The following is a 71200-nucleotide window of genomic DNA, read 5'->3' as shown; positions in this document are numbered from 1 at the left end:
ACCCAAAGTGCTGTCAACATAGTCACAGAATGCCTATTGTTAAGAAGTGACAGCTTCCATCAGAATGGCAGCTATTGGTCCACAAAATGGATTAATGGATGGGAATTATCTACGTGGGTTAAAAACAAAAATAAAGAGTTGGTCTTTATTTATCAATTTCATGGCAATATTGATAAGGGAAGAAAAAGATCTAAGTCCTTGACTTTCTGGACTCGAGGAAAGATTTTAAAAATTCCTTGTAAAAATGTATGATCACAATCAGACTATTGAAACCATTTTAGTTGGGAACAAAGTTCCAAAATTGTCTAGATAGTGGCAAAGAAGCCAAGAAAATAGGAAAGAAACAAAAAGAGAGCAAAAGAGTCAGCTTCAGTGTACAAGCTCGTTCTAGAAGTAGTCTGCTGGGAAAAGGAACCCCCAGCTAAATTTCCAATGTATTCCTGCGCTTGATTCAGTAACTGGTCAATGTAAAAACCAATCCTTTTGTACAACTTCTTCCAGCAACAAAAACTCCAACAGGTTGACACTACCATCATGCCTGTTCCAGACATATTTAAAAGAGAAATGATGATTTTCTTGAAAACCTACTTACATAAAAGTTGCAAGATGGTGGAGGGATTCCCACATCCTCCTTCCTCCATCTGGCTTGAAAGTATATTTGATAAAATATGCAACAAAGCACATGATTTATAAGGGAGAGTCAAATGGATGATTTGGGAATCGATCTCTTGTTGATAGTAAACTTCATATCCACTCGGTGTGACCTTTTTAAAACAAAATGTGGAGCTGAGGCATGAATCTGCCACAACAATTGTAAAGCAAACATACACACTCCCCTTCATATGCCCCCCCCTCCACACACACCTAGGCACACACAGAGATCAGCATAGCAGATCATGAACACCTTGGAAAAGACTGAAATGCTAAATGCCTCTCTTGATGGGCAAAAGAGCTGGTGCAGTAATTCAAATGCCTGGTACAAAAATTCTGTTTAATATTTAGCTCCTATTTAAAACACAGCTTTTCATTTCATTCTATTTACAGAATATTTTCATTTCATTTGTTTCTTTAAAATTACTTAGTTCTCACCTGTTGTATGTCTAGGAATATTTTCTTCCAAAAATAGAAAAAAATAGATGATATCTTTTCAGCAGAAAACATTGGTTGATACAATTTTAAACCATCATGATATGGAAGAATTCTTCTGTCCCTCTCGAAGGTGGAAGAAGCATTTGGATCACAGATCATCTACAATGAAATACTTGACATGTTTAAGATGCTTTCAATCAATTTTGATCGTCAATTGCTTATTTGTTGTAAACAGTAATTTTTCAGTGAAGGGAAAGTGTGTGTGGTATATCTACATGATATGTTCAAAGGCAGTTCCTACTAATGGCCAGGCTGAATCCCAGTAAATAATGTCCCGAATGATATTTTGCCGCCTTCTTTGGCACTTCATGAAATCTTACCCCGATGAAGTGCTGAAACACAGAGATTTTCTCTTAGAGAGTGTCTCATGTTGTAACCTATCCCATGGATTTTATGCTGTAATTCTTATCTCTTTTAAAATTTACTATCTTCTGTACAGTTTTCATGAAACTTTCTGTTACAGTAGTGAATAGCACAGATAAATGTCATTTTGTACAACTTTGAATTTACCCCAAGAGCTGAGAGAAAACTTGATCCTATACTTCAATCCGAGTTTCTTCTATAGTCCAACTTTGTTTCTCTACCATCAAGCTTCTCCTTTGTTGCTGCTCCAAGCCCCGTCCAGGGTGACCTTGAATACTTTCAGGGATGGGACACCCACAACTTCTCTGGGCAACCTGTTCCAGTGTTCCAGCACTCCCACAGTAAAAAAGGCCTTCCTTTCATCTAATATGTGTAGGAAATCATAAATCTAGGCATAGAAGCTTGGAGTGCAAATTTGAAATTCTTTGGATTTGAAGCACATTTTATATGAATACTGACTTACAGATGACTAAAAGATGTTGATGGGCATTTGAGCTGACAAGTTTTGAAAAAGTGCACGGAAATTAAAATTGAAACCACTAAAATTAAAAACTCCTTGCCATTTTCTTTTTCCTCTCCTATTCAAAATTGCATATGTCAGATATCAGTGCTTCATGCAAACCTCTCAGATGCTCTCAGAGAAAAAGCTTTTCTTTCAGACTAAGTTGCGGTTGACGTAGAACACTAGCAGGAGTGAAAGATTTTCTGGGCATCGGGGCAGCCCGTTCTCCTTGGATTTGTGTGCAGAATGCATTTTATCCAAACTGGAAAATAGATCCCAGCTCTGTTCTATTCATCATCCTTACTTCATCAGGCCAGAAGATTCTGTGAAAAGTAGCCTGTGGACCTTGAAGAAAGCGCATGTGAACCAGATGAGAGGTGATAGAGAAGTTGAGGGAGAGAAGAAAGAGCATGAGGCTGAAACCAGAAAGTATTTCTCCACGTGATCATGGAAGATTGCAGGAGCCACTTGGTACTATCAAACCAGCCCAACTTGGCACTTGTGCCACCTTGGGTCTGGGAGCCATGTTGCATATCGTGCATTTTAAGGAGCCAGCTGGCCACACCCAGCCATATGCCCCCAAACACAAACCAAGGCCCTTTTCTCTGGCAAACAAAACTCAACTGCCCCTCTTCTGGATGGCAGATTGCAGGAACCACTTGGTACTATCAAACCAGCCCAACTTGGCACTGGTGCCACCATGGGTCTGGTCACCATCCTGCCTATTGTAGCTCTTCAGGAGCCAGCCGGTCACTCTCAGCCATAGGCCCCCAAACACAAACCTCGGCCCGTTTCCCTGGCAAACAAAAGTAAGCTGCCCCGCTTCTGCATGGCAGATTGCAGGAGCTACTTAGTACTATCAAATCAGCCCGACTTGGCACAGGTGCCACCTTGGATCTGGGAACCATCCTGTGTATCGTGGATTTTCAGGGGCCAGCCGGCCACTCTCAGCCATATGCCCCCAAAAACAAACCACGGACCTTTTCTCTGGCAAACAAAAATCAGCTGCCCCACTTCTGGATGGCAGATTGCAGGAGCCACTTGGGACTATCACACCAGCACAACATGGCACTGCTGCCACCTTGGATCTGGGAACAATCCTGCGTATCGTACATATTCAGGAACCAGCCGAACACTCCCAGCCACAGGCCCCCAAACACAAACAACGGCCCTTTTCTCTGGCAAACAAAACTCAACTGCCCCTCTTCTGGATGGCAAATTGCAGGACGCACTTGGTACTACAAAAAGAGCCCGACTTGGCAGTGGTGCCACCTTGGCTCTGGGAACCATCCTGCGTATCGAGCATTTTAAGGAGCCAGCCGGCAATTCCCAGCCGTATGCCCCAAAAAGAAACCATGGACCTTTTCTCTGGCAAAAAAAACTCAGCTGTCCCGCTTCTGGATGGCAGATTGCAGGAGTTACTTTGAACCATACAACCAGCCTTACTTGGCACTGGTGCCACCTTGGATCTGGGAACCATCCTGCCTATCGTTGATTTTCAGGGGCCAGCCGGCCACTCTCAGCCATAGGCCCCCAAACACAAACCACAGCCCTTTTCTCTAGCAAAAAAAATTCAACTGCCCCACTTCTGGATGGCAAATTGCAGGAGCCACTGGGTACTACAAAAACAGCCTGACTTGGCACTGGTGCCACCTTGCGTCTGGTTACCATGCGGCGTATCGTGCATTTTAAGGAGCCAGGTGGCCACTCCCAGCCATATGCCCCCAAACACAACCCACGGCCCTTTTCTCTGGCAAACAAAACTCAGCTGCCCCGCTTCTGGATGGCAGATTGCAGGAGACACTTGGTACTATCAAACCAGCCCGACTTGGCACTGGTGCCACCTTGGGTCTGGGAACCATCCTGCGTATTGTGGATTGTCAGGAGACAGCCAACCACTCTCGGCCACAGAGCCCAATCAAAAACAAAGGTCCGTTTCCCTGGCAAAAAAAACTCAGCTGCCCCGCTTCTGGATGGGAGATTGCAGGAGGCACTTGACACTGTCAAACGAGCCCCACTTGGCACTGGTGCCACCTTGGGTCTGGGAACCATGCTGCGTATCGTGGATTTTCAGGAGCCAGCCGGCCACTGCCAGCCACAGGCCCCCAAACACAAACCACAGCCTTTTTCTCTGGCAAACAAAACTCAGCTGCCCCGCTTCTGGATGGCAGATTGCAGGAGCCACTTGGTACTATCAAACCAGCCCGACTTGGCACTGGTGCCACCTTGGGTCTGGGAACCATCCTGCCTATCGTGGATTTTAAGGAGCCAGCCGGCTACTCCCAGCCACAGGCCCCCAACAAAAACCACGGCCCTTTTTTCTCGCAAACAAAACTTAGCTGCCTCACTTCTGGATGGCAGATTGCAGGAGCCACTTGGTGTAATCAAACCAGCCCGACTTGGCACTGGTGCCACCTTGGGTCTGGGAACCATCCTGCGTATCGTGGATTCTAAGGAGCCACCCGGCCACTCCCAGCCACAGGCCCCCAAACAAAATCAACGGCGCTGTTCCCTGGAAAACAAAACACGCCTGCCAACTTTTTGATGGAGTTTGCAGGAGCCACTTGGTACTATCAAACCAGCCCGACTTGGCACTGGTGCCACCTTGGGTCTGGGAACCATCCTGCGTATCGTGGATTCTAAGGAGCCAGCCGGCCACTCCTAGCCACAGGCCCCCAAACAAAAACCTAGGCCTATTTCTCTGGCAAACAAAAGTAAGCTGCCCTGCTTCTGGATGGCAGATTGCAGGAGACACTTGGTACTATCAAACCAGCCCAACTTGGCACTGGTGCCACCTTGGATCTGGGAACCATGCTCTGTATCGTGGATATTCAGGGGCCAGCCGGCCACTCTCAGCCATATGCCCCCAAAAACAAACCACGGACCTTTTCTCTGGCAAACAAAAATCAGCTGCCCCACTTCTGGATGGCAGATTGCAGGAGCCACTTGGTACTATCACACCAGCACAACATGGCACTGCTGCCACCTTGGATCTGGGAACAATCCTGCGTATCGTACATATTCAGGAACCAGCCGAACACTCCCAGCCACAGGCCCCCAAACACAAACAACGGCCCTTTTCTCTGGCAAACAAAACTCAACTGCCCCTCTTCTGGATGGCAAATTGCAGGACGCACTTGGTACTACAAAAAGAGCCCGACTTGGCAGTGGTGCCACCTTGGCTCTGGGAACCATCCTGCGTATCGAGCATTTTAAGGAGCCAGCCGGCAATTCCCAGCCGTATGCCCCAAAAAGAAACCATGGACCTTTTCTCTGGCAAAAAAAACTCAGCTGTCCCGCTTCTGGATGGCAGATTGCAGGAGTTACTTTGAACCATACAACCAGCCTTACTTGGCACTGGTGCCACCTTGGATCTGGGCACCATCCTGCCTATCGTTGATTTTCAGGGGCCAGCCGGCCACTCTCAGCCATAGGCCCCCAAACACAAACCACAGCCCTTTTCTCTAGCAAACAAAATTCAACTTCCCCGCTTCTGGATGGCAAATTGCAGGAGCCACTGGGCACTACAAAAACAGCCTGACTTGGCACTGGTGCCACCTTGCGTCTGGTTACCATGCGGCGTATCGTGCATTTTAAGGAGCCAGGTGGCCACTCCCAGCCATATGCCCCCAAACACAACCCACGGCCCTTTTCTCTGGCAAACAAAACTCAGCTGCCCCGCTTCTGGATGGCAGATTGCAGGAGACACTTGGTACTATCAAACCAGCCCGACTTGGCACTGGTGCCACCTTGGGTCTGGGAACCATCCTGCGTATTGTGGATTGTCAGGAGACAGCCAACCACTCTCGGCCACAGAGCCCAATCAAAAACAAAGGTCCGTTTCCCTGGCAAAAAAAACTCAGCTGCCCCGCTTCTGGATGGGAGATTGCAGGAGGCACTTGACACTGTCAAACGAGCCCCACTTGGCACTGGTGCCACCTTGGGTCTGGGAACCATGCTGCGTATCGTGGATTTTCAGGAGCCAGCCGGCCACTGCCAGCCACAGGCCCCCAAACACAAACCACAGCCTTTTTCTCTGGCAAACAAAACTCAGCTGCCCCGCTTCTGGATGGCAGATTGCAGGAGCCACTTGGTACTATCAAACCAGCCCGACTTGGCACTGGTGCCACCTTGGGTCTGGGAACCATCCTGCCTATCGTGGATTTTAAGGAGCCAGCCGGCTACTCCCAGCCACAGGCCCCCAACAAAAACCACGGCCCTTTTTTCTCGCAAACAAAACTTAGCTGCCTCACTTCTGGATGGCAGATTGCAGGAGCCACTTGGTGTAATCAAACCAGCCCGACTTGGCACTGGTGCCACCTTGGGTCTGGGAATCATCCTGCGTATCGTGGATTCTATGGAGCCAGCCGGCCACTCCCAGCCACAGGCCCCCAAACAAAATCAACGGCGCTGTTCCCTGGAAAACAAAACACGCCTGCCAACTTTTTGATGGAGTTTGCAGGAGCCACTTGGTACTATCAAACCAGCCCAACTTGGCACTGGTGCCACCTTGGGTCTGGGAACCATCCTGCGTATCGTGGATTCTAAGGAGCCAGCCGGCCACTCCTAGCCACAGGCCCCCAAACAAAAACCTAGGCCTATTTCTCTGGCAAACAAAAGTAAGCTGCCCTGCTTCTGGATGGCAGATTGCAGGAGACACTTGGTACTATCAAACCAGCCCAACTTGGCACTGGTGCCACCTTGGATCTGGGAACCATGCTCTGTATCGTGGATATTCAGGGGCCAGCCGGCCACTCTCAGCCATATGTCCCCAAACAGAAACCTCGGCCCGTTTCTCTGGCAAACAAAACTCAACTGCCCCTCTTCTGGATGGCAAATTGCAGGATGAACTTGATACTAAAACCGCAGGCCGACTTGGTAGTGGTGACACCTTGGGCCTGGGAACCATCATGCGTATCGAGCATTTTAAGGAGCCAGCCGGCCACTCCCAGCAATATGCCCCCAAAAACAATCCACGGAATTTTCCTCTGGCAAACAAAAATCAGCTGCCTCGCTTCTGGATGGCAGATTGCAGGAGCCACTTTGCACCATCAAACCAGCCCGACTTGGCACTGGTGCCACATTGCATCTGGGAACCATGCTGCCTAGCGTGGATTTTCAGGAGCCAGCCGGCCACTCTCAGCTATATGCCCCCAAACAAAACCCACGGCCCGTTTCCCTGGCAAACAAAATTAAGCTGCCCCGCTTCTGGATGGCAGATTGCAGGACGCACTTGGTACTATCAAACCAGCAAAACTTGGCACTGGTGCCACCTTGGGTCTGGGAACCATCCTGCGTATCGTGGGTTCAAAGGAGCCAGCCGGTCACTCCCAGCCACAGGCCCCCAAATACAAACAATGTCGCTTTTCCCTGGAAAACAAAACTCGCCTGCCAACTTTTTGATGGCAGATTGCAGGAGCCACTTGGTACTATCAAACCAGCCCAACTTGGCACTGCTGACACCATGGGTCTGGTAACCATCCTGCCTATTGTAGCTTTCCAGGAGCCAGCCGGTCACTCCCAGCCATAGGTCCCCAGTCACAAACCTCGGCCCGTTTCCCTGGCAAACAAAAGTAAGCTACCCCGCTTCTGGATGGCAGATTGCAGGAGCCACTTGGTACTATCAAACCAGCCCAACTTGGCACTGGTGCCACCTTGGGTCTGGGAACCATGCTGCGTAACACAGATTCTAAGGCGCCAGTCGGCCACTACGAGCCACAAGCCCCCAAACACAAACAACGGCGCTATTCTCTGGCAAACAAAACTCAACTGCCCCTCTTCTGGATGGCAAATTGCAGGACGCACTTGGTACTATAAAAACAGCCCGACTTGGCACTGGTGCCCTCTTGGGTCTGGGAACCATCCTGCGTATCGAACTTTTTAATGAGACAGCCGGCCACTCCCAGCCATATGCCCCCAAACACAACCCACGGCCCTTTTCTCTGGCAAACAAAACTCAACTGCACCGCTTCTGGATGGCAGATTGCAGGAGCCACTTGGTACTATCAAACCAGCCCAACTTGGCACTGATGCCACCTTGGGTCTGGGAACCATGCTGCGTATCATGGATTTTCAGGAGCCAGCCGGCCACTGCCAGCCACAGGCCCCGAAACACAAAAAACAGCCTTTTTCTCTGGCAAACAAAATTCAGCTGCCCCGCTTCTGGATGGCAGATTGCAGGAACCACTTGGTACTAACAAACCAGCCCGACTTGGCACTGATGCCACCTTGGGTCTGGGAACCATCCTGCGTATCGTGGATTCTAAGGAGCCAGCTGGCCACTCCCAGCCACAGGCCCCAAAACACACACAACGGTGCTTTTCCCTGGAAAACAAAACTCGCCTGCCAAACTTTTGATGGCAGATTGCAGGAGACACTTGGTATTATCAAACCAGCCCAACTTGGCACTGGTGCCACCATGGGTCTGGTCACCATCCTGCCTATCGTAGCTTTTCAGGAGCCAGCCAGCCACCCCCAGCCAGAGGCCCCCAGACAAATATTTCGGCCCTTTTCCCTGGCAAACAAAAGTAAGCTGCCCCGCTTCTGGATGGCAGATTGCAGGAGCCACTTGGTACCATCAAACCAGCCCAACTTGGCACTGGTGCCAACTCAGGTCTGGGAACCATCCTGCGTATCGTGGGTTCTAAGGAGCCAGCTGGCCACTCCCAGCCACAGGCACCCAAACACAAACAACGGCGCTTTTCCCTGGAAAACAAAACTCGCCTGCCAACTTTTTGATGGCAGATTGCAGGAGCCACTCGGTACTATCAAACCAGCCCAACTTGGAGCTGGTGCCACCATGGGTCTGGTCACCATCCTGCCTATCGTAGCTTTTCAGGAGCCAGCCGGTCACTCCCAGCCATAGGCCCCCAGACACAAACCTCGGCCCGTTTCCCTGGCAAACAAAAGTAAGCTGCCCCGCTTCTGCATGGCAGATTGCAGGAGCTACTTAGTACTATCAAACCAGCCCGACTTGGCACTGGTGACACCTCTGGTCTGGGAACCATCCTGCCTATCGTGGATTTTCAGGGGCCAGCCGGCCACTCTCAGCCATATGCCCCAAAAACAAACCACGGCCCTTTTCTCTGGCAAACAAAACTCAACTGCCCCTCTTCTGGATGGCAAATTTTAGGACGCACTTTGTACTACGAAAACCGCCCGACGTGGCACTGGCGCCACCTTGTGTCAGGGAACCATCCTGCATATCGAGCTTTTTAAGGAGCCAGCCGGCCACGCCCAGCCATATACCCCCAAAAACAAACCACGGACCATTTCTCTTGGAAACAAAAATCCGCTGCCCCGCGTCTGGATGGCAGATTGCAGGAGCCACTTTGCACCATCAAACCAGCCCGACTTGGCACTGGTGCCACCTTGGGTCTGGGAACAATCCTGCATATCGTGGATTCTAAGGAGCCAGCCGGCCACTCCCAGCCACAGGCCCCCAAACACAAACAACGGCGCTTTTCCCTGGAAAACAAAACTCGCCTGCCAACTTTTTGATGGCAGATTGCAGGAGCCACTTGGTACTATCAAACCAGCCCAACTTGGCACTGGTGCCACCTCTGGTCTGGGAACCATCCTGCCTATCGTAGCTTTTCAGGAGCCAGCCGGTCACTCCCAGCCATAGACACCCAGACACAAACCTCGGCCCGTTTCCCTGGAAAACAAAAGTAAGTTACCCCGATTCTGGATGGCAGATTGCAGGAGCCACTTGGTACTATCAAATCAGCCCAACTTGGCACTGGTGCCACCATGGGTCTGGTAAACATCCTGCCTATCGTAGCTTTTCAGGAGCCAGCCGGTCACTCCCTGCCATAGGCCCCCGGACACAAACCTCGGCCCGTTTCCCTGGCAAACAAAAGTAAGCTGCCCCGCTTTTGGATGGCAGATTGCAGGATGCACTTGGTACTTACAAACCAGCCCGACTTGGCCCTGGTGCCACCTTGGCTCTGGGAACCATGCTGCGTAACGTAGATTCTACGAGGACAGGCGGCCACTCCCAGCCACAGGCCTCTAAACAAAAACAACGGCGCTTTTCCCTGGAAAACAAAACTCGCCTGCCAACTTCTTGATGGCAGATTGCAGGAGCCACTTGGTACTATCAAACCAGCCCAACTTGGCACTGGTGCCACCATGGGTCTGGTCACCATCCTGCCTATCGTAGCTTTTCAGGAGCCAGCCGCTCACTCCCAGCCATAGGCCCCCAGACAAATACCTCGGCACGTTTCCCTGGCAAACAAAAGTAGGCTGCCCCGCTTCTGGATGGCAAATTGCAGGACGCACTTGGTACTACGAAAACAGCCCGACTTGGCACTGATGCCACCTTGGGTCAGGGAACAATCCTGTGTATAGAGCTTTTTAAGGAGCCAGCCGGCCACGTCCAGTCATATACCCCCAAAAAAAAAACCACGGAACTTTTCTCCAGCAAACAAAAATCCGCTGCCCCGCGTCTGGATGGCAGATTGCAGGAGCTATTTAGTATTATCAAACCAGCCCGACTTGGCACTGGTGGCACCATGAGTCTGGTAACCATCCTGCCTAACGTAGCTTTTCAGTAGTCAGCCGGTCACTCCCAGCCATAGGCCCCCAGACAAATACCTCGGCCCGTTTCCCTGGGAAACAAAAGTAAGCTGTCCCGCTTCTGGATGGCAGATTGCAGGAGCCACTTGGTACTATCAAACCAGCCCAACTTGTTCCCAGACCCAAGGTGGCACCAGTGCCAAGTGGGGCTGGTTTGAAGGTGCAACGTGGCTCCTGCAATCTGCCATCCAAAAGCGGGGCAGCTTACTTTTGTTTGCCAGGGAAACGGGCCGAGGTTTGTGTCTGGGGGTCTATGGCTGGGAGTGACCGGCTGGCTCCTGAAAAGCTACGATAGGCAGCATGGTTCCCAGACAAGAGGTGGCACCAGTGCCAAGTTGGGCTGGTTTGATAGTACCAAGTGGCTCCTGCAATCTGCCATCAAAAAGTTGGCAGGCGAGTTTTGTTTTCCAGGGAAAAGCGCCGTAGTTTTTGTTTGGGGGCCTGTGGCTCAGAGTGGCCGGGTGGCTGCTTAGAATCCACGATACGCAGGATGGTTCCCAGACCCAAGGTGGCACCAGTGCCAAGTCGGGCTGGTTTGACACAACCAAGTGGCTCCTGCAATCTGCCATCCAGAATCGGGGCAGCTTAATTTTGTTTGCCAGGGAAACGGTCCGAGGTTTGTGTCTGGGGGCCTATGGCTGGGAGTGACCGGCTGGCTCCTGAAATGCTACAATAGGCAGGATGGTTCCCAGACCCAGAGTGGCACCAGTGCCAAGTTGGGATGATTTGATAGTACCAAGTGGCTCCTGCAATCTGCCATCAAAATTTGGCAGGCGAATTTTGTTTTCCAGGGAAAAGCGCCGTTGTTTGTGTTTGGGGGCCTGTGGCTGGGAGTGGCCGGCTGGCTCCTTAGAATCCACGATATGCAGGATTGTTCCCAGACCCAAGGTGGCACCAGTGCCAAGTCGGGCTGGTTTGATGGTGCAAAGTGGCTCGTGCAATATGCCATACAGACGCGGGGCAGCGGATTTTTGTTTCCAAGAGAAATGGTCCGTGGTTTGTTTTTGGGGGTTTATGGCTGGGCGTGGCCGGCTGGCTCCTTAAAAAGCTCGATATGCAGGATGGTTCCCTGACACAAGGTGGCACCAGTGCCACGTCGGGCGGTTTTCGTAGTACAAAGTGCGTCCTAAAATTTGCCATCCAGAAGAGGGGCAGTTGAGTTTTGTTTGCCAGAGAAAAGGGCCGTGGTTTGTTTTTGGGGGCATATGGCTGAGAGTGGCCGGCTGGCTCCTGAAAAGCTACGATAGGCAGGATGTTTACCAGACCCATGGTGGCACCAGTGCCAAGTTGGGCTGATTTGATAGTACCAAGTGGCTCCTGCAATCTGCCATCCAGAATCGGGGTAGCTTACTTTTGTTTTCCAGGGAAACGGGCCGAGGTTTGTGTCTGGGGGTCTATGGTTGGGAGTGGCCGGCTGGCTCCTTAGAAACCACGATACGCAGCATGGTTCCCAGACAAGAGGTGCCACCAGTGCCAAGTTGGGCTGGTTTGATACTACCAAGTGGTTCCTGCAATCTGCCATCCAGAAGCGGGGCAGCTTACTTTTGTTTGCCAGGGAAACGGATCGTTGTTTGTGTTTGGGGGCCTATGGCTGGGACTGACCGGCTGGCTCCATAAAATCCACGATACGCAGGATGGTTCCCAGACCAGAGGTGGCACCAGTGCCAAGTCAGGCTGGTTTGATAGTACCAAGTGGCTCCTGCAATCTGCCATCCAGAAGCGGGGCAGCTTACTTTTGTTTGCCAGGGAAACGGGCCGAGGTTTGTGTCTCGGGGCCTATGGCAGGCAGTGACCGGCTGGCTCCTGAAAAGCTACGATAGGCAGGATGGTGACCAGACCCATGGTGGCACCAGTGCCAAGTTGGGCTGGTTTGATAGTACCAAGTGGCTCCTGCAATCTGCCATCAAGAAGTTGGCAGGCGAGTTTTGTTTTCCAGGGAAAAGCGCCGTTGTTTGTGTTTGGGGGCCTGTGGTTGGGAGTGGCCGGCTGGCTCCTTAGAAACCACGATACGCAGGATGGTTCCCAGACCAGAGGTGGCACCAGTGCCAAGTCGGGCTGGTTTGATAGTACCAAGTGGCTCCTGCAATCTGCCATCCAGAAGCGGGGCAGCTTACTTTTGTTTGCCACGGAAACGGGCCGTTGTTTGTGTTTGGGGGCCTGTGGCTGGGAGTGGCCGACTGGCTCCTTAGAATCCACGATACGCAGGATGGTTCCCAGACCAGAGGTGGCACCAGTGCCAAGTCGGGCTGGTTTGATAGTACCAAGTGGCTCCTGCAATCTGCCATCCAGAAGCGGGGCAGCTTAATTTTTTTTGCCAGGGAAACGGGCCGAGCTTTGTGTCTGGGGGCCTATGGCTGGGAGTGACCGGCTGGCTCCTGAAAAGTTACGATAGGCAGGAGGGTGACCAGACCCATGGTGGCACCAGTTACAAGAGTGGCTGATTTGATAGTACCAAGTGGCTCCTGCAATCTGCCATCAAAGCGTTGGTAGGCGAGTTTTGTTTTCCAGGGAAAAGCGCCGTTGTTTGTGTTTGGGGGCCTGTGGCTGTGAGTGGCCGGCTGGCTCCTTAGAATCCACGATACGCAGGATGGTTCCCAGACTTGTCGTGGCACCAGTGCCAAGTCCGGCTGGTTTGATAGTACCAAGTGGATCCTGCAATCTGCCATCCAGAAGCGGGGCAGCTTACTTTTGTTTGCCAGGGAAACGGGCCGAGGTTTTTGTCTGGGGGCCTACGGCTGGGAGTGACCGGCTGGCTCCTGAAAAGCTACGATAGGCAGGATGGTGACCAGACCCATGGTGGCAGCAGTTCCAAGTTGGGCTGGTTTGATAGTACCAAGTGGCTCCTGCAATCTGCCATCAAAAAGTTGGCAGGCGAGTTTTGTTTTCCAGGGAAAAGCGCCGTTGTTTGTGTTTGGGTGCCTGTGGTGGGAGTGGCCGGCTGGCTCTTTAGAATCCACGATACGCAGGATGGTTCCCAGACCAGTGGTGGCACCAGTGCCAAGTCGGGCGGGTTTGATAGTAACAAGTGCGTCCTACAATCTGCCATCCAGAAGCGGGGCAGCTTACTTTTGTTTTCCAGGGAAACGGGCCGAGGTTTTTGTCTGGGGGCCTATGGCTGGGAGTGACCGGCTGGCTCGTGAAAAGCTACGATAGGCAGGATGGTGACCAGACCCATGGCGGCACCAGTGCCAAGTTGGGCTGGTTTGATAGTACCAAGTGGCTCCTGCAATCTGCCATCAAAAAGTTGGCAGGCGAGTTTTGTTTTCCAGGGAAAAGCGCCGTTGTTTGTGTTTGGGGGCCTGTGGCAGGGAGTGGCCGGCTGGCTCCTTAGAATCCACGATACGCAGGATGGTTCCCAGACCAGAGGTGGCACCAGTGCCAAGTCGGGCTGGTTTGATAGTACCAAGTGGCTCCTGCAATCTGCCATCCAGAAGCGGGGCAGCTTACTTTTGTTTGCCAGGGAAACGGGCCGAGCTTTGTGTCTGGGGGCCTATGGCTGGGAGTGACCGGCTGGCTCCTGAAAAGCTACGATAGGCAGGATGGTGACCAGACCCATGGTGGCACCAGTGCCAAGTTGGGCTGGTTTGATAGTACCAAGTGGCTCCTGCAATCTGCCATCAAGAAGTTGGCAGGCGAGTTTTGTTTTCCAGGGAAAAGCGCCGTTGTTTGTGTTTGGGGGCCTGTGGTTGGGAGTGGCCGGCTGGCTCCTTAGAAACCACGATACGCAGGATGGTTCCCAGACCAGAGGTGGCACCAGTGCCAAGTCGGGCTGGTTTGATAGTACCAAGTGGCTCCTGCAATCTGCCATCCAGAAGCGGGGCAGCTTACTTTTGTTTGCCACGGAAACGGGCCGTTGTTTGTGTTTGGGGGCCTGTGGCTGGGAGTGGCCGACTGGCTCCTTAGAATCCACGATACGCAGGATGGTTCCCAGACCAGAGGTGGCACCAGTGCCAAGTTGGGCTGGTTTGATAGTACCAAGTGGCTCCTGCAATCTGCCATCCAGAAGCGGGGCAGCTTAATTTTCTTTGCCAGGGAAACGGGCCGAGATTTGTGTCTGGGGGCCTATGGCTGGGAGTGACCGGCTGGCTCCTGAAAAGTTACGATAGGCAGGATGGTGACCAGACCCATGGTGGCACGAGTGCCAAGTTGGGCTGATTTGATAGTACCAAGTGGCTCCTGCAATCTGCCATCAAAACGTTGGTAGGCGAGTTTTGTTTTCCAGGGAAAAGCGCCGTTGTTTGTGTTTGGGGGCCTGTGGCTGTGAGTGGCCGGCTGGCTCCTTAGAATCCACGATACGCAGGATGGTTCCCAGACTTGTCGTGGCACCAGTGCCAAGTCCGGCTGTTTTGATTGTACCAAGTGGATCCTGCAATCTGCCATCCAGAAGCGGGGCAGCTTACTTTTGTTTGCCAGGGAAACGGGCCGAGGATTGTGTCTGGGGGCCTATGGCTGGGAGTGACCGGCTGGCTCCTGAAAAGCTACGATAGGCAGGATGGTGACCAGACCCATGGTGGCAGCAGTGCCAAGTTGGGCTGGTTTGATAGTACCAAGTGGCTCCTGCAATCTGCCATCAAAAAGTTGGCAGGCGAGTTTTGTTTTCCAGGGAAAAGCGCCGTTGTTTGTGTTTGGGTGCCTGTGGCTGGGAGTGGCCGGCTGGCTCTTTAGAATCCACGATACGCAGGATGGTTCCCAGACCAGTGGTGGCACCAGTGCCAAGTCGGGCGGGTTTGATAGTAACAAGTGCGTCCTACAATCTGCCATCCAGAAGCGGGGCAGCTTACTTTTGTTTTCCAGGGAAACGGGCCGAGGTTTTTGTCTGGGGGCCTATGGCTGGGAGTGACCGGCTGGCTCGTGAAAAGCTACGATAGGCAGGATGGTGACCAGACCCATGGCGGCACCAGTGCCAAGTTGGGCTGGTTTGATAGTACCAAGTGGCTCCTGCAATCTGCCATCAAAAAGTTGGCAGGCGAGTTTTGTTTTCCAGGGAAAAGCGCCGTTGTTTGTGTTTGGGGGCCTGTGGCAGGGAGTGGCCGGCTGGCTCCTTAGAATCCACGATACGCAGGATGGTTCCCAGACCAGAGGTGGCACCAGTGCCAAGTCGGGCTGGTTTGATAGTACCAAGTGGCTCCTGCAATCTGCCATCCAGAAGCGGGGCAGCTTACTTTTGTTTGCCAGGGAAACGGGCCGAGGTTTGTGTCTGGGGGCCTATGGCTGGGAGTGACCGGCTGGCTCCTGAAAAGCTACGATAGGCAGGATGGTGACCAGACCCATGGTGGCACCAGTGCCAAGTTGGGCTGGTTTGATAGTACCAAGTGGCTCCTGCAATCTGCCATCAAGAAGTTGGCAGGCGAGTTTTGTTTTCCAGGGAAAAGCGCCGTTGTTTGTGTTTGGGGGCCTGTGGTTGGGAGTGGCCGGCTGGCTCCTTAGAAACCACGATACGCAGGATGGTTCCCAGACCAGAGGTGGCACCAGTGCCAAGTCGGGCTGGTTTGATAGTACCAAGTGGCTCCTGCAATCTGCCATCCAGAAGCGGGGCAGCTTACTTTTGTTTGCCACGGAAACGGGCCGTTGTTTGTGTTTGGGGGCCTGTGGCTGGGAGTGGCCGGCTGGCTCCTTAGAATCCACGATACGCAGGATGGTTCCCAGACCAGAGGTGGCACCAGTGCCAAGTTGGGCTGGTTTGATAGTACCAAGTGGCTCCTGCAATCTGCCATCCAGAAGCGGGGCAGCTTAATTTTCTTTGCCAGGGAAACGGGCCGAGATTTGTGTCTGGGGGCCTATGGCTGGGAGTGACCGGCTGGCTCCTGAAAAGTTACGATAGGCAGGATGGTGACCAGACCCATGGTGGCACGAGTGCCAAGTTGGGCTGATTTGATAGTACCAAGTGGCTCCTGCAATCTGCCATCAAAACGTTGGTAGGCGAGTTTTGTTTTCCAGGGAAAAGCGCCGTTGTTTGTGTTTGGGGGCCTGTGGCTGTGAGTGGCCGGCTGGCTCCTTAGAATCCACGATACGCAGGATGGTTCCCAGACTTGTCGTGGCACCAGTGCCAAGTCCGGCTGGTTTGATAGTACCAAGTGGCTCCTGCAATCTGCCATCCAGAAGCGGGGCAGCTTACTTTTGTTTGCCAGGGAAACGGGCCGAGCTTTGTGTCTGGGGGCCTATGGCTGGGAGTGACCGGCTGGCTCCTGAAAAGCTACGATAGGCAGGATGGTTCCCAGACCCATGGTGGCACCAGTGCCAAGTTGGGCTGGTTTGATAGTACCAAGTGGCTCCTGCAATCTGCCATCAAAAAGTTGGCAGGGAAGTTTTCTTTACCAGGGAAAAGCGCCGTTGTTTTTGTTTGGGGGCCTATGGCTGGGAGTGGCCGGCTGGCTCCTTAGAATCCACGATACGCAGGATGGTTCCTAGACTTGACGTGGCACCAGTGCCAAGTTGGGCTGGTTTGATAGTACCAAGTGCGTCCTGCAATCTGCCATCCAGAAGTGGGGTAGCTTACTTTTGTTTGCCAGGGAAACGGGCCGAGGTTTGTGTCTCGGGGCATATGGCTGGGAGTGACCGGCTGGCTCCTGAAAAGCTACGATAGGCAGGATGGTGACCAGACCCATGGTGGCACCAGTGCCAAGTTGGGCTGGTTTGATAGTACCAAGTGGCTCCTGCAATCTGCCATCAAAAAGTTGGCAGGCGAGTTTGTTATCCAGGGAAAAGCGCCGTTGTTTGTGCCTGGGGCCCTATCACCTGGAGTGGACGGATGGCTAATTAGAATCCACGATACACAGGATGGTTCCCAGACCCATGGTGGCACCAGTGCCAAGTTGGGCTGGTTTGATAGTACCAAGTGCGTCCTGCAATCTGCCATCCAGAAGCGGGGCAGCTTACTTTTGTTTGCCAGGGAAACGGTCCGAGGATTGTGTCTGGGGGCCTATGGCTGGGAGTGAACGGCTGGCTCGTGAAAAGCTACGATAGGCAGGATGGTGACCAGACCCATGACGGCACCAGTGCCAAGTTGGGCTGGTTTGATAGTACCAAGTGGCTCCTGCAATCTGCCATCAAGAAGTTGGCAGGCGAGTTTTGTTTTCCAGGGAAAAGCGCCGTTGTTTGTGTTTGGGGGCCTGTGGCTGGGAGTGGCCGGCTGGCTCCTTAGAATCCACGATACTCAGCATGGTTCCCAGACCAAAGGTGGCACCAGTGCCAAGTTGGGCTGGTTGGATAGTACCAAGTGGTTCCTGCAATCTGCCATCCAGAAGCGGGGCAGCTTACTTTTGTTGGCCAGGGAAACGGGCCGAGGTTTGTGTCTGGGGGCCTATGGCTGGGAGTGACCGGCTGGCTCCTGAAAAGCTACGATAGGCAGGATGGTGACCAGACCCATGGTGGCACCAGTGGCAAGTTGGGCTGATTTGATTGTACCAAGTGGCTCCTGCAATCTGCCATCAAAAAGTTGGCAGGCGAATTTTGATTTCCAGGGAAAAGCGCCGTTGTTTGTGTTTGGGGGCCTGTGGCAGGGAGTGGCCGGCTGGCTCCTGAAAAGCTACGATAGGCAGGATGGTGACGAGACCCATGGTGGCACCAGTGCCAAGTTGGGTTGGTTTGATAGTACCAAGTGGCTCCGGCAATCTGCCATCAAAAAGTTGGCAGACGAGTTTTGTTTTCAAGGGAAAAGCGCCGTTGTTTGTGTTTGGGGGCCTGTGGCTGGGAGTGGCCGGCTGGCTGCTTAGAATCTACCATACGCAGGATGGTTCCCAGACCAGAGGTGGCACCAGTGCCAAGTCGGGCTGGTTTGATAGTACCAAGTGCGTCCTGCAATCTGCCCTCCAGAAGCGGGGTAGCTTACTATTGTTTGTCAGGGAAACGGGCCGAGCTTTGTGTCTGTGGGCCTACGGCTGGGAGTGACCGGCTGGCTCCTGAAAAGCTACGATAGGCAGGATGGTGACCAGACCCATGGTGGCACCAGTGCCAAGTTGGGCTGGTTTGATAGTACCAAGTGGCTCCTGCAATCTGCCATCAAAAATTTGGCAGGCAAGTTTTGTTTTCCAGGGAAAAGTGCCGTTGTTTTGTTTGGGGGCCTATGGCTGGGAGTGGCCGGCTGGCTCCTTAGAATCCACGATACGCAGGATGGTTCCCAGACCTGAGGTGGCACCAGTGCCAAGTTGGGCTGGTTTGATAGTACCAAGTGCGTCCTGCAATCTGCCATCCAGAAGCGGGGTAGCTTACTTTTGTTTGCCAGGGAAACGGGCCGAGGTTTGTGTCTCGGGGCCTATGGCTGGGAGTGACCGGCTGGCTCCTGAAAAGCTACGATAGGCAGGATGGTGACCAGACCCATGGTGGCACCAGTGCCAAGTTGGGCTGGTTTGATAGTACCAAGTGGCTCCTGCAATCTGCCATCAAAAACTTGGCAGGCGAGTTTGTTATCCAGGGAAAAGCGCCGTTGTTTTTGTTTGGGGGCCTGTGGCTGGGAGTGGCCGGCTGGCTCCTTAGAATCCATGATACGCAGGATGGTTCCCAGACCAGAGGTGGCACCAGTGCCAAGTCGGGCTAGTTTGATGGTGCAAAGTGGCTCCTGCAATCTGCCATCCAGAAGCGGGGCAGCTTGCTTTTGTTTGCCAGGGAAACGGGCCGAGGTTTGTGTCTGGGGGCCTATGGCTGGGAGTGACCGGCTGGCTCCTGAAAAGCTATGATAGGCAGGATGGTGACCAGACCCAAGGTGGCACCAGTGCCAAGTTGGGCTGGTTTGATAGTACCAAGTGGCTCCTGCAATCTGCCATCAAAAACTTGGCAGGCGAGTTTTGTTTTCCAGGGAAAAGCGCCGTTGTTTGTGTTTGGGGGCCTGTGGCTGGGAGTGGCCGGCTGGTTGCTTAGAATCCACGATAGGCAGGATGGTTCCCAGATGTGAGGCGGCGCCAGTGCCAAGTCGGGCTGGTTTTATAGTACCAAGTGGTTCATGCAATCTGCCATCCTGAAGCGGGGCAGCTTACTTTTGTTTGCCAGGGAAACGGGCCGAGCTTTGTGTCTGGGCGCCTATGGCTGGGAGTGACCTGCTAGGTACTGAAAAGCTACGATAGGCAGGATGGTGACCAGACCCATGGTGGCACCAGTGCCAAGTTGGGCTGGTTTGATAGTACCAAGTGGCTCCTGCAATCTGCCATCAAAAATTGGCAGGCGAGTTTTGTTTTCCAGGGAAAAGCGCCGTTGTTTGTGTTTAGGGGCCGTGGGTGGGAGTGGCCGGATGGCTAATTAGAATCCACGATACGCAGCATGGTTCCCAGACCTGAGGTGGCACCAGTGCCAAGTCGGGCTAGTTGGATGGTGCAAAGTGGCTCCTGCAATCTGCCATCCAGAAGCGGGGCAGCTTACTTTTGTTTTCCAGGGAAACGGGCCGAGCTTTGTGTCTGGGGGCCTATGGCTGGGAGTGACCGGCTGGCTCCTGAAAAGCTACGATAGGCAGGATGGTGACCAGACCCATGGTGGCACCAGAGCCAAGTTGGGCTGATTTGATAGTACCAAGTGGCTCCTGCAATCTGCCATCAAATAGTCGGCAGGCGAGTTTTGTTTTCCAGCGAAAAGCGCCGTTGTTTGTGACTGGGGGCCTGTGGGTGGGAGTGACCGGCTGGCTCCTTAGAATCCACGATACGCAGGATGGTTCCCAGACTTGAGGTGGCACCAGTGACAAGTCGGGCCAGTTTGATGGTGCAAAGTGGCTCCTGCAATCTGCCCTCCAGAAGCGGGGTAGCTTACTTTCCTTTGCCAGGGAAACGGGCTGAGGTTTTTCTCTGGGGGCCTATGGCTGGGAGTGACCGGGTGGCGCCTGAACAGCTACGATAGGCAGGATGGTGACCAGACCCATGGTGGCACCAGTGCCAAGTTGGGCTGGTTTGATAGTACCAAGTGGCTCCTGCAATCTGCCATCAAAATGTTGGCAGGCGAGTTTTGTTTTCCAGGGAAAAGCGCTGTTGTTTGTGTTTGGGGGCCTGTGGCTGGGAGTGACCGGCTGGCTCCTTAGAATCCACGATACGCAGGATGGTTCCCAGATCCAAGGTGGCACCAGTGCCAAGTCGGGCTGGTTTTATAGTACCAAGTGGTTCATGCAATCTGCCATCCTGAAGCGGGGCAGCTTACTTTTGTTTGCCAGGGAAACGGGCCGAGCTTTGTGTCTGGGCGCCTATGGCTGGGAGTGACCTGCTAGGTACTGAAAAGCTACGATAGGCAGGATGGTGACCACATCCATGGTGGCACCAGTGCCTAGTTGGGCTGGTTTGATAGTACCAAGTGGCTCCTGCAATCCGCCATCAAAAAGTTGGCAGGCGAGTATTGTTTTCCAGGGAAAAGCGCCGTTGTTTGTGTTTGGGTGCCTGTGGCAGGGAGTGGCCGGCTGGCTCCTTAGAATCCACGATACGCAGGATGGTTCCCAGACCCAAGGTGGCACCAGTGCCAAGTTGGGCTGGTTTGATAGTACCAAGTGCGTACTGCAATCTGCCATCCAGAAGCGGGGTAGCTTACTTTTGTTTGCCAGGGAAACGGGCCGAGGTTTTTGTCTCGGGGTATAAGGCTGGGGGTGACCGGCTGGCTCCTGAAAAGCTACGATAGGCAGGATGGTGACCAGACCCATGGTGGCACCAGTGCCAAGTTGGGCTGGTTTGATAGTACCAAGTGGCTCCTGCAATCTGCCATCAAAAATTTGGCAGGCGAGTTTTGTTTTCCAGGGAAAAGCGCCGATGTTTGTGTTTGGGGGCCTGTGGCTGGGAGTGGCCGGCTGGCTAATTAGAATCCACGATACGCAGGATGGTTCCCAGACCAGAGGTGACCCCAGTGACAAGTCGGGCTGGTTTGATACTACCAAGTGCGTCCTGCAATCTGCCATCCAGAAGCGGGGTAGCTTACTATTGTTTGCCAGGGAAACGGGCCGAGGTGTTTGTCTCGGCGCCTGTGGCTGGGGGTGACCGGCTGGCTCCTGAAAAGCTACGATAGGCAGGATGGTGACCAGACCCATGGTGGCACCAGTGCCAAGTTGGGCTGGTTTGATAGTATCAAGTGGCTCCTGCAATCCGCCATCAAAAAGTTGGCAGGCGAGTTTTGTTTTCCAGGGAAAAGCGCCGTTGTTTGTGTTTGAGTGCCTGTGGCAGGGAGTGGCCTGCTGGCTGCTTAGAATCCACGATACGCAGGATGGTTCCCAGACCCAAGGTGGCACCAGTGCCAAGTTGGGCTGGTTTGATACTACGAAGTGCGTCCTGCAATCTGCCATCCAGAAGCGGGGTAGCTTACTTTTTTTTGCCAGGGAAACGGGCCGAGGTTTTTGTCTCGGGGCCTGTGGCTGGGGGTGACCGGCTGGCTCCTGAAAAGCTACGATAGGCAGGATGGTGACCAGACCCATGGTGGCACCAGTGCCGAGTTGGGCTGATTTGATAGTACCAAGTGGCTCCTGCAATCTGCCATCAAAAATTTGGCAGGCGAGTTTTGTTTTCCAGGGAAAAGCGCCCTTGTTTGTGTTTGGGGGCCTGTGGCTGGGAGTGGCCGGCTGGCTAATTAGAATCAACGATACGCAGGATGGTTCCCAGACCAGAGGTGGCACCAGTGACAAGTCGGGCTGGTTTGATACTACCAAGCGCGTCCTGCAATCTGCCATCCAGAAGCGGGGCAGCTTACTTTTGTTTGCCAGGGAAACGGGCCGAGCTTTGTGTCTGGGGGCCTATGGCTGGGAGTGACCGGCTGGCTCCTGAAAAGCTACGATAGGCAGGATGGTGACCAGACCCATGGTGGCGCCAGTGCCAAGTTGGGCTGATTTGATAGTACCAAGTGGCTCCTGCAATCTGCCATCAAAATGTTGGCAGGCGAGTTTTGTTTTCCAGGGAAAAGCGCCGTTGTTTGTGTTTGGGGGCCTGTGGCTGGGAGTGACCGGCTGGCTCCTTAGAATCCACGATACGCCGGATGGTTCCCAGACCCAAGGTGGCACCAGTGCCAAGTTGGGCTGGTTTGATAGTACCAAGTTATTCCTGCAATCTGCCATCCAGAAGCAGGGCAGCTTACTTTTGTTTTCCAGGGAAAAGGGCCGAGGTTTTTCTCTGGGGGCCTATGGCTGGGAGTGACCGGCTGGCGCCTGAACAGCTACGATAGGCAGGATGGTTCCAAGACCCATGGTGGCACCAGTGCCATGTTCGGCTGATTTGATAGTACCAAGTGGCTCCTGCAATCTGCCATCAAAATGTTGGCAGGCGAGTTTTGTTTTCCAGGGAAAAGCGCCGTTGTTTGTGTTTGGGGGCCTGTGGCTGGGAGTGGCCAGCTTGCTAATTGGAATCCACGATACGCAGGATGGTTCCCAGACCAGAGGTGGCACCAGTGCCAAGTCGGGCTGGTTTGATAGTACCAAGTGCGTCCTGCAATCTGCCATCCACAAGCGGCGCCGCTTAGTTTTGTTTGCCTCGGAAACGGGCCGAGGTTTGTGTCTGGGGGCCTATGGCTGGGAGTGACCGGCTAGGTCCTGAAAATCTACGATAGGCAGGATGGTGACCAGACCCATGGTGGCACCAGTGCCAAGTTGGGCTGGTTTGATAGTACCAAGTTGCTCCGGCAATCTGCCATCAAAATTTGGCAGGCGAGTTTTGTTTTCCAGGGAAAAGCGCCGCTGTTTGTGTTTGAGGGCCTGTGGCTGGGAGTGTCCGGCTGGCTCCTTAGAATCCACGATACGCAGGATGGTTCCCAGACCTGAGGTGGCACCAGTGCCAAGTCGGGCTAGTTTGATGGTGCAAAGTGGCTCCTGCAATCTGCCATCCAGAAGCGGGGCAGCTTACTTTTTTTTGCCAGGGAAACGGGCCGAGGTTTTTGTCTGGGGTCTATGGCTGGGAGTGACCGGCTGGCTCCTGAAAAGCTACGATAGGCAGGATGGTGACCAGACCCATGGTGGCACCAGTGCCAAGTTGGGCTGGTTTGATAGTACCAAGTGGCTCCGGCAATCTGCCATCAAAAAGTTGGCAGGCGAGTTTTGTTTTCCAGGGAAAAGCGCCGATGTTTGTGTTTGGGGGCCTGTGGCTGGGAGTGGCCGGCTGGCTCCTTAGAATCCACGATACGCAGGATGGTTCCCAGACCTGAGGTAGCACCAGTGCCAAGTCGGGCTGGTTTGATAGTACCAAGTGCGTCCTGCAATCTGCCATCCAGAAGCGGGGCAGCTTACTTTTTTTTGCCAGGGAAACGGGCCGAGGTTTGTGTCTGGGGGCCTATGGCAGGGAGTGACCGGCTGGCTCCTGAAAAGCTACGATAGGCAGGATGGTGACCAGACCCATGGTGTCAGCAGTGCCAAGTTGGGCTGGTTTGATAGTACCAAGTGGCTCCTGCAATCTGCCATCAAAAGTTGGCAGGCGAGTTTTGTTTTCCAGGGAAAAGCGCCGTTGTTTGTGTTTGGGGGCCTGTGGCTGGGAGTGGCCGGCTGGCTCCTTAGAATCCACAATACGCAGGATGGTTCCCTGACCTGAGGTGGCACCAGTGATAAGTTGGGCTGGTTTGATAGTACCAAGTGCGTCCTGCAATCTGCCATCCAGAAGCGGGGTAGCTTACTTTTGTTTGCCAGGGAAACGGGCCGAGCTTTGTGTCTGGGGGCCTATGGCTGGGAGTGACCGGCTGGCTCCTGAAAAGCTACGATAGGCAGGATGGTGACCAGACCCATGGTGGCACCAGAGCCATGTTCGGCTGATTTCAAAGTACAAAGTGGCTCCTGCAATCTGCCATCAAAAGTCAGCAGGCAAGCTTTGTTTTCCAGGGAAAAGCGCCGTTGTTTGTGTCTGCGGGCCTGTGGCTGGAGTGGCCGGCTGGCTCCTTTAAACACACGATACGCCGGATGGTTCCCAGACCCAAGGTGGCACCAGTGCCAAGTTGGGCTGGTTTGATAGTACCTAGTGGTTCCTGCAATCTGCCATCAAAATGTTGGCAGGCGAGTTTTGTTTTCCAGGGAAAAGCGCCGATGTTTTTTTTGGGGGCCTGTGGCTGGGAGTGACCGGCTGGCTCCTGAAAAGTTACGATAGGCAGGATGGTTACCAGACCCATGGTGGCACGAGTGCCAAGTTGGGCTGATTTGATAGTACCAAGTGGCTCCTGCAATCTGCCATCAAAACGTTGGTAGGCGAGTTTTGTTTTCCAGGGAAAAGCGCCGTTGATTGTGTTTGGGGGCCTGTGGCTGGGAGTGGCCGGCTGGCTCCTTAGAATCCACGATACGCAGGATGGTTCCCAGACTTGTCGTGGCACCAGTGCCAAGTCCGGCTGGTTTGATAGTACCAAGTGGCTCCTGCAATCTGCCATCCAGAAGCGGGGCAGCTTACTTTTGTTTGCCAGGGAAACGGGCCGAGCTTTGTGTCTGGGGGCCTATGGCTGGGAGTGACCGGCTGGCTCCTGAAAAGCTACGATAGGCAGGATGGTTCCCAGACCCATGGTGGCACCAGTGCCAAGTTGGGCTGGTTTGATAGTACCAAGTGGCTCCTGCAATCTGCCATCAAAAAGTTGGCAGGGAAGTTTTCTTTACCAGGGAAAAGCGCCGTTGTTTTTGTTTGGGGGCCTATGGCTGGGAGTGGCCGGCTGGCTCCTTAGAATCCACGATACGCAGGATGGTTCCTAGACTTGACGTGGCACCAGTGCCAAGTTGGGCTGGTTTGATAGTACCAAGTGCGTCCTGCAATCTGCCATCCAGAAGTGGGGTAGCTTACTTTTGTTTGCCAGGGAAACGGGCCGAGGTTTGTGTCTCGGGGCATATGGCTGGGAGTGACCGGCTGGCTCCTGAAAAGCTACGATAGGCAGGATGGTGACCAGACCCATGGTGGCACCAGTGCCAAGTTGGGCTGGTTTGATAGTACCAAGTGGCTCCTGCAATCTGCCATCAAAAAGTTGGCAGGCGAGTTTGTTATCCAGGGAAAAGCGCCGTTGTTTGTGCCTGGGGCCCTATCACCTGGAGTGGACGGATGGCTAATTAGAATCCACGATACACAGGATGGTTCCCAGACCCATGGTGGCACCAGTGCCAAGTTGGGCTGGTTTGATAGTACCAAGTGCGTCCTGCAATCTGCCATCCAGAAGCGGGGCAGCTTACTTTTGTTTGCCAGGGAAACGGTCCGAGGATTGTGTCTGGGGGCCTATGGCTGGGAGTGACCGGCTGGCTCGTGAAAAGCTACGATAGGCAGGATGGTGACCAGACCCATGACGGCACCAGTGCCAAGTTGGGCTGGTTTGATAGTACCAAGTGGCTCCTGCAATCTGCCATCAAGAAGTTGGCAGGCGAGTTTTGTTTTCCAGGGAAAAGCGCCGTTGTTTGTGTTTGGGGGCCTGTGGCTGGGAGTGGCCGGCTGGCTCCTTAGAATCCACGATACTCAGCATGGTTCCCAGACCAAAGGTGGCACCAGTGCCAAGTTGGGCTGGTTGGATAGTACCAAGTGGTTCCTGCAATCTGCCATCCAGAAGCGGGGCAGCTTACTTTTGTTGGCCAGGGAAACGGGCCGAGGTTTGTGTCTGGGGGCCTATGGCTGGGAGTGACCGGCTGGCTCCTGAAAAGCTACGATAGGCAGGATGGTTCCCAGACCCATGGTGGCACCAGTGGCAAGTTGGGCTGATTTGATTGTACCAAGTGGCTCCTGCAATCTGCCATCAAAAAGTTGGCAGGCGAATTTTGATTTCCAGGGAAAAGCGCCGTTGTTTGTGTTTGGGGGCCTGTGGCAGGGAGTGGCCGGCTGGCTCCTGAAAAGCTACGATAGGCAGGATGGTGACGAGACCCATGGTGGCACCAGTGCCAAGTTGGGTTGGTTTGATAGTACCAAGTGGCTCCGGCAATCTGCCATCAAAAAGTTGGCAGACGAGTTTTGTTTTCAAGGGAAAAGCGCCGTTGTTTGTGTTTGGGGGCCTGTGGCTGGGAGTGGCCGGCTGGCTGCTTAGAATCTACCATACGCAGGATGGTTCCCAGACCAGAGGTGGCACCAGTGCCAAGTCGGGCTGGTTTGATAGTACCAAGTGCGTCCTGCAATCTGCCATCCAGAAGCGGGGTAGCTTACTATTGTTTGTCAGGGAAACGGGCCGAGCTTTGTGTCTGTGGGCCTACGGCTGGGAGTGACCGGCTGGCTCCTGAAAAGCTACGATAGGCAGGATGGTGACCAGACCCATGGTGGAACCAGTGCCAAGTTGGGCTGGTTTGATAGTACCAAGTGGCTCCTGCAATCTGCCATCAAAAATTTGGCAGGCAAGTTTTGTTTTCCAGGGAAAAGTGCCGTTGTTTTGTTTGGGGGCCTATGGCTGGGAGTGGCCGGCTGGCTCCTTAGAATCCACGATACGCAGGATGGTTCCCAGACCTGAGGTGGCACCAGTGCCAAGTTGGGCTGGTTTGATAGTACCAAGTGCGTCCTGCAATCTGCCATCCAGAAGCGGGGTAGCTTACTTTTGTTTGCCAGGGAAACGGGCCGAGGTTTGTGTCTCGGGGCCTATGGCTGGGAGTGACCGGCTGGCTCCTGAAAAGCTACGATAGGCAGGATGGTGACCAGACCCATGGTGGCACCAGTGCCAAGTTGGGCTGGTTTGATAGTACCAAGTGGCTCCTGCAATCTGCCATCAAAAACTTGGCAGGCGAGTTTGTTATCCAGGGAAAAGCGCCGTTGTTTTTGTTTGGGGGCCTGTGGCTGGGAGTGGCCGGCTGGCTCCTTAGAATCCATGATACGCAGGATGGTTCCCAGACCAGAGGTGGCACCAGTGCCAAGTCGGGCTAGTTTGATGGTGCAAAGTGGCTCCTGCAATCTGCCATCCAGAAGCGGGGCAGCTTGCTTTTGTTTGCCAGGGAAACGGGCCGAGGTTTGTGTCTGGGGGCCTATGGCTGGGAGTGACCGGCTGGCTCCTGAAAAGCTATGATAGGCAGGATGGTGACCAGACCCAAGGTGGCACCAGTGCCAAGTTGGGCTGGTTTGATAGTACCAAGTGGCTCCTGCAATCTGCCATCAAAAACTTGGCAGGCGAGTTTTGTTTTCCAGGGAAAAGCGCCGTTGTTTGTGTTTGGGGGCCTGTGGCTGGGAGTGGCCGGCTGGTTGCTTAGAATCCACGATAGGCAGGATGGTTCCCAGATGTGAGGCGGCGCCAGTGCCAAGTCGGGCTGGTTTGATACTACCAAGTGCGTCCTGCAATCTGCCATCCAGAAGCGGGACAGCTTACTTTTGCTTGCCAGGGAAACGGGCCGAGCTTTGGGTCTGGGCGCCTATGGCTGGGAGTGACCGGCTGGCTCCTGAAAAGCTACGATAGGCAGGATGGTGACCAGACCCATGGTGGCACCAGTGCCAAGTTGGGCTGGTTTGATAGTACCAAGTGGCTCCTGCAATCTGCCATCAAAAATTGGCAGGCGAGTTTTGTTTTCCAGGGAAAAGCGCCGTTGTTTGTGTTTAGGGGCCGTGGGTGGGAGTGGCCGGATGGCTAATTAGAATCCACGATACGCAGCATGGTTCCCAGACCTGAGGTGGCACCAGTGCCAAGTCGGGCTAGTTGGATGGTGCAAAGTGGCTCCTGCAATCTGCCATCCAGAAGCGGGGCAGCTTACTTTTGTTTGCCAGGGAAACGGGCCGAGGTTTGTGTCTGGGGGCCTATGGCTGGGAGTGACCGGCTGGCTCCTGAAAAGCTACGATAGGCAGGATGGTGACCAGACCCATGGTGGCACCAGAGCCAAGTTGGGCTGATTTGATAGTACCAAGTGGCTCCTGCAATCTGCCATCAAATAGTCGGCAGGCGAGTTTTGTTTTCCAGCGAAAAGCGCCGTTGTTTGTGACTGGGGGCCTGTGGGTGGGAGTGACCGGCTGGCTCCTTAGAATCCACGATACGCAGGATGGTTCCCAGACTTGAGGTGGCACCAGTGACAAGTCGGGCCAGTTTGATGGTGCAAAGTGGCTCCTGCAATCTGCCCTCCAGAAGCGGGGTAGCTTACTTTTCTTTGCCAGGGAAACGGGCCGAGGTTTTTCTCTGGGGGCCTATGGCTGGGAGTGACCGGGTGGCGCCTGAACAGCTACGATAGGCAGGATGGTGACCAGACCCATGGTGGCACCAGTGCCAAGTTGGGCTGGTTTGATAGTACCAAGTGGCTCCTGCAATCTGCCATCAAAATGTTGGCAGGCGAGTTTTGTTTTCCAGGGAAAAGCGCTGTTGTTTGTGTTTGGGGGCCTGTGGCTGGGAGTGACCGGCTGGCTCCTTAGAATCCACGATACGCAGGATGGTTCCCAGACCAGAGGTGGCACCAGTGCCAAGTCGGGCTGGTTTTATAGTACCAAGTGGTTCATGCAATCTGCCATCCTGAAGCGGGGCAGCTTACTTTTGTTTGCCAGGGAAACGGGCCGAGCTTTGTGTCTGGGCGCCTATGGCTGGGAGTGACCTGCTAGGTACTGAAAAGCTACGATAGGCAGGATGGTGACCACATCCATGGTGGCACCAGTGCCAAGTTGGGCTGGTTTGATAGTACCAAGTGGCTCCTGCAATCCGCCATCAAAAAGTTGGCAGGCGAGTATTGTTTTCCAGGGAAAAGCGCCGTTGTTTGTGTTTGGGTGCCTGTGGCAGGGAGTGGCCGGCTGGCTCCTTAGAATCCACGATACGCAGGATGGTTCCCAGACCCAAGGTGGCACCAGTGCCAAGTTGGGCTGGTTTGATAGTACCAAGTGCGTACTGCAATCTGCCATCCAGAAGCGGGGTAGCTTACTTTTGTTTGCCAGGGAAACGGGCCGAGGTTTTTGTCTCGGGGTATAAGGCTGGGGGTGACCGGCTGGCTCCTGAAAAGCTACGATAGGCAGGATGGTGACCAGACCCATGGTGGCACCAGTGCCAAGTTGGGCTGGTTTGATAGTACCAAGTGGCTCCTGCAATCTGCCATCAAAAATTTGGCAGGCGAGTTTTGTTTTCCAGGGAAAAGCGCCGTTGTTTGTGTTTGGGGGCCTGTGGCTGGGAGTGGCCGGCTGGCTAATTAGAATCCACGATACGCAGGATGGTTCCCAGACCAGAGGTGACCCCAGTGACAAGTCGGGCTGGTTTGATACTACCAAGCGCGTCCTGCAATCTGCCATCCAGAAGCGGGGCAGCTTACTTTTGTTTGCCAGGGAAACGGGCCGAGCTTTGTGTCTGGGGGCCTATGGCTGGGAGTGACCGGCTGGCTCCTGAAAAGCTACGATAGGCAGGATGGTGACCAGACCCATGGTGGCGCCAGTGCCAAGTTGGGCTGATTTGATAGTACCAAGTGGCTCCTGCAATCTGCCATCAAAATGTTGGCAGGCGAGTTTTGTTTTCCAGGGAAAAGCGCCGTTGTTTGTGTTTGGGGGCCTGTGGCTGGGAGTGACCGGCTGGCTCCTTAGAATCCACGATACGCCGGATGGTTCCCAGACCCAAGGTGGCACCAGTGCCAAGTTGGGCTGGTTTGATAGTACCAAGTTATTCCTGCAATCTGCCATCCAGAAGCAGGGCAGCTTACTTTTGTTTTCCAGGGAAAAGGGCCGAGGTTTTTCTCTGGGGGCCTATGGCTGGGAGTGACCGGCTGGCGCCTGAACAGCTACGATAGGCAGGATGGTTCCAAGACCCATGGTGGCACCAGTGCCATGTTCGGCTGATTTGATAGTACCAAGTGGCTCCTGCAATCTGCCATCAAAATGTTGGCAGGCGAGTTTTGTTTTCCAGGGAAAAGCGCCGTTGTTTGTGTTTGGGGGCCTGTGGCTGGGAGTGGCCAGCTTGCTAATTGGAATCCACGATACGCAGGATGGTTCCCAGACCAGAGGTGGCACCAGTGCCAAGTCGGGCTGGTTTGATAGTACCAAGTGCGTCCTGCAATCTGCCATCCACAAGCGGCGCCGCTTAGTTTTGTTTGCCTCGGAAACGGGCCGAGGTTTGTGTCTGGGGGCCTATGGCTGGGAGTGACCGGCTAGGTCCTGAAAATCTACGATAGGCAGGATGGTGACCAGACCCATGGTGGCACCAGTGCCAAGTTGGGCTGGTTTGATAGTACCAAGTTGCTCCGGCAATCTGCCATCAAAACTTGGCAGGCGAGTTTTGTTTTCCAGGGAAAAGCGCCGCTGTTTGTGTTTGAGGGCCTGTGGCTGGGAGTGTCCGGCTGGCTCCTTAGAATCCACGATACGCAGGATGGTTCCCAGACCTGAGGTGGCACCAGTGCCAAGTCGGGCTAGTTTGATGGTGCAAAGTGGCTCCTGCAATCTGCCATCCAGAAGCGGGGCAGCTTACTTTTTTTTGCCAGGGAAACGGGCCGAGGTTTTTGTCTGGGGTCTATGGCTGGGAGTGACCGGCTGGCTCCTGAAAAGCTACGATAGGCAGGATGGTGACCAGACCCATGGTGGCACCAGTGCCAAGTTGGGCTGGTTTGATAGTACCAAGTGGCTCCGGCAATCTGCCATCAAAAAGTTGGCAGGCGAGTTTTGTTTTCCAGGGAAAAGCGCCGATGTTTGTGTTTGGGGGCCTGTGGCTGGGAGTGGCCGGCTGGCTCCTTAGAATCCACGATACGCAGGATGGTTCCCAGACCTGAGGTAGCACCAGTGCCAAGTCGGGCTGGTTTGATAGTACCAAGTGCGTCCTGCAATCTGCCATCCAGAAGCGGGGCAGCTTACTTTTTTTTGCCAGGGAAACGGGCCGAGGTTTGTGTCTGGGGGCCTATGGCAGGGAGTGACCGGCTGGCTCCTGAAAAGCTACGATAGGCAGGATGGTGACCAGACCCATGGTGTCAGCAGTGCCAAGTTGGGCTGGTTTGATAGTACCAAGTGGCTCCTGCAATCCGCCATCAAAAAGTTGGCAGGCGAGTTTTGTTTTCCAGGGAAAAGCGCCGTTGTTTGTGTTTGGGGGCCTGTGGCTGGGAGTGGCCGGCTGGCTCCTTAGAATCCACAATACGCAGGATGGTTCCCTGACCTGAGGTGGCACCAGTGATAAGTTGGGCTGGTTTGATAGTACCAAGTGCGTCCTGCAATCTGCCATCCAGAAGCGGGGTAGCTTACTTTTGTTTGCCAGGGAAACGGGCCGAGCTTTGTGTCTGGGGGCCTATGGCTGGGAGTGACCGGCTGGCTCCTGAAAAGCTACGATAGGCAGGATGGTGACCAGACCCATGGTGGCACCAGAGCCATGTTCGGCTGATTTCAAAGTACAAAGTGGCTCCTGCAATCTGCCATCAAAAGTCAGCAGGCAAGCTTTGTTTTCCAGGGAAAAGCGCCGTTGTTTGTGTCTGCGGGCCTGTGGCTGGAGTGGCCGGCTGGCTCCTTTAAACACACGATACGCCGGATGGTTCCCAGACCCAAGGTGGCACCAGTGCCAAGTTGGGCTGGTTTGATAGTACCTAGTGGTTCCTGCAATCTGCCATCAAAATGTTGGCAGGCGAGTTTTGTTTTCCAGGGAAAAGCGCCGATGTTTTTTTTGGGGGCCTGTGGCTGGGAGTGGCCGGCTGGCTCCTTAGAATCCAAGATACGCAGGATGGTTCCCAGACCAGAGGTGGCATCAGTACCAAGTCGGGCTGGTTTGATAATAACAAGTGGATCCTGAAATCTGCCATCCAGAAGCGGGGCAGCTTACTTTTGTTTGCCAGGGAAACGGGCAGAGCTTTGTGTCTGGGGGCCTATGGCTGGGAGTGACCGGCTGGCTCCTGAAAAGCTACGATAGGCAGGAAGGTGACCAGACCCATGGTGGCACCAGTGCCAAGTTGGGCTGGTTTGATAGTACCAAGTGGCTCCTGCAATCTGCCATCAAAAAGTTGGCAGGCGAGTTTTGTTTTCCAGGGAAAAGCGCCGTTGTTTGTGTTTGGGGGCCTGTGGCTGGGAGTGGCCGTCTTGCTAATTGGAATCCACGATACGCAGGAGGGTTCCCAGACCTGAGGTGGCACCAGTGACAAGTCGGGCCAGTTTGATGGTGCAAAGTGGCTCCTGCAATCTGCCATCCAGAAGCGGGGCAGCTTACTTTTGTTTGCCAGGGAAACGGGCCGAGGTTTGTGTCTGGGTTCCTATGGCTGGGAGTGACCGGCTGGCACCTGAAAAGCTACGATAGGCAGGATGGTGACCAGATCCATGGTGGCACCAGTGCCAAGTTGGGCTGATTTGATAGTACCAAGTGGCTCCTGCAATCTGCCATCAAAAATTTGGCAGGCGAGTTTTGTTTTCCAGGGAAAAGCGCCGTTGTTTGTATTTGGGGGCCTGTGGCTGGGAGTGGCCCGCTGGCTCCTTAGAATCCACGATACGCAGGATGGTTCCCAGACCCAAGGTGGCACCATTTCCAAGTTGGGCTGGTTTGATAGTACCAAGTGCGTACTGCAATCTGCCATCCAGAAGCGGGGCAGCTTACTTTTGTTTGCCAGGGAAACGGGCCGAGGTTTTTGTCTGGGGGCCTATGGCTGGGAGTGACCGGCTGGCTCCTGAAAAGCTACGATAGGCAGGATGGTGACCAGACCCATGGTGGCACCAGTGCCAAGTTGGGCTGATTTGATAGTACCAAGTGGCTCCTGCAATCTGCCATCAAAAAGTTGGCAGGCGAGTTTTGTTTTCCAGGGAAAAGCGCCGTTGTTTGTGTTTGGGGGCCTGTGGCTGGGAGTGGCCAGCTGGCTCCTTAGAATCCACGATACGCAGGATGGTTCCCAGACCCAAGGTGGCACCAGTGCCAAGTTGGGCTGGTTTGATAGTACCAAGTGTCTCCTGCAATCTGCCATCCAGAAGCAGGGCAGCTTACTTTTGTTTGCCAGAGAAATAGGCCTAGGTTTTTGTTTGGGGGCCTGTGGCTAGGAGTGGCCGGCTGGCTCCTAAGAATCCACGATACGCAGGATGTTTCCCAGACCCAAGGTGGCACCAGTGCCAAGTCGGGCTGGTTTGATAGTACCAAGTGGCTCCTGCAAACTCCATCAAAAAGTTGGCAGGCGTGTTTTGTTTTCCAGGGAACAGCGCCGTTGATTTTGTTTGGGGGCCTGTGGCTGGGAGTGGCCGGCTGGCTCCTTAGAATCCACGATACGCAGGATGGTTCCCAGACCCAAGGTGGCACCAGTGCCAAGTCGGGCTGGTTTGATTACACCAAGTGGCTCCTGCAATCTGCCATCCAGAAGTGAGGCAGCTAAGTTTTGTTTGCGAGAAAAAAGGGCCGTGGTTTTTGTTGGGGGCCTGTGGCTGGGAGTAGCCGGCTGGCTCCTTAAAATCCACGATAGGCAGGATGGTTCCCAGACCAAAGGTGGCACCAGTGCCAAGTCGGGCTGGTTTGATAGTACCAAGTGGCTCCTGCAATCTGCCATCCAGAAGCGGGGCAGCTGAGTTTTGTTTGCCAGAGAAAAAGGCTGTGGTTTGTGTTTGGGGGCCTGTGGCTGGCAGTGGCCGGCTGGCTCCTGAAAATCCACGATACGCAGCATGGTTCCCAGACCCAAGGTGGCACCAGTGCCAAGCGGGGCTCGTTTGACAGTGTCAAGTGCCTCCTGCAATCTCCCATCCAGAAGCGGGGCAGCTGAGTTTTTTTTGCCAGGGAAACGGACCTTTGTTTTTGATTGGGCTCTGTGGCCGAGAGTGGTCGGCTGTCTCCTGACAATCCACAATACGCAGGATGGTTCCCAGACCCAAGGTGGCACCAGTGCCAAGTCGGGCTGGTTTGATAGTACCAAGTGTCTCCTGCAATCTGCCATCCAGAAGCGGGGCAGCTGAGTTTTGTTTGCCAGAGAAAAGGGCCGTGGGTTGTGTTTGGGGGCATATGGCTGGGAGTGGCCACCTGGCTCCTTAAAATGCACGATACGCCGCATGGTAACCAGGCGCAAGGTGGCACCAGTGCCAAGTCAGGCTGTTTTTGTAGTACCCAGTGGCTCCTGCAATTTGCCATCCAGAAGCGGGGCAGTTGAATTTTGTTTGCTAGAGAAAAGGGCTGTGGTTTGTGTTTGGGGGCCTATGGCTGAGAGTGGCCGGCTGGCCCCTGAAAATCAACGATAGGCAGGATGGTTCCCAGATCCAAGGTGGCACCAGTGCCAAGTAAGGCTGGTTGTATGGTTCAAAGTAACTCCTGCAATCTGCCATCCAGAAGCGGGACAGCTGAGTTTTTTTTGCCAGAGAAAAGGTCCATGGTTTCTTTTTGGGGCATACGGCTGGGAATTGCCGGCTGGCTCCTTAAAATGCTCGATACGCAGGATGGTTCCCAGAGCCAAGGTGGCACCACTGCCAAGTCGGGCTCTTTTTGTAGTACCAAGTGCGTCCTGCAATTTGCCATCCAGAAGAGGGGCAGTTGAGTTTTGTTTGCCAGAGAAAAGGGCCGTTGTTTGTGTTTGGGGGCCTGTGGCTGGGAGTGTTCGGCTGGTTCCTGAATATGTACGATACGCAGGATTGTTCCCAGATCCAAGGTGGCAGCAGTGTCATGTTGTGCTGGTGTGATAGTCCCAAGTGGCTCCTGCAATCTGCCATCCAGAAGTGGGGCAGCTGATTTTTGTTTGCCAGAGAAAAGGTCCGTGGTTTGTTTTTGGGGGCATATGGCTGAGAGTGGCCGGCTGGCCCCTGAAAATCCACGATACACAGGATGGTTCCCAGATCCAAGGTGGCACCTGTGCCAAGTCGGGCTGATTTGATAGTACTAAGTAGCTCCTGCAATCTGCCATCCAGAAGCGGGGCAGCTTACTTTTGTTTGCCAGGGAAACGGGCCGAGGTTTGTGTTTGGGGGCCTATGGCTGAGAGTGACCGGCTGGCTCCTGAAAAGCTACGATAGGCAGGATGGTGACCAGACCCATGGTGGCACCAGTGCCAAGTTGGGCTGGTTTGATAGTACCAAGTGGTTCCTGCAATCTGCCATCCAGAAGCAGGGCAGCTGAGTTTTGTTTGCCAGAGAAAAGGGCCTTGGTTTGTGTTTGGGGGCATATGGCTGGGTGTGGCCAGCTGGCTCCTTAAAATGCACGATATGCAACATGGCTCCCAGACCCAAGGTGGCACAAGTGCCAAGTTGGGCTGGTTTGATAGTACCAAGTGGCTCCTGCAATCTTCCATGATCACGTGGAGAAATACTTTCTGGTTTCAGCCTCATGCTCTTTCTTCTCTCCCTCAACTTCTCTATCACCTCTCATCTGGTTCACATGCGCTGTCTTCAAGGTCCACAGGCTACTTTTCACAGAATCTTCTGGCCTGATGAAGTAAGGATGATGAATAGAACAGAGCTGGGATCTATTTTCCAGTTTGGATAAAATGCATTCTGCACACAAATCCAAGGAGAACGGGCTGCCCCGATGCCCAGAAAATCTTTCACTCCTGCTAGTGTTCTACGTCAACCGCAACTTAGTCTGAAAGAAAAGCTTTTTCTCTGAGAGCATCTGAGAGGTTTGCATGAAGCACTGATATCTGACATATGCAATTTTGAATAGGAGAGGAAAAAGAAAATGGCAAGGAGTTTTTAATTTTAGTGGTTTCAATTTTAATTTCCGTGCACTTTTTCAAAACTTGTCAGCTCAAATGCCCATCAACATCTTTTAGTCATCTGTAAGTCAGTATTCATATAAAATGTGCTTCAAATCCAAAGAATTTCAAATTTGCACTCCAAGCTTCTATGCCTAGATTTATGATTTCCTACACATATTAGATGAAAGGAAGGCCTTTTTTACTGTGGGAGTGCTGGAACACTGGAACAGGTTGCCCAGAGAAGTTGTGGGTGTCCCATCCCTGAAAGTATTCAAGGTCACCCTGGACGGGGCTTGGAGCAGCAACAAAGGAGAAGCTTGATGGTAGAGAAACAAAGTTGGACTATAGAAGAAACTCGGATTGAAGTATAGGATCAAGTTTTCTCTCAGCTCTTGGGGTAAATTCAAAGTTGTACAAAATGACATTTATCTGTGCTATTCACTACTGTAACAGAAAGTTTCATGAAAACTGTACAGAAGATAGTAAATTTTAAAAGAGATAAGAATTACAGCATAAAATCCATGGGATAGGTTACAACATGAGACACTCTCTAAGAGAAAATCTCTGTGTTTCAGCACTTCATCGGGGTAAGATTTCATGAAGTGCCAAAGAAGGCGGCAAAATATCATTCGGGACATTATTTACTGGAATTCAGCCTGGCCATTAGTAGGAACTGCCTTTGAACATATCATGTAGATATACCACACACACTTTCCCTTCACTGAAAAATTACTGTTTACAACAAATAAGCAATTGACAATCAAAATTGATTGAAAGCATCTTAAACATGTCAAGTATTTCATTGTAGATGATCTGTGATCCAAATGCTTCTTCCACCTTCGAGAGGGACAGAAGAATTCTTCCATATCATGATGGTTTAAAATTGTATCAACCAATGTTTTCTGCTGAAAAGATATCATCTATTTTTTTCTATTTTTGGAAGAAAATATTCCTAGACATACAACAGGTGAGAACTAAGTAATTTTAAAGAAACAAATGAAATGAAAATATTCTGTAAATAGAATGAAATGAAAAGCTGTGTTTTAAATAGGAGCTAAATATTAAACAGAATTTTTGTACCAGGCATTTGAATTACTGCACCAGCTCTTTTGCCCATCAAGAGAGGCATTTAGCATTTCAGTCTTTTCCAAGGTGTTCATGATCTGCTATGCTGATCTCTGTGTGTGCCTAGGTGTGTGTGGAGGGGGGGGCATATGAAGGGGAGTGTGTATGTTTGCTTTACAATTGTTGTGGCAGATTCATGCCTCAGCTCCACATTTTGTTTTAAAAAGGTCACACCGAGTGGATATGAAGTTTACTATCAACAAGAGATCGATTCCCAAATCATCCATTTGACTCTCCCTTATAAATCATGTGCTTTGTTGCATATTTTATCAAATATACTTTCAAGCCAGATGGAGGAAGGAGGATGTGGGAATCCCTCCACCATCTTGCAACTTTTATGTAAGTAGGTTTTCAAGAAAATCATCATTTCTCTTTTAAATATGTCTGGAACAGGCATGATGGTAGTGTCAACCTGTTGGAGTTTTTGTTGCTGGAAGAAGTTGTACAAAAGGATTGGTTTTTACATTGACCAGTTACTGAATCAAGCGCAGGAATACATTGGAAATTTAGCTGGGGGTTCCTTTTCCCAGCAGACTACTTCTAGAACGAGCTTGTACACTGAAGCTGACTCTTTTGCTCTCTTTTTGTTTCTTTCCTATTTTCTTGGCTTCTTTGCCACTATCTAGACAATTTTGGAACTTTGTTCCCAACTAAAATGGTTTCAATAGTCTGATTGTGATCATACATTTTTACAAGGAATTTTTAAAATCTTTCCTCGAGTCCAGAAAGTCAAGGACTTAGATCTTTTTCTTCCCTTATCAATATTGCCATGAAATTGATAAATAAAGACCAACTCTTTATTTTTGTTTTTAACCCACGTAGATAATTCCCATCCATTAATCCATTTTGTGGACCAATAGCTGCCATTCTGATGGAAGCTGTCACTTCTTAACAATAGGCATTCTGTGACTATGTTGACAGCACTTTGGGTGAAGATCCTAACTGGTCTTAGATATACATAGGGAGAAATTTGCTCAGCCAGTGTCAGTCTTAAGCATGCGTATCAGAAGATCTTTCTAGAGCTGGGAATTTTCCCATGAAAGGGATTCAGTTAGGGAAGAGACACTTGTGCCAGAGTTTTACATTCTTCTTGAACACTGCTTAAGGAACTTAGATGCCATGTCCATTTGGATCTCTGTCTGCACAGAACTTTGTCATGCCAGTGCTTTGAAATGCATCTTGAAGAGAATTCACTAGCACAGAATGAAAGAGAGTGGAAGGGGTTGGTGGGGCTAACCAGGCCCAACCCCCCTGCCTAAACCAGGATACCTAGAGCCTCTTGCCCAGGATTCTATCTGGGTGTACTTTTAATGTCTTCAAAGATCCAGGCTCCACAATCTTTCTGGGCAGTCTGTGCCGTGGTTCAGTCACCCTGACAGTAAAGAAACATTTACTGATGTTCAAAGGCAATCTCCTGTATTTCAGTGTGTGCCCACTGCCTCTTGTCTTTTCCCTCAGCATCACTGAAAAGACACTGATTCCCTCCCCTTTGCACTATTGCTTCCATATGTATGTGTGATGCCATGTAGAGGTATGTCAAAAACCTCCCTGAAGCCCAGGCAGATAATATTCCCTTCATCTACCAGTCAAGTTGATTCATCAGAGGAGTTTAAAGTGATGTTCAGCATGAAATTCCCCTGAAAAATCATGCTAACTACATTATTTGGTCATCTGTCATGTGCCTGGCAAGGATTTCCCGGAAGAGCTGCTTCATCAACTTCCTGGGGATAAAAAAGAGGCTGGCTGGTTTGTACTATGGCGAGTCCTCTTAATTGCCTTTTTTGAAGATGGGTGTCATTTGCTAACATCCACTCTTTAGCCTCTCTTGTCGTCTACATCTTAGCAAAACGCTTTTCCACTATGTCTGGCTAGGAAAAACTGTGCCAGCACAGAAAACATCTCCCATCGTGTTCTAGAAGTTGCACGGATGTCTGCCAAGTGTTTGGCAGGAAGAAAAGAAAAGTTGTCCAAAACAGCTTCCAATCGAATGTTCCTGTGATTGGAAAAGTCAGGAGAGTGCAAAGGTACTGTTTTCTATCAGTTGGCAAGGTGCGCACACAATCCCAGTGTTGTACAGCTTGCTTCTTCACCTTCCCGAAGCTGCCGCTCTCGCCGGCTGCCGGAGCCCAAGAAGCGGCTTCTTCGCGCAAAGACGATTGTGCCGCTCACAGGGCTCTCCTTAGCGCGGCTTCTGCCGAAAGACGCCCGGCAGCGGCTCTTACCTCCGGAGAGCATCCTACCTTCGTCTTTAGCTCCTCTTCTCATCTACACCTCGGCAAAAAGCTTTTCCACTATGTCTGGCTAGGAAAAACTGTGCCAGCACAGAAAACATCTCCCATCGTGTTCTAGAAGTTGCACGGATGTCTGCCAAGTGTTTGGCAGGAAGAAAAGAAAAGTTGTCCAAAACAGCTTCCAATCGAATGTTCCTGTGATTGGAAAAGTCAGGAGAGTGCAAAGGTACTGTTTTCTATCAGTTGGCAAGGTGCGCACACAATCCCAGTGTTGTACAGCTTGCTTCTTCACCTTCCCGAAGCTGCCGCTCTCGCCGGCTGCCGGAGCCCAAGAAGCGGCTTCTTCGCGCAAAGACGATTGTGCCGCTCACAGGGCTCTCCTTAGCGCGGCTTCTGCCGAAAGACGCCCGGCAGCGGCTCTTACCTCCGGAGAGCATCCTACCTTCGTCTTTCTCGTCTTTTGTAGTCTACATCTTAGCAAAACGCTTTTCCACTATGTCTGGCTAGGAAAAACTGTGCCAGCACAGAAAACATCTCCCATCGTGTTCTAGAAGTTGCACGGATGTCTGCCAAGTGTTTGGCAGGAAGAAAAGAAAAGTTGTCCAAAACAGCTTCCAATCGAATGTTCCTGTGATTGGAAAAGTCAGGAGAGTGCAAAGGTACTGTTTTCTATCAGTTGGCAAGGTGCGCACACAATCCCAGTGTTGTACAGCTTGCTTCTTCACCTTCCCGAAGCTGCCGCTCTCGCCGGCTGCCGGAGCCCAAGAAGCGGCTTCTTCGCGCAAAGACGATTGTGCCGCTCACAGGGCTCTCCTTAGCGCGGCTTCTGCCGAAAGACGCCCGGCAGCGGCTCTTACCTCCGGAGAGCATCCTACCTTCGTCTTTCTCGTCTTTTGTAGTCTACACCTTAGCAAAACGCTTTTCCACTATGTCTGGCTAGGAAAAACTGTGCCAGCACAGAAAACATCTCCCATCGTGTTCTAGAAGTTGCACGGATGTCTGCCAAGTGTTTGGCAGGAAGAAAAGAAAAGTTGTCCAAAACAACTTCCAATCGAATGTTCCTGTGATTGGAAAAGTCAGGAGAGTGCAAAGGTACTGTTTTCTATCAGTTGGCAAGGTGCGCACACAATCCCAGTGTTGTACAGCTTGCTTCTTCACCTTCCCGAAGCTGCCGCTCTCGCCGGCTGCCGGAGCCCAAGAAGCGGCTTCTTCGCGCAAAGACGATTGTGCCGCTCACAGTGCTCTCCTTAGCGCGGCTTCTGCCGAAAGACGCCCGGCAGCGGCTCTTACCTCCGGAGAGCATCCTACCTTCGTCTTTCGCGTCTTTTGTAGTCTACATCTTAGCAAAACGCTTTTCCACTATGTCTGGCTAGGAAAAACTGTGCCAGCACAGAAAACATCTCCCATCGTGTTCTAGAAGTTGCACGGATGTCTGCCAAGTGTTTGGCAGGAAGAAAAGAAAAGTTGTCCAAAACAGCTTCCAATCGAATGTTCCTGTGATTGGAAAAGTCAGGAGAGTGCAAAGGTACTGTTTTCTATCAGTTGGCAAGGTGCGCACACAATCCCAGTGTTGTACAGCTTGCTTCTTCACCTTCCCGAAGCTGCCGCTCTCGCCGGCTGCCGGAGCCCAAGAAGCGGCTTCTTCGCGCAAAGACGATTGTGCCGCTCACAGTGCTCTCCTTAGCGCGGCTTCTGCCGAAAGACGCCCGGCAGCGGCTCTTACCTCCGGAGAGCATCCTACCTTCGTCTTTCGCGTCTTTTGTAGTCTACATCTTAGCAAAACGCTTTTCCACTATGTCTGGCTAGGAAAAACTGTGCCAGCACAGAAAACATCTCCCATCGTGTTCTAGAAGTTGCACGGATGTCTGCCAAGTGTTTGGCAGGAAGAAAAGAAAAGTTGTCCAAAACAGCTTCCAATCGAATGTTCCTGTGATTGGAAAAGTCAGGAGAGTGCAAAGGTACTGTTTTCTATCAGTTGGCAAGGTGCGCACACAATCCCAGTGTTGTACAGCTTGCTTCTTCACCTTCCCGAAGCTGCCGCTCTCGCCGGCTGCCGGAGCCCAAGAAGCGGCTTCTTCGCGCAAAGACGATTGTGCCGCTCACAGGGCTCTCCTTAGCGCGGCTTCTGCCGAAAGACGCCCGGCAGCGGCTCTTACCTCCGGAGAGCATCCTACCTTCGTCTTTCGCGTCTTTTGTAGTCTACATCTTAGCAAAACGCTTTTCCACTATGTCTGGCTAGGAAAAACTGTGCCAGCACAGAAAACATCTCCCATCGTGTTCTAGAAGTTGCACGGATGTCTGCCAAGTGTTTGGCAGGAAGAAAAGAAAAGTTGTCCAAAACAGCTTCCAATCGAATGTTCCTGTGATTGGAAAAGTCAGGAGAGTGCAAAGGTACTGTTTTCTATCAGTTGGCAAGGTGCGCACACAATCCCAGTGTTGTACAGCTTGCTTCTTCACCTTCCCGAAGCTGCCGCTCTCGCCGGCTGCCGGAGCCCAAGAAGCGGCTTCTTCGCGCAAAGACGATTGTGCCGCTCACAGTGCTCTCCTTAGCGCGGCTTCTGCCGAAAGACGCCCGGCAGCGGCTCTTACCTCCGGAGAGCATCCTACCTTCGTCTTTAGCTCCTCTTCTCATCTACACCTCGGCAAAAAGCTTTTCCACTATGTCTGGCTAGGAAAAACTGTGCCAGCACAGAAAACATCTCCCATCGTGTTCTAGAAGTTGCACGGATGTCTGCCAAGTGTTTGGCAGGAAGAAAAGAAAAGTTGTCCAAAACAGCTTCCAATCGAATGTTCCTGTGATTGGAAAAGTCAGGAGAGTGCAAAGGTACTGTTTTCTATCAGTTGGCAAGGTGCGCACACAATCCCAGTGTTGTACAGCTTGCTTCTTCACCTTCCCGAAGCTGCCGCTCTCGCCGGCTGCCGGAGCCCAAGAAGCGGCTTCTTCGCGCAAAGACGATTGTGCCGCTCACAGTGCTCACCTTAGCGCGGCTTCTGCCGAAAGACGCCCGGCAGCGGCTCTTACCTCCGGAGAGCATCCTACCTTCGTCTTTCGCGTCTTTTGTAGTCTACACCTCGGCAAAAAGCTTTTCCACTATGTCTGGCTAGGAAAAACTGTGCCAGCACAGAAAACATCTCCCATCGTGTTCTAGAAGTTGCACGGATGTCTGCCAAGTGTTTGGCAGGAAGAAAAGAAAAGTTGTCCAAAACAGCTTCCAATCGAATGTTCCTGTGATTGGAAAAGTCAGGAGAGTGCAAAGGTACTGTTTTCTATCAGTTGGCAAGGTGCGCACACAATCCCAGTGTTGTACAGCTTGCTTCTTCACCTTCCCGAAGCTGCCGCTCTCGCCGGCTGCCGGAGCCCAAGAAGCGGCTTCTTCGCGCAAAGACGATTGTGCCGCTCACAGTGCTCACCTTAGCGCGGCTTCTGCCGAAAGACGCCCGGCAGCGGCTCTTACCTCCGGAGAGCATCCTACCTTCGTCTTTCGCGTCTTTTGTAGTCTACATCTTAGCAAAACGCTTTTCCACTATGTCTGGCTAGGAAAAACTGTGCCAGCACAGAAAACATCTCCCATCGTGTTCTAGAAGTTGCACGGATGTCTGCCAAGTGTTTGGCAGGAAGAAAAGAAAAGTTGTCCAAAACAGCTTCCAATCGAATGTTCCTGTGATTGGAAAAGTCAGGAGAGTGCAAAGGTACTGTTTTCTATCAGTTGGCAAGGTGCGCACACAATCCCAGTGTTGTACAGCTTGCTTCTTCACCTTCCCGAAGCTGCCGCTCTCGCCGGCTGCCGGAGCCCAAGAAGCGGCTTCTTCGCGCAAAGACGATTGTGCCGCTCACAGGGCTCTCCTTAGCGCGGCTTCTGCCGAAAGACGCCCGGCAGCGGCTCTTACCTCCGGAGAGCATCCTACCTTCGTCTTTCGCGTCTTTTGTAGTCTACATCTTAGCAAAACGCTTTTCCACTATGTCTGGCTAGGAAAAACTGTGCCAGCACAGAAAACATCTCCCATCGTGTTCTAGAAGTTGCACGGATGTCTGCCAAGTGTTTGGCAGGAAGAAAAGAAAAGTTGTCCAAAACAGCTTCCAATCGAATGTTCCTGTGATTGGAAAAGTCAGGAGAGTGCAAAGGTACTGTTTTCTATCAGTTGGCAAGGTGCGCACACAATCCCAGTGTTGTACAGCTTGCTTCTTCACCTTCCCGAAGCTGCCGCTCTCGCCGGCTGCCGGAGCCCAAGAAGCGGCTTCTTCGCGCAAAGACGATTGTGCCGCTCACAGTGCTCTCCTTAGCGCAGCTTCTGCCGAAAGACGCCCGGCAGCGGCTCTTACCTCCTGAGAGTGGCAGCTTCGGGAAGGTGAAGAAGCAAGCTGTACAACACTGGGATTGTGTGCGCACCTTGCCAACTGATAGAAAACAGTACCTTTGCACTCTCCTGACTTTTCCAATCACAGGAACATTCGATTGGAAGCTGTTTTGGACAACTTTTCTTTTCTTCCTGCCAAACACTTGGCAGACATCCGTGCAACTTCTAGAAAACGATGGGAGATGTTTTCTGTGCTGGCACGGGTTTTCCTAGCCAGACATAGTGGAAAAGCGTTTTGCTAAGATGTAGACTACAAAAGACGCGAAAGACGAAGGTAGGATGCTCTCCGGAGGTAAGAGCCGCTGCCGGGCGTCTTTCGGCAGAAGCCGCGCTAAGGAGAGCACTGTGAGCGGCACAATCGTCTTTGCGCGAAGAAGCCGCTTCTTGGGCTCCGGCAGCCGGCGAGAGCGGCAGCTTCGGGAAGGTGAAGAAGCAAGCTGTACAACACTGGGATTGTGTGCGCACCTTGCCAACTGATAGAAAACAGTACCTTTGCACTCTCCTGACTTTTCCAATCACAGGAACATTCGATTGGAAGCTGTTTTGGACAACTTTTCTTTTCTTCCTGCCAAACACTTGGCAGACATCCGTGCAACTTCTAGAACACGATGGGAGATGTTTTCTGTGCTGGCACAGTTTTTCCTAGCCAGACATAGTGGAAAAGCGTTTTGCTAAGATGTAGACTACAAAAGACGCGAAAGACGAAGGTAGGATGCTCTCCGGAGGTAAGAGCCGCTGCCGGGCGTCTTTCGGCAGAAGCCGCGCTAAGGAGAGCCCTGTGAGCGGCACAATCGTCTTTGCGCGAAGAAGCCGCTTCTTGGGCTCCGGCAGCCGGCGAGAGCGGCAGCTTCGGGAAGGTGAAGAAGCAAGCTGTACAACACTGGGATTGTGTGCGCACCTTGCCAACTGATAGAAAACAGTATCTTTGCACTCTCCTGACTTTTCCAATCACAGGAACATTCGATTGGAAGCTGTTTTGGACAACTTTTCTTTTCTTCCTGCCAAACACTTGGCAGACATCCGTGCAACTTCTAGAACACGATGGGAGATGTTTTCTGTGCTGGCACAGTTTTTCCTAGCCAGACATAGTGGAAAAGCGTTTTGCTAAGATGTAGACTACAAAAGACGCGAAAGACGAAGGTAGGATGCTCTCCGGAGGTAAGAGCCGCTGCCGGGCGTCTTTCGGCAGAAGCCGCGCTAAGGTGAGCACTGTGAGCGGCACAATCGTCTTTGCGCGAAGAAGCCGCTTCTTGGGCTCCGGCAGCCGGCGAGAGCGGCAGCTTCGGGAAGGTGAAGAAGCAAGCTGTACAACACTGGGATTGTGTGCGCACCTTGCCAACTGATAGAAAACAGTACCTTTGCACTCTCCTGACTTTTCCAATCACAGGAACATTCGATTGGAAGCTGTTTTGGACAACTTTTCTTTTCTTCCTGCCAAACACTTGGCAGACATCCGTGCAACTTCTAGAACACGATGGGAGATGTTTTCTGTGCTGGCACAGTTTTTCCTAGCCAGACATAGTGGAAAAGCTTTTTGCCGAGGTGTAGATGAGAAGAGGAGCTAAAGACGAAGGTAGGATGCTCTCCGGAGGTAAGAGCCGCTGCCGGGCGTCTTTCGGCAGAAGCCGCGCTAAGGAGAGCCCTGTGAGCGGCACAATCGTCTTTGCGCGAAGAAGCCGCTTCTTGGGCTCCGGCAGCCGGCGAGAGCGGCAGCTTCGGGAAGGTGAAGAAGCAAGCTGTACAACACTGGGATTGTGTGCGCACCTTGCCAACTGATAGAAAACAGTACCTTTGCACTCTCCTGACTTTTCCAATCACAGGAACATTCGATTGGAAGCTGTTTTGGACAACTTTTCTTTTCTTCCTGCCAAACACTTGGCAGACATCCGTGCAACTTCTAGAACACGATGGGAGATGTTTTCTGTGCTGGCACAGTTTTTCCTAGCCAGACATAGTGGAAAAGCGTTTTGCTAAGATGTAGACGACAAGAGAGGCTAAAGAGTGGATGTTAGCAAATGACACCCATCTTCAAAAAAGGCAATTAAGAGGACTCGCCATAGTACAAACCAGCCAGCCTCTTTTTTATCCCCAGGAAGTTGATGAAGCAGCTCTTCCTGGAAATCCTTGCCAGGCACATGACAGATGACCAAATAATGTAGTTAGCATGATTTTTCAGGGGAATTTCATGCTGAACATCACTTTAAACTCCTCTGATGAATCAACTTGACTGGTAGATGAAGGGAATATTATCTGCCTGGGCTTCAGGGAGGTTTTTGACATACCTCTACATGGCATCACACATACATATGGAAGCAATAGTGCAAAGGGGAGGGAATCAGTGTCTTTTCAGTGATGCTGAGGGAAAAGACAAGAGGCAGTGGGCACACACTGAAATACAGGAGATTGCCTTTGAACATCAGTAAATGTTTCTTTACTGTCAGGGTGACTGAACCACGGCACAGACTGCCCAGAAAGATTGTGGAGCCTGGATCTTTGAAGACATTAAAAGTACACCCAGATAGAATCCTGGGCAAGAGGCTCTAGGTATCCTGGTTTAGGCAGGGGGGTTGGGCCTGGTTAGCCCCACCAACCCCTTCCACTCTCTTTCATTCTGTGCTAGTGAATTCTCTTCAAGATGCATTTCAAAGCACTGGCATGACAAAGTTCTGTGCAGACAGAGATCCAAATGGACATGGCATCTAAGTTCCTTAAGCAGTGTTCAAGAAGAATGTAAAACTCTGGCACAAGTGTCTCTTCCCTAACTGAATCCCTTTCATGGGAAAATTCCCAGCTCTAGAAAGATCTTCTGATACGCATGCTTAAGACTGACACTGGCTGAGCAAATTTCTCCCTATGTATATCTAAGACCAGTTAGGATCTTCACCCAAAGTGCTGTCAACATAGTCACAGAATGCCTATTGTTAAGAAGTGACAGCTTCCATCAGAATGGCAGCTATTGGTCCACAAAATGGATTAATGGATGGGAATTATCTACGTGGGTTAAAAACAAAAATAAAGAGTTGGTCTTTATTTATCAATTTCATGGCAATATTGATAAGGGAAGAAAAAGATCTAAGTCCTTGACTTTCTGGACTCGAGGAAAGATTTTAAAAATTCCTTGTAAAAATGTATGATCACAATCAGACTATTGAAACCATTTTAGTTGGGAACAAAGTTCCAAAATTGTCTAGATAGTGGCAAAGAAGCCAAGAAAATAGGAAAGAAACAAAAAGAGAGCAAAAGAGTCAGCTTCAGTGTACAAGCTCGTTCTAGAAGTAGTCTGCTGGGAAAAGGAACCCCCAGCTAAATTTCCAATGTATTCCTGCGCTTGATTCAGTAACTGGTCAATGTAAAAACCAATCCTTTTGTACAACTTCTTCCAGCAACAAAAACTCCAACAGGTTGACACTACCATCATGCCTGTTCCAGACATATTTAAAAGAGAAATGATGATTTTCTTGAAAACCTACTTACATAAAAGTTGCAAGATGGTGGAGGGATTCCCACATCCTCCTTCCTCCATCTGGCTTGAAAGTATATTTGATAAAATATGCAACAAAGCACATGATTTATAAGGGAGAGTCAAATGGATGATTTGGGAATCGATCTCTTGTTGATAGTAAACTTCATATCCACTCGGTGTGACCTTTTTAAAACAAAATGTGGAGCTGAGGCATGAATCTGCCACAACAATTGTAAAGCAAACATACACACTCCCCTTCATATGCCCCCCCCTCCACACACACCTAGGCACACACAGAGATCAGCATAGCAGATCATGAACACCTTGGAAAAGACTGAAATGCTAAATGCCTCTCTTGATGGGCAAAAGAGCTGGTGCAGTAATTCAAATGCCTGGTACAAAAATTCTGTTTAATATTTAGCTCCTATTTAAAACACAGCTTTTCATTTCATTCTATTTACAGAATATTTTCATTTCATTTGTTTCTTTAAAATTACTTAGTTCTCACCTGTTGTATGTCTAGGAATATTTTCTTCCAAAAATAGAAAAAAATAGATGATATCTTTTCAGCAGAAAACATTGGTTGATACAATTTTAAACCATCATGATATGGAAGAATTCTTCTGTCCCTCTCGAAGGTGGAAGAAGCATTTGGATCACAGATCATCTACAATGAAATACTTGACATGTTTAAGATGCTTTCAATCAATTTTGATTGTCAATTGCTTATTTGTTGTAAACAGTAATTTTTCAGTGAAGGGAAAGTGTGTGTGGTATATCTACATGATATGTTCAAAGGCAGTTCCTACTAATGGCCAGGCTGAATTCCAGTAAATAATGTCCCGAATGATATTTTGCCGCCTTCTTTGGCACTTCATGAAATCTTACCCCGATGAAGTGCTGAAACACAGAGATTTTCTCTTAGAGAGTGTCTCATGTTGTAACCTATCCCATGGATTTTATGCTGTAATTCTTATCTCTTTTAAAATTTACTATCTTCTGTACAGTTTTCATGAAACTTTCTGTTACAGTAGTGAATAGCACAGATAAATGTCATTTTGTACAACTTTGAATTTACCCCAAGAGCTGAGAGAAAACTTGATCCTATACTTCAATCCGAGTTTCTTCTATAGTCCAACTTTGTTTCTCTACCATCAAGCTTCTCCTTTGTTGCTGCTCCAAGCCCCGTCCAGGGTGACCTTGAATACTTTCAGGGATGGGACACCCACAACTTCTCTGGGCAACCTGTTCCAGTGTTCCAGCACTCCCACAGTAAAAAAGGCCTTCCTTTCATCTAATATGTGTAGGAAATCATAAATCTAGGCATAGAAGCTTGGAGTGCAAATTTGAAATTCTTTGGATTTGAAGCACATTTTATATGAATACTGACTTACAGATGACTAAAAGATGTTGATGGGCATTTGAGCTGACAAGTTTTGAAAAAGTGCACGGAAATTAAAATTGAAACCACTAAAATTAAAAACTCCTTGCCATTTTCTTTTTCCTCTCCTATTCAAAATTGCATATGTCAGATATCAGTGCTTCATGCAAACCTCTCAGATGCTCTCAGAGAAAAAGCTTTTCTTTCAGACTAAGTTGCGGTTGACGTAGAACACTAGCAGGAGTGAAAGATTTTCTGGGCATCGGGGCAGCCCGTTCTCCTTGGATTTGTGTGCAGAATGCATTTTATCCAAACTGGAAAATAGATCCCAGCTCTGTTCTATTCATCATCCTTACTTCATCAGGCCAGAAGATTCTGTGAAAAGTAGCCTGTGGACCTTGAAGACAGCGCATGTGAACCAGATGAGAGGTGATAGAGAAGTTGAGGGAGAGAAGAAAGAGCATGAGGCTGAAACCAGAAAGTATTTCTCCACGTGATCATGGAAGATTGCAGGAGCCACTTGGTACTATCAAACCAGCCCAACTTGGCACTTGTGCCACCTTGGGTCTGGGAGCCATGTTGCATATCGTGCATTTTAAGGAGCCAGCTGGCCACACCCAGCCATATGCCCCCAAACACAAACCAAGGCCCTTTTCTCTGGCAAACAAAACTCAGCTGCCCTGCTTCTGGATGGCAGATTGCAGGAACCACTTGGTACTATCAAACCAGCCCAACTTGGCACTGGTGCCACCATGGGTCTGGTCACCATCCTGCCTATTGTAGCTTTTCAGGAGCCAGCCGGTCACTCCCAGCCATAGGCCCCCAAACACAAACCTCGGCCCGTTTCCCTGGCAAACAAAAGTAAGCTGCCCCGCTTCTGCATGGCAGATTGCAGGAGCTACTTAGTACTATCAAATCAGCCCGACTTGGCACAGGTGCCACCTTGGATCTGGGAACCATCCTGTGTATTGTGGATTTTCAGGGGCCAGCCGGCCACTCTCAGCCATATGCCCCCAAAAACAAACCACGGACCTTTTCTCTGGCAAACAAAAATCAGCTGCCCCACTTCTGGATGGCAGATTGCAGGAGCCACTTGGGACTATCACACCAGCACAACATGGCACTGCTGCCACCTTGGATCTGGGAACAATCCTGCGTATCGTACATATTCAGGAACCAGCCGAACACTCCCAGCCACAGGCCCCCAAACACAAACAACGGCCCTTTTCTCTGGCAAACAAAACTCAACTGCCCCTCTTCTGGATGGCAAATTGCAAAACGCACTTGGTACTACAAAAAGAGCCCGACTTGGCAGTGGTGCCACCTTGGCTCTGGGAACCATCCTGCGTATCGAGCATTTTAAGGAGCCAGCCGGCAATTCCCAGCCGTATGCCCCAAAAAGAAACCATGGACCTTTTCTCTGGCAAAAAAAACTCAGCTGTCCCGCTTCTGGATGGCAGATTGCAGGAGTTACTTTGAACCATACAACCAGCCTTACTTGGCACTGGTGCCACCTTGGATCTGGGAACCATCCTGCCTATCGTTGATTTTCAGGGGCCAGCCGGCCACTCTCAGCCATAGGCCCCCAAACACAAACCACAGCCCTTTTCTCTAGCAAACAAAATTCAACTGCCCCGCTTCTGGATGGCAAATTGCAGGAGCCACTGGGTACTACAAAAACAGCCTGACTTGGCACTGGTGCCACCTTGCGTCTGGTTACCATGCGGCGTATCGTGCATTTTAAGGAGCCAGGTGGCCACTCCCAGCCATATGCCCCCAAACACAACCCACGGCCCTTTTCTCTGGCAAACAAAACTCAGCTGCCCCGCTTCTGGATGGCAGATTGCAGGAGACACTTGGTACTATCAAACCAGCCCGACTTGGCACTGGTGCCACCTTGGGTCTGGGAACCATCCTGCGTATTGTGGATTGTCAGGAGACAGCCAACCACTCTCGGCCACAGAGCCCAATCAAAAACAAAGGTCCGTTTCCCTGGCAAAAAAAACTCAGCTGCCCCGCTTCTGGATGGGAGATTGCAGGAGGCACTTGACACTGTCAAACGAGCCCCACTTGGCACTGGTGCCACCTTGGGTCTGGGAACCATGCTGCGTATCGTGGATTTTCAGGAGCCAGCCGGCCACTGCCAGCCATAGGCCCCCAAACACAAACCACAGCCTTTTTCTCTGGCAAACAAAACTCAGCTGCCCCGCTTCTGGATGGCAGATTGCAGGAGCCACTTGGTACTATCAAACCAGCCCGACTTGGCACTGGTGCCACCTTGGGTCTGGGAACCATCCTGCCTATCGTGGATTTTAAGGAGCCAGCCGGCTACTCCCAGCCACAGGCCCCCAACAAAAACCACGGCCCTTTTTTCTCGCAAACAAAACTTAGCTGCCTCACTTCTGGATGGCAGATTGCAGGAGCCACTTGGTGTAATCAAACCAGCCCGACTTGGCACTGGTGCCACCTTGGGTCTGGGAACCATCCTGCGTATCGTGGATTCTAAGGAGCCAGCCGGCCACTCCTAGCCACAGGCCCCCAAACAAAATCAACGGCGCTGTTCCCTGGAAAACAAAACACGCCTGCCAACTTTTTGATGGAGTTTGCAGGAGCCACTTGGTACTATCAAACCAGCCCGACTTGGCACTGGTGCCACCTTGGGTCTGGGAACCATCCTGCGTATCGTGGATTCTAAGGAGCCAGCCGGCCACTCCTAGCCACAGGCCCCCAAACAAAAACCTAGGCCTATTTCTCTGGCAAACAAAAGTAAGCTGCCCTGCTTCTGGATGGCAGATTGCAGGAGACACTTGGTACTATCAAACCAGCCCAACTTGGCACTGGTGCCACCTTGGATCTGGGAACCATGCTCTGTATCGTGGATATTCAGGGGCCAGCCGGCCACTCTCAGCCATATGTCCCCAAACAGAAACCTCGGCCCGTTTCTCTGGCAAACAAAACTCAACTGCCCCTCTTCTGGATGGCAAATTGCAGGATGAACTTGATACTAAAACCGCAGGCCGACTTGGTAGTGGTGACACCTTGGGCCTGGGAACCATCATGCGTATCGAGCATTTTAAGGAGCCAGCCGGCCACTCCCAGCAATATGCCCCCAAAAACAATCCACGGAATTTTCCTCTGGCAAACAAAAATCAGCTGCCTCGCTTCTGGATGGCAGATTGCAGGAGCCACTTTGCACCATCAAACCAGCCCGACTTGGCACTGGTGCCACATTGCATCTGGGAACCATGCTGCCTAGCGTGGATTTTCAGGAGCCAGCCGGCCACTCTCAGCTATATGCCCCCAAACAAAACCCACGGCCCGTTTCCCTGGCAAACAAAATTAAGCTGCCCCGCTTCTGGATGGCAGATTGCAGGACGCACTTGGTACTATCAAACCAGCAAAACTTGGCACTGGTGCCACCTTGGGTCTGGGAACCATCCTGCGTATCGTGGGTTCAAAGGAGCCAGCCGGTCACTCCCAGCCACAGGCCCCCAAATACAAACAATGTCGCTTTTCCCTGGAAAACAAAACTCGCCTGCCAACTTTTTGATGGCAGATTGCAGGAGCCACTTGGTACTATCAAACCAGCCCAACTTGGCACTGGTGCCACCATGGGTCTGGTAACCATCCTGCCTATCGTAGCTTTCCAGGAGCCAGCCGGTCACTCCCAGCCATAGGTCCCCAGTCACAAACCTCGGCCCGTTTCCCTGGCAAACAAAAGTAAGCTACCCCGCTTCTGGATGGCAGATTGCAGGAGCCACTTGGTACTATCAAACCAGCCCAACTTGGCACTGGTGCCACCTTGGGTCTGGGAACCATGCTGCGTAACACAGATTCTAAGGCGCCAGTCGGCCACTACGAGCCACAAGCCCCCAAACACAAACAACGGCGCTATTCTCTGGCAAACAAAACTCAACTGCCCCTCTTCTGGATGGCAAATTGCAGGACGCACTTGGTACTATAAAAACAGCCCGACTTGGCACTGGTGCCCCCTTGGGTCTGGGAACCATCCTGCGTATCGATCTTTTTAATGAGACAGCCGGCCACTCCCAGCCATATGCCCCCAAACACAACCCACGGCCCTTTCCTCTGGCAAACAAAACTCAACTGCACCGCTTCTGGATGGCAGATTGCAGGAGCCACTTGGTACTATCAAACCAGCCCGACTTGGCACTGGTGCCACCTTGGGTCTGGGAACCATCCTGCGTATTGTAGGTTGTCAGGAGCCAGCCGAACACTCTCGGCCACAGACCCCAATTAAAAACAACGGCCCGTTTCACAGGCAAACAAAACTCAGCTGCCCCGCTTCTGGATGGGAGATTGCAGGAGCCACTGGGTACTATAAAACCAGCCCTACTTGGCACTGATGCCACCTTGGGTCTGGGAACCAAGCTGCGTATCATGGATTTTCAGGAGCCAGCCGGCCACTGCCAGCCACAGGCCCCGAAACACAAACAACAGCCTTTTTGTCTGGCAAACAAAATTCAGCTGCCCCGCTTCTGGATGGCAGATTGCAGGAACCACTTGGTACTAACAAACCAGCCCGACTTGGCACTGGTGCCACCTTGGGTCTGGGAACCATCCTGCGTATCGTGGATTCTAAGGAGCCAGCTGGCCACTCCCAGCCACAGGCCCCAAAACACACACAACGGCGCTTTTCCCTGGAAAACAAAACTCGCCTGCCAACATTTTGATGGCAGATTGCAGGAGCCACTTGGTACTATCAAACCAGCCCAACTTGGCACTGGTGCCACCATGGGTCTGGTCACCATCCTGCCTATCGTAGCTTTTCAGGAGCCAGCCGGTCACTCCCAGCCATAGGCCCCCAGACACAAACCTCGGCCTGTTTCCCTGGCACACAAAAGTAAGCTACCGCACTTCTGGATGGCAGATTGCAGGAGCCACTTTGCACCATCAAACCAGCCCGACTTGGCACTGGTGCCACCTCTGGTCTGGGAACCATGCTGCGTATCGTGGATTCTAAGGAGCCAGCCGGTCACTCCCAGCCATAGGCCCCCAGAAAAAAACCTCGGTCCGTTTCCCTGGCAAACAAAAGTAAGCTTCCCCGCTTCTGGATGGCAGGTTGCAGGAGCCACTTGGTGCTATCAAACCAGCCCGACTTGGCACTAGTGCCACCTTGGGTCTGGGAACCATCCTGCGTATCGTGTGTTCTAAGGAGCCAGCCGGCCACTCCCACCCACAGTCCCCCAAACACAAACAACGGCGCTTTTCCCTGGAAAACAAAACTCGCCTGCCAACTTTTTGATGGCAGATTGCAGGAGCCACTTGGTACTATCAAACCAGCCCAACTTGGCACTGGTGCCACCATGGGTCTGGTCACCATCCTGCCTATCGTAGCTTTTCAGGAGCCAGCCGGTCACTCCTAGCCCTAGGCCCCCAGTCATAAACCTCGGCCCGTTTCCCTGGCACACAAAGGTAAGCTACCCCGCTTCAGGATGGCAGATTGCAGGAACCACTTGGCACCATCAAACCAGCCCGACGTGGCACTGGTGCCACCTTGGGTCTGGGAACCATCCTGCGTATCGTGTGTTCTAAGGAGCCAGCCGGCCACTCCCACCCACAGTCCCCCAAACACAAACAACGGCGCTTTTCCCTGGAAAACAAAACTCGCCTGCCAACTTTTTGATGGCAGATTGCAGGAGCCACTTGGTACTATCAAACCAGCCCAACTTGGCACTGGTGCCACCATGGGTCTGGTCACCATCCTGCCTATCGTAGCTTTTCAGGAGCCAGCCGGTCACTCCCAGCCATAGGCCCCCAGACACAAACCTCGGCCCGTTTCCCTGGCAAACAAAAGTAAGCTGCCCCGCTTCTGGATGGCAGATTGCAGGTGCTATTTAGTACTATCAAACCAGCCCGACCTGGCACTGGTGCCACCTCAGGTCTGGGAACCATCCTGCCCATCGTGGATTTTCAGGGGCCAGACGGCCACTATCAGCCATATGCCCCCAAAAACAAACCACGGCCCTTTTCTCTGGTAAACAAAACTCAACTGCCCCTCTTCTGGATGGCAAATTTTAGGACGCACTTTGTACTACGAAAACCGCCCGACTTGGCACTGGTGCCACCTTGGGTCAGGGAACCATCCTGCCTATCGTAGCTTTTTAAGGAGCCAGCAGGCCACGCCCAGCCATATACCCCCAAAAACAAACCACGGACCATTTCTCTTGGAAACAAAAATCCGCTGCCCCGCGTCAGGATGGCAGATTGCAGGAGCCACTTTGCACCATCAAACCACCCCGACTTGGCACTGGTGCCATCTTGGATCTGGGAACCATCCTGCCTATCGTAGCTTTTCAGGAGCCAGCCGGTTACTCCCAACCATAGGCCCCCAGACAGAAAGCTCTGCCCGTTTTCCTGGCAAACAAAGGTAAGCTACCCCGCTTCTGGATGGCAGATTGCAGGAGCCACTTGGTACTATCAAACCAGCCCAACTTGACACTGGTGCCACTTTGGGTCTGGGAACCATGCTGCGTAACGTAGATTCTAAGGCGCCAGGCGGCCACTCCCAGCCACAGGCCCCCAAATACAAACAACGGCGCTTTTCCCTGGAAAACAAAACTCGCCTGCAAGCTTTTTGATGGCAGATTGCAGGAGCCACTTGGTACTATCAAACCAGCCCAACTTGGCACTGGTGCCACCATGGGTCTGGTCACCATCCTGCCTATCGTAGCTTTTCAGGAGCCAGCCGGTCACTCCCAGCCATAGGCCCCCAGACACAAACCTCGGCCCGTTTCCCTGGCAAACAAAACTAAGTTATCCCGCATGTGGATGGCAGATTGCAGGAGCCACTTTGCACCATCAAACCAGCAAAACTTGGCACTGGTGCCACCTCTGGTCTGGGAACCATCCTCCGTATCGTGGATTCTAAGGAGCCAGCCGGCCACTCCCAGCCACAGGCCCCCAAACAAAAACAACGGCGCTTTTCCCTGGATAACAAACTCGCCTGCCAACTTCTTGATGGCAGATTGCAGGAGTCACTTGGTACTATCAAACCAGCCCAACTTGGCACTGGTGCCACCATGGGTCTGGTCACCATCCTGCCTATCGTAGCTTTTCAGGAGCCAACCGGTCACTCCCAGCCATAGGCCCTGAGACACAAACCTCGGCCCGTTTCCCTGGAAAACAAAAGTAAGCTGCCCCGCTTCTGGATGGCAGATTGCAGGACGCACTTGGTACTATCAAACCAGCCCAACTTGGCACTGGTGCCACCTCTGGTCTGGGAACCATGCTGCGTATCGTGGATTCTAAGGAGCCAGCCGGCCACTCCCAGCCACAGGCCCCAAAACACAAACAACGGCGCTTTTCCCTGGAAAACAAAACTCGCCTGCCAACTTTTTGATGGCAGATTGCAGGAGCCACTTGGTACTATCAAATCAGCCCAACTTGGCACTGGTGCCACCTTGGGTCTGGTCACCATCCTGCCTATCATAGCTTTTCAGGAGCCAGCCGGTCACTCCCAGCCATAGGCCCCCAGACACAAAGCTCGGCCCGTTTCCCTGGCAAACAAAATTAAGCTACCCCGCTTCTGGATGGCAGATTGCAGGAGTCACTTTGCACCATCAAACTAGCCCGACTTGGCACTGGTGCAACGTCTGGTCTGGGAACCATCCTGCGTATCGTGGATTCTAAGGAGCCAGCCGGCCACTCCCAGCCACAGGCCCCCAAACAAAAACAACGGCGCTTTTCCCTGGAAAACAAAACTCGCCTGCCAACTTTTTGATGGCAGATTACAGGAGCCACTTGGTACTATCAAACCAGCCCAACTTGGCACTGGTGCCACCATGGGTCTGGTCACCATCCTGCCTATCGTAGATTTTCAGGAGCCTGCCGGTCACTCCCAGCCATAGGCCCCCAGACACAAACCTCGGCCCGTTTCCCTAGCAAACAAAAGTAAGCTGCCCCGCTTCTGGATTGCAGATTGCAGGACGCACTTGGTAGTATCAAACCAGACCGACTTGTCACTGGTGCCACCTCTGGTCTGGGAACCATCCTGCGTATCGTTGATTCTAATTAGCCAGCCGGCCACTCCCATCCACAGGCCCCCAAACACAAACAACGGCGCTTTTCCCTGGAAAACAAAACTCGCCTGCCAAATTTTTGATGGCAGATTGCAGGAGCCACTTGGTACTATCAAATCAGCCCAACTTGGCACTGGTGCCACCATGGGTCTGGTCACCATCCTGCCTATCGTAGCTTTTCAGGAGCCAGCCGGTCACCCCCAGCCACAGGCCCCGAGACAAAAACCTCGGCCCGTTTCCCTGGCAAAAAAAAGTAAGCTACCCCGCTTCTGGATGGCAGATTGCAGGACGCACTTGGTAGTATCAAACCAGCCCAACTTGGCACTGGTGCCACCTTGGGTCTGGGAACCATCCTGCGTATCGTGGATTCTAAGGAGCCAGCCGGCCACTCCGTGCCACAGGCACCCAAACACAAACAACGGCGCTTTTCCCTGGAAAACAAAACTCGCCTGCCAAATTTTGAGGGCAGATTGCAGGAGCCACTTGGTACTATCAAACCAGCCCAACTTGGCACTGGTGCCACCATGGGTCTGGTCACCATCCTGCCTATCGTAGCTTTTCAGGAGCCAGCCGGTCACTCCCAGCCATAGGCCCCCAGACACAAACCTCGGCCCGTTTCCCTGGCAAACAAAAGTAAGCTACCCCGCTTCTGGATGGCAGATTGCAGGACGCACTTGGTAGTATCAAACCAGCCCGACTTGTCACTGGTGTCACCTCTGGTCTGGGAACCATCCTGCGTATCGTGGATTCTAAGCAGCCAGCCGGCCACTCCCAGCCACAGGCCCCCAAACACAAACAACGGTGCTTTTCCCTGGAAAACAAAACTCACCTGCCAAATTTTTGATGGCAGATTGCAGGAGCCACTTGGTACTATCAAACGAGCCCAACTTGGCACTGGTGCCACCATGGGTCTGGTCACCATCCTGCCTATCGTAGCTTTTCAGGAGCCAGCCGGTCACCCCCAGCCATATACCCCGAGACAAAAAGCTCGGCCCGTTTCCCTGGCAAAAAAAAGTAAGCTACCCCGCTTCTGGATGGCAGATTGCAGGACGCACTTGGGAGTATCAAACCAGCCCAACTTGGCACTGGTGCCACCTTGGGTCTGGGAACCATCCTGCGTATCGTGGATTCTAAGGAGCCAGCCGGCCACTCCCTGCCACAGGCCCTCAAACACAAACAACGGCGCTTTTCCCTGGAAAACAAAACTCGCCTGCCAAATTTTGATGGCGGATTGCAGGAGCCACTTGGTACTATCAAACCAGCCCAACTTGGCACTGGTGCCACCATGGATGTGGTCACCATCCTGCCTATCGTAGCTTTTCAGTACCTAGCAGGTCACTCCCAGCCATAGGCCCCCAGACACAAAGCTCGGCCCGTTTCCCTGGGAAACAAAATTAAGCTGCCCCGCTTCTGGATGGCATATTGCACGAACCACTTGGTACTATAAAACCAGCCCGACTTGGCACTGGTGCCACCTCTGGTCTGGGAACCATCCTGCGTATCGTGGATTCTAAGGAGCCAGCTGGTCACTCCCAGCCACAGGCCCCCAAACACAAATAACAGCGCTTTTCCCTGGAAAACAAAACTCGCCTGCCAACATTTTGATGGCAGATTGCAGGAGCCACTTGGTACTATCAAATCAGCCCAACTTGGCACTGCTGCCACCTTGGGTCTGGTCACCATCCTGCCTATCGTAGCTTTTCAGGAGCCACATGGTCACTCCCAGCCATAGGCCCCCAGAGAAAAACCTCGGCCCTTTTCCCTGGCAAAGAAAAGTAAGCTACCCCGCTTCTGGATGGCAGATTGCAGGAGCCACTTTGCACCATCAAACTGGCCCGACTTGTCACTGGTGCCACCTCAAGTCTGGGAACCATCCTGCGTATCGTGGATTCCTATTAGCAAGCTGGCCACTCCCAGCCAAAGCCCACAAACACAAACAACGGCGCTTTTCCCTGGAAAACAAAACTCGCCTGCCAAATTTTTGATGGCAGATTGCAGGAGCCACTTGGTACTATCAAACCAGCCCAACTTGGCACTGGTGCCACCATGGGTCTGGTCACCATCCTGCCTATCGTAGCTTTTCAGGACCTAGACGGTCACTCCCAGCCATAGGCCTCGTGACACAAAGCTCAGCCCGTTTCCCTGACAAAAATAAGTAAGCTGTCCCGCTTCTGGATGGCAGATTGCAGGACGCACTTGGTAGTATCAAACCAGCCCGACTTGGCACTGGCGCCACCTCACGTCAGGGAACCATCCTGCGTGTCGTGGATTCTAAGCAGCTAGCCGGCCACTCCCAGCCACAGGCCCCCAAACACAAACAACGGCGATTTTCCCTGGAAAACAAAAGTCGCCTGCAAAATTTTGATGGCAGATTGCCGGAGCCACTTGGTACTATCAAACCAGCCCAACTTGACACTGGTGCCACCATGGGTCTGGTCACCATCCTGCCTATCGTAGCTTTTCAGGAGCCAGCCGGTCACTCCCAGCCTTAGGCCCCCAGACACAAACCTCGGCCCGTTTCCCTGGCAAACAAAAGTAAGTTATCCCGCTTCTGGATGGCAGATTGCAGGAGCCACTTTTCACCATCAAACCAGCCCGACTTGGCACTGGTGCCACCTCTGGTCTGGGAACCATCCTGCGTATCATGGATTCTAAGGAGCCAGCCGGCCACTCCCAGCCACAGGCCCCCAAACACAAACAACGGCGCTTTTCCCTGGATAACAAACTCGCCTGCCAAGTTTTTGATGGCAGATTGCAGGAGCCACTTGGTACTATCAAACGAGCCCAACTTGGCACTGGTGCCACCATGGGTCTGGTCACCATCCTGCCTATCGTAGCTTTTCAGGAGGCAGCCGGTCACTCCCAGCCATAGGCCCCGAGACACAAACCTCGGCCCGTTTCCCTGGTAAACAAAAGTAAGCTACCCCGCTTCTGGATGGCAGATTGCAGGACGCACTTGGTACTATCAAACCAGCCCAACTTGGCACTGGTGCCACCTCAGGTCTGGGAACCATCCTGCGTATCGTGGATTCTAAGGAGCCAGCCGGCCACTCCCAGCCATAGGCCCCCAAACAAAAACAACGGCACTTTTCCCTGGAAAACAAAACTTGCCTGCCAACTTTTTGATGGCAGATTGCAGGAGCCACTTGGTACTATCAAACCAGCCCAACTTGGCACTGGTGCCACCTCTGGTCTGGGAACCATGCTGAGTATCGTGGATTCTAAGGAGCCAGCCGGCCACTCCCAGCCACAGGCCCCCAAACACAAACAACGGCGCTTTTCCCTGGAAAACAAAACTCGCCTGCCAACTTTTTGATGGCAGATTACAGGAGCCACTTGGTACTATCAAACCAGCCCAACTTGGCACTGGTGCCGTCATGGGTCTGGTCACCATCCTGCCTATCGTAGCTTTTCACGAGCCAGCCGGTCACTTCCAGGCTTAGGCCCCCAGACACAAACCTCGGACCGTTTCCCTGGCAAACAAAAGTAAGCTGCCCCGCTTCTGGATGGCAGATTGCAGGAACCACTTGGTACTATCAAACCAGCCCTACTTGGCACTGATGCCACCTCAGGTCTGGGAACCATGCTGCGTATCATGGATTTTCAGAAGCCAGCCGGGCACTGCCAGCCACAGGCCCCGAAACACAAACAACAGCCTTTTTCTCTGGCAAACAAAATTCAGCTGCCCCGCTTCTGGATGGCAGATTGCAGGAACCACTTGGTACTAACAAACCAGACCGACTTGGCACTGGTGCCACCTCAGGTCAGGGAACCATCCGGCGTATCGTGGATTCCAATTAGCAAGCTGGCCACTCCCAGCCACAGGCCCCAAAACACACACAACGGTGCTTTTCCCTGGAAAACAAAACTCGCCTGCCAAACTTTTGATGGCAGATTGCAGGAGCCACTTGGTATTATCAAACCAGCCCAACTTGGCACTGGTGCCACCATGGGTCTGGTCACCATCCTGCCTATCGTAGCTTTTCAGGAGCCAGCCAGCCTCCCCCAGCCAGAGGCCCCCAGACAAATATTTCGGCCCGTTTCCCTGGCAAACAAAAGTAAGCTGCCCCGCTTCTGGATGGCAGATTGCAGGAGCCACTTTGCACCATCAAACCAGCCCAACTTGGCACTGGTGCCAACTCAGGTCTGGGAACCATCCTGCGTAACGTGGATTCTAAGCAGCCACCCGGCCTCTCTGAGCCACAGGCCCCCAAACACAAACAACGGCGCTTTTCCCTGGAAAACAAAACTCGCCTGCCAACTTTTTGATGGCAGATTGCAGGAGCCACTTGGTACTATCAAACCAGCCCAGCTTGGCACTGGTGCCACCTCTGGTCTGGGAACCATCCTGCCTATCGTAGCTTTTCAGGAGCCAGCCGGTCACTCCCAGCCATAGACCCCCAGACACAAACCTCGGCCCGTTTCCCTGGCAAAAAAAAGTAAGTTACCCCGATTCTGGATGGCAGATTGCAGGAGCCACTTGGTACTATCAAATCAGCCCAACTTGGCACTGGTGCCACCATGGGACTGGTAAACATCCTGCCTATCGTAGCTTTTCAGGAGCCAGCCGGTCACTCCCTGCCATAGGTCCCCGGACACAAACCTCTGCCCGTTTCCCTGGCAAACAAAAGTAAGCTGCCCCGCTTTTGGATGGCAGATTGCAGGATGCACTTGGTACTTACAAACCAGCCCGACTTGGCCCTGGTGCCACCTTGGCTCTGGGAACCATGCTGGGTAACCTAGATTCTACGAGGACAGGCGGCCACTCCCAGCCACAGGCCTCTAAATAAAATCAACGGCGCTTTTCCCTGGAAAACAAAACTCGCCTGCCAACTTCTTGATGGCAGATTGCAGGAGCCACTTGGTACTATCAAACCAGCCCAACTTGGCACTGGTGCCACCATGGGTCTGGTCACCATCCTGCCTATCGTAGCTTTTCAGGAGCCAGCCGCTCACTCCCAGCCATAGGCCCCCAGACAAATACCTCGGCACGTTTCCCTGGCAAACAAAAGTAGGCTGCCCCGCTTCTGGATGGCAAATTGCAGGACGCACTTGGTACTACGAAAACAGCCCGACTTGGCACTGATGCCACCTTGGGTCAGGGAACAATCCTGCGTATAGAGCTTTTTAAGGAGCCAGCCGGCCACGTCCAGTCATATACCCCCAAAAAAAAACCACGGAAATTTTCTCCAGCAAACAAAAATCCGCTGCCCCGCGTCTGGATGGCAGATTGCAGGAGCTATTTAGTATTATCAAACCAGCCCGACTTGGCACTGGTGGCACCATGAGTCTGGTAACCATCCTGCCTATCGTAGCTTTTCAGTAGTCAGCCGGTCACTCCCAGCCATAGGCCCCCAGACAAATACCTCGGCCCGTTTCCCTGGGAAACAAAAGTAAGCTGTCCCGCTTCTGGATGGCAGATTGCAGGAGCCACTTGGTACTATCAAACCAGCCCAACTTGTTCCCAGACCCAAGGTGGCACCAGTGCCAAGTGGGGCTGGTTTGATGGTGCAACGTGGCTCCTGCAATCTGCCATCCAAAAGCGGGGCAGCTTACTTTTGTTTGCCAGGGAAACGGGCCGAGGTTTGTGTCTGGGGGTCTATGGCTGGGAGTGACCGGCTGGCTCCTGAAAAGCTACGATAGGCAGGATGGTTCCCAGACAAGAGGTGCCACCAGAGCCAAGTTGGGCTGGTTTGATAGTACCAAGTGGCTCCTGCAATCTGCCATCAAAAAGTTGGCAGGCGAGTTTTGTTTTCCAGGGAAAAGCGCCGTAGTTTTTGTTTGGGGGCCTGTGGCTCAGAGTGGCCGGGTGGCTTCTTAGAATCCACGATACGCAGGATGGTTCCTAGACCCAAGGTGGCACCAGTGCCAAGTCGGGCTGGTTTGACACAACCAAGTGGCTCCTGCAATCTGCCATCCAGAATCGGGGCAGCTTAATTTTGTTTGCCAGGGAAACGGTCCGAGGTTTGTGTCTGGGAGCCTATGGCTGGGAGTGACCGGCTGGCTCCTGAAATGCTACAATAGGCAGGATGGTTCCCAGACCCATAGTGGCACCAGTGCCAAGTTGGGCTGATTTGATAGTACCAAGTGGTTCCTGCAATCTGCCATCAAAATGCTGGCAGGCGAATTTTGTTTTCCAGGGAAAAGCGCCGTTGTTTGTGTTTGGGGGCCTGTGGCTGGGAGTGGCCGGCTGGCTCCTTAGAATCCACGATATGCAGGATTGTTCCCAGACCCAAGGTGGCACCAGTGCCAAGTCGGGCTGGTTTGATGGTGCAAAGTGGCTCCGGCAATCTGCCATCCAGACGCGGGGCAGCGGATTTTTGTTTCCAAGAGAAATGGTCCGTGGTTTGTTTTTGGGGGTTTATGGCTGGGCGTGGCCGGCTGGCTCCTTAAAAAGCTCGATATGCAGGATGGTTCCCTGACACAAGGTGGCACCAGTGCCACGTCGGGCGGTTTTCGTAGTACAAAGTGCGTCCTAAAATTTGCCATCCAGAAGAGGGGCAGGTGAGTTTTGTTTGCCAGAGAAAAGGGCCGTGGTTTGTTTTTGGGGGCATATGGCTGAGAGTGGCCGGCTGGCTCCTGAAAAGCTACAATAGGCAGGATGTTTACCAGACCCATGGTGGCACCAGTGCCAAGTTGGGCTGATTTGATAGTACCAAGTGGCTCCTGCAATCTGCCATCCAGAATCGGAGTAGCTTACTTTTGTTTTCCAGGGAAACGGGCCGAGGTTTGTGTCTGGGGGTCTATGGTTGGGAGTGGCCGGCTGGCTCCTTAGAAACCACGATACGCAGCATGGTTCCCAGACAAGAGGTGCCACCAGTGCCAAGTTGGGCTGGTTTGATACTACCAAGTGGCTGCTGCAATCTGCCATCCAGAAGCGGGGCAGCTTACTTTTGTTTGCCAGGGAAACGGACCGTTGTTTGTGTTCGGGGGCCTATGGCTGGGAATGCCCGGCTGGCTCCATAAAATCCACGATACGCAGGATGGTTCCCAGACCAGAGGTGGCACCAGTGCCAAGTCGGGCTGGTTTGATAGTACCAAGTGGCTCCTGCAATCTGCCATCCAGAAGCGGGGCAGCTTACTTTTGTTTGCCAGGGAAACGGGCCGAGGTTTGTGTCTCGGGGCCTATGGCAGGGAGTGACCGGCTGGCTCCTGAAAAGCTACGATAGGCAGGATGGTGACCAGACCCATGGTGGCACCAGTGCCAAGTTGGGCTGGTTTGATAGTAACAAGTGGTTCCTGCAATCTGCCATCAAAATGTTGGCAGGCGAGTTTTGTTTTCCAGGGAAAAGCGCCGTTGTTTTTGTTTGGGGGCCTGTGGCTGGGAGTGGCCGGCTGGATGCTTAGAATCCACGATACGCAGGATGGTTCCCAGACCAGAGGTCGCACCAGTGCCAAGTCGGGCTGGTTTGATACTACCTAGTGGATCCTGCAATCTGCCATCCAGAAGCGGGACAGCTTACTTTTTTTTGTCAGGGAAACCGGCTGAGATTTGTGTCACGGGGCCTATTGCTGGGAGTGACCGTCTAGATCCTGAAAAGCTACGATAGGCAGGATGGTGACCAGACCCATGGTGGCACCAGTGCCAAGTTGGGCTGGTTTGATAGTACCAAGTGGCTCCTGCAATCTGCCATCAAAAAGTTGGCAGGCGAGTTTGTTATCCAGGGAAAAGCGCCGTTGTTTGTGTTTGGGGGCCTGTGGCTGGGAGTGGCCGGCTGGCTCCTTAGAATCCACGATCGGGAGGATGGTTCCCAGACCTGAGGTGGCACCAGTGCCAAGTCGGGCTAGTTTGATGGTGCAAAGTGGCTCCTGCAATCTGCCATCCAGAAGCGGGGCAGCTTACTTTTGTTTGCCCGGGAAACGGGCCGAGGTTTGTGTCTGGGGGCCTATGCCTGGGAGTGACCGGCTGGCTCCTGAAAAGCTACGATAGGCAGGATGGTGACCAGACCCATGGTGGCACCAGTGCCAAGTTGGGCTGGTTTGATAGTACCAAGTGGCTCCTGCAATCTGCCATCAAGAAGTTGGCAGGCGAGTTTTGTTTTCCAGGGAAAAGCGCCGTTGTTTGTGTTTGGGGGCCTGTGGCTGGGAGTGGCCGGCTGGCTCCTTAGAATCCACGATACGCAGGATGGTTCCCAGACCAGAGGTGGCACCAGTGCCAAGTCGGGCTGGTTTGATAGTACCAAGTGCGTACTGCAATCTGCCATCCAGAAGCGGGGCAGCTTACTTTTGTTTGCCCGGGAAACGGGCCGAGGTTTGTGTCTGGGGGCCTATGGCTGGGAGTGACCGGCTGGCTCCTGAAAAGCTACGATAGGCAGGATGGTGACCAGACCCATGGTGGCACCAGTGTCAAGTTGGGCTGGTTTGATAGTACCAAGTGGCTCCGGCAATCTGCCATCAAAATTTGGCAGGCGAGTTTTGTTTTCCAGTGAATAGCGAACTTGTTTGTGTTTGGGGGCCTATGGCAGGGAGTGACCGGCTGGCTAATTAGAATCCATGATACGCAGCCTGGTTCCCAAACCTGAGGTGGCACCAGTGCCAAGTCGGGCTAGTTTGATGGTGCAAAGTGGCTCCTGCAATCTGCCATCCAGAAGCGGGGCAGCTTACTTTTGTTTGCCAGGGAAACGGGCCGAGGTTTGTGTCTGGGGGCCTATGGCTGGGAGTGACCGGCTGGCTCCTGAAAAGCTACGATAGGCAGGATGGTGACCAGACCCATGGCGGCACCAGTGCCAAGTTGGGCTGGTTTGATAGTACCAAGTGGCTCCTGCAATCTGCCATCAAAAAGTTGGCAGGCGAGTTTTGTTTTCCAGGGAAAAGCGCCGTTGTTTTTGTTTGGGGGCCTGTGGCTGGGAGTGGCCGGCTGGCTCCTTAGAATCCACGATACGCAGGATGGTTCCCAGACCAGAGGTGGCACCAGTGCCAAGTCGGGCTGGTTTGATAGTACCAAGTGCGTACTGCAATCTGCCATCCAGAAGCGGGGCAGCTTACTTTTGTTTGCCAGGGAAACGGGCCGAGGTTTGTGTCTGGGGGCCTATGGCTGGGAGTGACCGGCTGGCTCCTGAAAAGCTACGATAGGCAGGATGGTTACCAGACCCATGGTGGCACCAGTGCCAAGTTGGGCTGGTTTGATAGTACCAAGTGGCTCCTGCAATCTGCCATCAAAAACTTGGCAGGCGAGTTTTGTTTTCCAGCGAATAGCGCCCTTGTTTGTGTTTGGGGGCCTATGGCAGGGAGTGACCGGCTGGCTAATTAGAATCCACGATACGCAGCATGGTTCCCAGACCTGAGGTGGCACGAGTGCCAAGTCGGGCTAGTTTGATGGTGCAAAGTGGCTCCTGCAATCTGCCATCCAGAAGCGGGGCAGCTTACTTTTGTTTGCCAGGGAAACGGGCCGAGGTTTGTGTCTGGGGGCCTATGGCTGGGAGTGACCGGCTGGCTCCTGAAAAGCTACGATAGGCAGGATGGTGACCAGACCCATGGTGGCACCAGTGCCAAGTTGGGCTGGTTTGATAGTACCAAGTGGCTCCTGCAATCTGCCATCAAAAAGTTGGCAGGCGAGTTTTGTTTTCCAGGGAAAAGCGCCGTTGTTTTTGTTTGGGGGCCTGTGGCTGGGAGTGGCCGGCTGGCTGCTTAGAATCCACGATACGCAGGATGTTTCCCAGACCAGAGGTGGCACCAGTGCCAAGTCGGGCTGGTTTGATACTACCAAGTGGATCCTGCAGTCTGCCATCCAGAAGCGGGACAGCTTACTTTTGTTTGCCAGGGAAACGGGCAGAGCTTTGTGTCTGGGGGCCTATGACTGGGAGTGACCGTCTAGGTCCTGAAAAGCTACGATAGGCAGGATGGTGACCAGACCCATGGTGGCACCAGTGCCAAGTTGGGCTGGTTTGATAGTACCAAGTGGCTCCTGCAATCTGCCATCAAATAGTTGGCAGGCGAGTTTTGTTTTCCAGGGAAAAGCGCCGTTGTTTTTGTTTGGGGGCCTGTGGCTGGGAGTGGCCGGCTGGCTCCTTAGAATCTACGATACGCAGGATGGTTCCCAGACCCAAGGTGGCACCAGTGCCAAGTCGGGCTGGTTTGATAGTACCAAGTGCGTACTGCAATCTGCCATCCAGAAGCGGGGCAGCTTACTTTTGTTTGCCAGGGAAACGGGCCGAGGTTTGTGTCTGGGGGCCTATGGCTGGGAGTGACCGGCTGGCTCCTGAAAAGCTACGATAGGCAGGATGGTGACCAGACCCATGGTGGCACCAGTGCCAAGTTGGGCTGGTTTGATAGTACCAAGTGGCTCCGGCAATCTGCCATCAAAATGTTGGCAGGCGAGTTTTGTTTTCCAGCGAATAGCGCCGTTGTTTGTGTTTGGGGGCCTATGGCAGGGACTGACCGGCTGGCTAATTAGAATCCACGATACGCAGCATGGTTCCCAGACCTGAGGTGGCACCAGTGCCAAGTCGGGCTAGTTTGATGGTGCAAAGTGGCTCCTGCAATCTGCCATCCAGAAGCGGGGCAGCTTACTTTTGTTTGCCAGGGAAACGGGCCGAGGTTTGTGTCTGGGGGCCTATGGCTGGGAGTGACCGGCTGGCTCCTGAAAAGCTACGATAGGCAGGATGGTGACCAGACCCATGGTGGCACCAGTGCCAAGTTGGGCTGGTTTGATAGTACCAAGTGGCTCCTGCAATCTGCCATCAAAAAGTTGGCAGGCGAGTTTTGTTTTCCAGGGAAAAGCGCCGTTGTTTGTGTTTGGGGGCCTGTGGCTGGGAGTGGCCGGCTGGCTGCTTAGAATCCACGATACGCAGGATGGTTCCCAGACCAGAGGTGGCACCAGTGCCAAGTCGGGCTGGTTTGATACTACCAAGTGGATCCTGCAATCTGCCATCCAGAAGCGGGACAGCTTACTTTTGTTTGCCAGGGAAACGGGCAGAGCTTTGTGTCTGGGGGCCTATGGCTGGGAGTGACCGTCTAGGTCCTGAAAAGCTACGATAGGCAGGATGGTGACCAGACCCATGGTGGCACCAGTGCCAAGTTGGGCTGGTTTGATAGTACCAAGTGGCTCCTGCAATCTGCCATCAAAATGTTGGCAGGCGAGTTTTGTTTTCCAGGGAAAAGCGCCGTTGTTTGTGTTTGGGGGCCTGTGGCTGGGAGTGGCCAGCTTCTAATTGGAATCCACGATACGCAGGATGGTTCCCAGACCTGAGGTGGCACCAGTGACAAGTCGGGCCAGTTTGATGGTGCAAAGTGGCTCCTGCAATCTGCCATCCAGAAGCGGGGCAGCTTACTTTTGTTTTCCAGGGAAAAGGGCCGAGGTTTTTCTCTGGGGGCCTATGGCTGGGAGTGACCGGCTGGCGCCTGAACAGCTACGATAGGCAGGATGGTTCCAAGACCCATGGTGGCACCAGTGCCATGTTGGGCTGATTTGATAGTACCAAGTGGCTCCTGCAATCTGCCATCAAAATGTTGGCAGGCGAGTTTTGTTTTCCAGGGAAAAGCGCCGTTGTTTGTGTTTGGGGGCCTGTGGCTGGGAGTGGCCAGCTTGCTAATTGGAATCCACGATACGCAGGATGGTTCCCAGACCAGAGGTGGCACCAGTGCCAAGTCGGGCTGGTTTGATAGTACCAAGTGCGTCCTGCAATCTGCCATCCACAAGCGGCGCCGCTTAGTTTTGTTTGCCACGGAAACGGGCCGAGGTTTGTGTGTGGGGGCCTATGGCTGGGAGTGACCGGCTAGGTCCTGAAAATCTACGATAGGCAGGATGGTGACCAGACCCATGGTGGCACCAGTGCCAAGTTGGGCTGGTTTGATAGTACCAAGTTGCTCCGGCAATCTGCCATCAAAATTTGGCAGGCGAGTTTTGTTTTCCAGGGAAAAGCGCCGCTGTTTGTGTTTGAGGGCCTGTGGCTGGGAGTGTCCGGCTGGCTCCTTAGAATCCACGATACGCAGGATGGTTCCCAGACCTGAGGTGGCACCAGTGCCAAGTCGGGCTAGTTTGATGGTGCAAAGTGGCTCCTGCAATCTGCCATCCAGAAGCGGGGCAGCTTACTTTTTTTTGCCAGGGAAACGGGCCGAGGTTTGTGTCTGGGGTCTATGGCTGGGAGTGACCGGCTGGCTCCTGAAAAGCTGCGATAGGCAGGATGGTGACCAGACCCATGGTGGCACCAGTGCCAAGTTGGGCTGGTTTGATAGTACCAAGTGGCTCCGGCAATCTGCCATCAAAAAGTTGGCAGGCGAGTTTTGTTTTCCAGGGAAAAGCGCCGATGTTTGTGTTTGGGGGCCTGTGGCTGGGAGTGGCCGGCTGGCTCCTTAGAATCCACAATACGCAGGATGGTTCCCAGACCTGAGGTAGCACCAGTGCCAAGTCGGGCTGGTTTGATAGTACCAAGTGCGTCCTGCAATCTGCCATCCAGAAGCGGGGCAGCTTACTTTTGTTTGCCAGGGAAACGGGCCGAGGTTTGTGTCTGGGGGCCTATGGCTGGGAGTGACCGGCTGGCTCCTGAAAAGCTACGATAGGCAGGATGGTGACCAGACCCATGGTGGCACCAGTGCCAAGTTGGGCTGGTTTGATAGTACCAAGTGGCTCCTGCAATCTGCCATCAAAAGTTGGCAGGCGAGTTTTGTTTTCCAGGGAATAGCGCCGTTGTTTGTGTCTGCGGGCCTGTGGCTGGAGTGGCCGGCTGGCTCCTTTAAACACACGATACGCCGGATGGTTCCGAGACCCAAGTTGGCACCAGTGCCAAGTTGGGCTGGTTTGATAGTACCAAGTGGTTCCTGCAATCTGCAATCAAAATGTTGGCAGGCGAGTTTTGTTTTCCAGGGAAAAGCGCCGATGTTTTTTTTTGGGGGCCTGTGGCTGGGAGTGGCCGGCTGGCTCCTTAGAATCCAAGATACGCAGGATGGTTCCCAGACCAGAGGTGGCACCAGTACCAAGTCGGGCTGGTTTGATAATAACAAGTGGATCCTGAAATCTGCCATCCAGAAGCGGGGCAGCTTACTTTTGTTTGCCAGGGAAACGGGCCGAGCTTTGTGTCTGTGGGCCTATGGCTGGGAGTGACCGGCTGGCTCCTGAAAAGCTACGATAGGCAGGATGGTGACCAGACCCATGGTGTCAGCAGTGCCAAGTTGGGCTGGTTTGATAGTACCAAGTGGCTCCTGCAATCTGCCATCAAAATTTGGCAGGCGAGTTTTGTTTTCCAGGGAAAAGCGCCGTTGTTTGTGTTTGGGGGCCTGTGGCTGGGAGTGGCCGTCTTGCTAATTGGAATCCACGATACGCAGGAGGGTTCCCAGACCTGAGGTGGCACCAGTGACAAGTCGGGCCAGTTTGATGGTGCAAAGTGGCTCCTGCAATCTGCCATCCAGAAGCGGGGCAGCTTACTTTTGTTTGCCAGGGAAACGGGCCGAGGTTTGTGTCTGGGTTCCTATGGCTGGGAGTGACCGGCTGGCACCTGAAAAGCTACGATAGGCAGGATGGTGACCAGATCCATGGTGGCACCAGTGCCAAGTTGGGCTGATTTGATAGTACCAAGTGGCTCCTGCAATCTGCCATCAAAAATTTGGCAGGCGAGTTTTGTTTTCCAGGGAAAAGCGCCGTTGTTTGTATTTGGGGGCCTGTGGCTGGGAGTGGCCCGCTGGCTCCTTAGAATCCACGATACGCAGGATGGTTCCCAGACCCAAGGTGGCACCATTTCCAAGTTGGGCTGGTTGGATAGTACCAAGTGCGTACTGCAATCTGCCATCCAGAAGCGGGGCAGCTTACTTTTGTTTGCCAGGGAAACGGGCCGAGGTTTGTGTCTGGGGGCCTATGGCTGGGAGTGACCGGCTGGCTCCTGAAAAGCTACGATACGCAGGATGGTGACCAGACCCATGGTGGCACCAGTGCCAAGTTGGGCTGATTTGATAGTACCAAGTGGCTCCTGCAATCTGCCATCAAAAAGTTGGCAGGCGAGTTTTGTTTTCCAGGGAAAAGTGCCGTTGTTTGTGTTTGGGGGCCTGTGGCTGGGAGTGGCCGGCTGGCTCCTTAGAATCCACGATACGCAGGATGGTTCCCAGACCCAAGGTGGCACCAGTGCCAAGTTGGGCTGGTTTGATAGTACCAAGTGTCTCCTGCAATCTGCCATCCAGAAGCAGGGCAGCTTACTTTTGTTTGCCAGAGAAATAGGCCTAGGTTTTTGTTTGGGGGCCTGTGGCTAGGAGTGGCCGGCTGGCTCCTAAGAATCCACGATACGCAGGATGTTTCCCAGACCCAAGGTGGCACCAGTGCCAAGTCGGGCTGGTTTGATAGTACCAAGTGGCTCCTGCAAACTCCATCAAAAAGTTGGCAGGCGTGTTTTGTTTTCCAGGGAACAGCGCCGTTGATTTTGTTTGGGGGCCTGTGGCTCAGAGTTGCCGGGTGGCTCCTTAGAATCCACGATACGCAGGATGGTTCCCAGACCCAAGGTGGCACCAGTGCCAAGTCGGGCTGGTTTGATTACACCAAGTGGCTCCTGCAATCTGCCATCCAGAAGTGAGGCAGCTAAGTTTTGTTTGCGAGAAAAAAGGGCCGTGGTTTTTGTTGGGGGCCTGTGGCTGGGAGTAGCCGGCTGGCTCCTTAAAATCCACGATAGGCAGGATGGTTCCCAGACCCAAGGTGGCACCAGTGCCAAGTCGGGCTGGTTTGATAGTACCAAGTGGCTCCTGCAATCTGCCA

The sequence above is a fragment of the Melospiza melodia genome, chromosome 1 (genome assembly GCF_035770615.1).
Source record: "Melospiza melodia melodia isolate bMelMel2 chromosome 1, bMelMel2.pri, whole genome shotgun sequence".
Lineage (NCBI taxonomy): Eukaryota > Metazoa > Chordata > Aves > Passeriformes > Passerellidae > Melospiza > Melospiza melodia.
Note: the sequence above shows the minus strand (reverse complement) of the source record.